We start from the raw sequence: 63,280 nt of genomic DNA on the forward strand, positions 1-63,280 counted from the left end.
ATAGCAACACATTTCCCCTGGCTAATCCACCTAGCCTGTACATCACTGGGCATTATGGGCAATGTAGCATGGCCTAACCTAAACATTGTTAGACATTGGGAGAAAACTGTAGCACCTGGAGTAAACCCACACTGACTCAGAGAGAACGAACAAACTGCATACAGACAATCACCCGCGGTTTGTACTGAACCCAGGTCACAGGGACTGTGAGGCAGCAGTGCTAACCACTGAGACACTGTGCTGTCCATTTTTGAGAAGTAAACGTGTTAAAAACACGTTTTCATACTTGTTACGTGGTTTGATGTTCATTGTCTTTTGACACTAAAAGAAAAAAAGTGTTAATATTATCGAGGATGTGTGATAGATACCCACGGATGTCCAATGAGATTCAGTGTTAGTTACTTTTGTCTGTAAATTAGAGAGAGAGCTGCCCTGGGACAGGACTTACTGAAGGCTAATGTTGTGGGTCCTGGTCCATTTGAAGGACATTGTTTGATGTGGATGGAACAAAGAGTGGACAGATTTATAGGGGTCCTGTCTGAATGTGATGTAGTTTACAAATTTCAAAGAGGAACATAGAACATAGAACATTACAGCGCAGTACAGGCCCTTCAGTACTCGATGTTGTGCTGACCTGTGAAACCAATCTGATACCCATCTAACATACACTATTTCATTCTCTTCCATATGCCTATCCAATGACCATTTCAATGCACTTCAAGTTGGTGAATCTACTGTTGCAGTCAATGCATTCCACGTCCCTACTACTCTGAGTAAAGAAACTACCACTGACCTCTGTCCTATATCTATCACCCCTCAATTTAAAGCTATGTCCTCTCATGCTGGCAACCACTAACTGAGGAAAAAGGCACTCACTGTCCACTCTATCTCACCCTCTGAATATCTCATATGTCTCAATCAACTCACCTCTCAACCTTCTTCTCTCAAACAAAAACAAAGTCAAGTCCCTCAGCATTTCCTCATAACATCTTCCCTCTATACCAGTCAACATCCTAGTAAATCTCCTCTGAAATCTTCCACATCCTTCCTATAATGTGGTGACCAGAATTATGCGCAATAGTCCAAGTGCTGCCGCACCAGAGTTTTGTACAGCTGCAGCATGATCTCATGGTTCTGAAACTCAATCCCTCTACCAATAAAAGTTAACACGCCGTATGACTTCTTAACAATCCTATCGACCAATGTGGCAACTTTCAAGGAGCTATGTACGTGGACACTGAGATCTCTCTGCTCATCTACACTAATGAGAATCTATCCATTAGCCCAGTACTCTGCATTCCTATTACGCCTTCCAAAGTGAATCACCTCACACTTATCCACATTAAACTTCATTTGCCACCTCTCAGCCCAGCTCTGTAGCTTATCTATGTTCCTCTGTAGCATACAATATCCTTTGTCACTATCCACAACGCCACCAAATTCAGTGTCATCCGCAAATTTACTAACCCATCCTTCTATGCCCTCATCCAATCATTTATAAAGATGACAAACACCAGTGGACACAAAACAGATCCTTGTGGTACACCACTGGTAACTGAACTCCAGGATGGATATTTCCCAACAAGCACCATCCTCAGTCTTCTGTCAGCTTGCCAATTTCTTACCCAAACCATTAAATCCCCCTCAGTCCCATGCCTCTATATTTTGTGCAAAGGCTTACCGTGAGGAGCCTTCTCAAATGCCTTACTGAAATCCATATACACAACATCATCTGTGTTACCCTCATCCACCTGTTTTGTTACCTCTTGAAATAACTCAATCAGGTTTGTGAGGCATGACCTACCCTTCACAAACTGTGTTAGTGTTGACTATCCCTAATCACCTTATTCCCTTCTGGATGATTATGGATCCTATCTCTTATAACCCTTTCCAACACTGTACTGACAACTGAAGTAAGGCTCACTGGTCTATAATTACCAGGGTGGTCTCTCCTCTCTTTTTGTACAATGGAACAGCATTTACTATCCTCCAGTCTTCAGGTACTATTCCTGGAGATAATGATGACATAAAGATCAAAGCCAAAGGGTCAGCAATCTCCTCCCCAGCTTCCCAGAGAATCCACAGAGAAATTCCATCTGGCCCAGGACGCATCTATTCTTACACTTTCCAGAATTGCTAACACCCCACCCTTGCCAAACTCAATCCCATCCAGTCTAGCAGTCTGTATCTCAGTATTCTCCTCAACAACATTGTCTTTATCCATTGTGAATACTGATGAAAATTAATCATTTAGTGGTTTTCCTATCTCAAATGACTCCATGCACCAATTCCCCCACTAGCCTTGATTCACCCTCATCTCGCTCCAGTTGTTCTTTTATTCCTGATAGAGCTGTAGATAGCCTAAGGGTTTTCCTTGATCCTATACGCCAACAACTTCTCATGTCTCCACCTGGCTCTTCTTATCTCTGACTTTAGGTCTTCCCTGACTACCCTGACACTCTCAAGCGCCCTAACTGAGCCATCACATCTCATCCGAACATATGCCTTCATCTTCGTCTTGCTAAGATATTCAAATTTCTTAGTAAACCTCAGCTCCTGCACTCAACAACTTCCTCCCTGCCTGACAAGTACATACTTATCAAGGATCCACAGTAGTTGTTCCTTGAATAAGCTCCGCATTTCAATTGTGCCCATCCCTTGAAGTTTCCTTCCCCATCCTATGTATCTTCAATCTTGTCTAATCATATTTTAATTGACTTGCCCCCTGCTATAACTCTTACCCTGTGGTATATACCTCTCCCTAGGACAGGCAAAAACTGAGACAATGGATTAGTGGTGCTGGAAGAGCACAGCAGTTCAGGCAGCATCCAAGTAGCTTTGAAATCGATGTTTCGGGCACAGGCCTTTTTGTGCCCGAAACGTCGATTTCAAAGCTACTTGGATGCTGCCTGAACTGCTGTGCTCTTCCAGCACCACTAACCCGAATCTGGTTTCCAGCATCTGCAGTCATTGCTTTTACCGAAAAATTGAGAGAAGCTTTGTCAATTAATCTACAGGGCACATTGCAAAGGACCAGAAAAAAGAGTTATCATTTAAACTGCTGTAAACTGGAGCTAACGTACCTACAGCACGGAACATTCCAGATAGTCCTGGAACTGTGTGACAAATAACTCAAGAGTCAAGGAATATATCATCAAGTGTTATAACGGGGGACATTAACAAACTCTTCCAAAAGCCTTCAAAAAGTTCATGAACTTTGTCATTGGGAGGGAGATGTCTATCACAGTGACTCACCGCCAGAATTCTGCACCCCGACTAGTGCTCATATACGATAATCAGAGCTTTAAATAAGGTGGACATTGAGAGCCTTTTTCCTGGATGGTGATGGCTAACACGAGGGGACATAGTTTTAAATTGAGGGGTGATAGATTCGCGACAAATATAGGGGTAGTTTCTTCAGTCAGAGAGTAGTCGGGATGTGGAACGGCCTGCCTATAACAGTAGTGGACTCGTCCATATTGAGGGCAGTTAAACGGGCATTGGACATACACACTGATAATAATGGAACGGTGGAGATTAGATGGGAATCAGATTAGTTTCGCAGGTCAGCACAAAATCGAGGGCTGAAGAGCACTTAGTGTGCTGTAACGTTCTATATTCTGTGTTCTATATATGTACACACTCTCTCCCTCACACCCATAAGCACATCAACTCATCCGTGATGTTGTTAGCTTCACGCTCAATCATTCCAACATCATTCCAGCTGGCCTTGAATCTTCCAACTTACACTCATCTACACCTCTCCTCCAGTTTTACATTTTTGAAGATGCTGTATGAATCCAACTTGCCATATTCAATAACACACTAATGACAAGGTTTGGAAAGAAATGAATGTGCTTCTCAGCTCACTCTATTTAGAAAACTGCAAATCCACCTATCATTCTGGAATAATTTGAACTTCTATCCCACACCTTACAATTCAAGTTAACTTCAAAGGAATTGAATAATTTTAAAATGTTATCAAATTAAAATTTAAATCTGGTAAAATAATTTTTCCCCCAAAATTACTTTATTTCTAAAAATGGTTCTATCAGCAGCATGGTGCACGTGAATGGCTCATTGTAAATGAACACACATTCAGTTTGGGCTCATTCCATTAAACCCTCAAACAGGTTCCTGGTCAATGAGGAATGTAACTGAGAATTCTAGAATCCCTACAGTGCAGAAAGAGGCCATTTGGCCCATCTGGTCTGCACCAGCCATCTGAAGAACTTCCCACTAGACCCAGAACCCCACTCTGTTCCCATAGCCACACATTTCCCATGGCTAACCCACTGACACTGCACATCCCTAGACACAACGGGCAATTCAGCATGACCATTCCACCTAACCTGCATATGGGTAGACGGTGGGAAAAAAACTTTAGCAACTTGAGGAAACCCACACAGACAGATGGAAAATGTGCAAAATATACACAGACAGTCACCCAAGGTTTGAAACGAACCCAGGGAACTGGGGCTGTGAGACAGCAATGTTAACCACTGAGACACTGTGCTGTCCATTTCTGAGAAGTTGAGGTGTAAAAAAAAAGTTTCCACACTTGTTGCATAGTTTGATGTTCATTGTCGTTTGGCACTATGAGAAAAATGCGAATATTATCAAGGGGAATGTGTGATAGATACCCATGGATGTATAATGAGAATAAGTGTTAATAAACAGGAGATTGTGGGTGGCTCACTCTGGGTCATTCAAGGCTGTACTGAGAGTTTTCAGACCCAGCCCTTTGATCACAATCTCTGGGAAGGAAACATCCTGGGACAGGCTCATGTCCATGTTGTGGGTGGGTCACTGCACCATTCCAGAGCAAATGGGACATCCATCCGAATGGGGGAGGGGATTTGTGGCAGCTCCAGGTCCTGCAATTGTTTGTCTCAGAAGAACGGTCTTTTAAAAACTGCTGAGTGTCTGTCTACCAGGATATGGCTTTGACACTGAGCAAGTCACTTTACAGGATCCCAGACAATTAGATCAGATATTCTTCACTTTGTTAATAACTGCTGCCTTCACTGTTTCATCACAGAATCTAATTTTTCAATCTGGTCCTATTTTCCCAACTGATTCTACAGTGTCCATGTCATTCAGGGGCTGGGGGATCTCTGCTCTCTGTTTCTGACACTCAAACACTGGTGACCAGATAGCAGAGGGGTTTCATTTGCATTGGGGTATTAACCCCCAAATGATTCCAAGTGTTCTCCAGGAGTTTACCCAACATGTTGTTTCTGTTTCCCAGACAGAGCATTGCGATGGTCCTCGTTGGTTCAGTCTCTGGGTAATGACTCCAGTGATTCACCTTCCATATTAAGGGTTAAGGTGGGGGCACTGCCTTCAGCATTGTGGCTGGGGATGAGCACGGTTGGTGAAGGGTGTCAGTCCCTTTGATCTTCTCAAAGGTGAAACCCAGCATGGTTCACCAGACTCACTCATCATCAACCATGTCCTGGTGAATACAAAGCCCCATGTCAGTCGGTTCACCAGAGGGATCCTCACCTTGGAATTGAAGCTCACTCCCAGTTACTCAATCACAGCTCACTTCCCCCTGAATTGTTGCTCTCTTGTTGAGTTCCTTTCTCTGCCTGAAGTCGGCCGCATGTCTTGTTTACTTGGATCTAGTGGAAATCGAACAGAGGATGTCCTTCTCCGGCATATCTAGGAGTTCAGGTCCTGACACAATAATTATTCAACACTAACAGGAGGCAGATTCTGCAAACAGACAAAATGTTCAAAACAGTTCTTTTTTAGCTGCATGATTAGTTTTTGGAAAAGAAATCTATATTTGCCAAAAATTATTGTTGAAATTTGAGAACATAAGAGAATAAGCTAGTTATCATTCACCTGAGATTTCACGATAAATACTAAGCTTGGGTCAACATTACCTTGCACCTAATGCATTAACTGTCTTGATTTCAGAATTTTCTATTGTTTCAATGAATATGAAGTTAGTTCTTCTATTGAATATAACTGATCGAAGAAAAATGTCTTTAGGGTTAAATAACACCCTCTGGCTCACCGTGGTCTCAGAAGCTGGTTTCCGATATCCTCTTACTCATTTAACTTCATGTAGACATTGCAGTCCACACTTATTTCAAAGTGAGAAACAGAGCTGAGAGACTGACATCATGAACTTTGTGAATAAATCAATGTGGACATTGATTCTCCTCATCTGTTCCATTCCCGGTGAGTGATCATCTGAGTTGTATAATCAGATAACCAATGTTTCTTGAAGGTAAAAAGAATGACTGCAGATGCTGAAAACCAAATACTGGATTAGTGGTGCTGGAAGAGCACAGCAGTTCAGGGAGCATCCTACGAGCAGTGAAATCGACGTGAAGGGCTTTTGTCCAAAACGTCGATTTCGCTGCTCGGATTCTGCCTGAACTGCTGTGCTCTTCCAGCACCACTAATCCAATGTTTCTTGAAGTCCAGTGTGTGGATATTGCAGTGGAAATGTTTAAATTGCTGAAGATGTATGAAGGGATAAAGGCAGAGGTTGTGACACAATGGGTAACATTGTTATTGCCATGTCAAATGCTGAGAGTTTGATTCTCATTCAGCACATTTTGCAAAGGCATGTGTATTCTCACAAACCCAAACAGGTTTATTATCAACCTGCAAATCTTTCCAACATGCCCAGGGCAGGGAGCAGGACTGGCTGAGATTCCAAGTCATGGTTCTTCAATGCAGGTTGCCACCCTTCACATTGCAACAACTCAGGCAAGTGATAAGCTGCAGAAAACAGACACAGCATGTGCTTTGTCTGCCCCATGCATACCTGTACAACATTACAAAATGTACTGCCTCTCCTGAACATATCATCATCCCAAGTGGCAGAGTCCCCAAATACTTCAGAGCAGCATTAATTATCAATTAAATAAAAAGGACAAATAATGTTGATATCAAATCAAAAATAAAGCATCATAATTATCTTAATTTGCCCAAAATTTTCAATGTTCAGTAACCACTAAAACTGGGGTGGAAATAAGCCCTCAAACAAAACATCTTGAGTTGGCTTTTATTTCTGTTATTTTAGTTTAGAAATGCAGTTCATTAAGTTTTCATCTGTGAGCCTCAGTCACAAAAGCAGATGGACGTTTTACACTTCTCTTTGCATAACAAAGCTTTTTTTCCTTTCTGTCTAAGTTGAATCAGGCTGTTTACTATCTTTCAATCCCATTGGTTTCCATGTTACAATGTAACACTGCAATCAAAGTATTGTTCTTCACTGCAATCTCTCCACTAATGATTTTGAAACACTCAAGATTAAAATTCCCATGTTGCATGACTCTCGGCTACAACACAATGAATTCTGTTCCATGAAACCTTCCTGAAACATGTTGTGGCTCTGACCCACCAACTTCATGCAGAATACTTCACAGATAGAAACCTGAAGTGTGCATCCCTCTGGTTTCACAATTCTCTTTCTTTCAAAGCTTCCTTTATCCAATAAGGTCTCTGTTTCCTGGCTTTCATCACCTTTCATCATTCATGTATCTTCCTCCCTTTCTTCTCTCTTCTCCATCTCTTCACTGAGGTTGAAAACCCCTTTTGTCATTTTGTTTGAGAATTCTTCCCACACAAAGGACGGTTCTCCCAACAAGCCCGTTAGTCTACTATTTATTGAAGTAAATTTACCACGTCATCAACAGGCTGCTCCTCTTCCACACCGGGACACAATGTGTCAGCAATTTAAACATTTTCTCATTAAGCATCACTCAGGAAAAGTCAGTAAATAATTCTGTTATTTTTCTCTCCTCACACTGACAACAATGTGTGATTACAAACCATCCTGCCTTTACTGCCCTCAAGATCCTGCACATTGATGTCTCTCTCCCATTGTGAACCATCTCTTGCTGAACTTCAATTCTCTTCTTCTCCCATTTGAGGTCTCCCATCATCATCCTGGGTCACCTGTTGTATCTGCCCCATGAGCTTTGGAAATATAGCCCCTGAGCCCACCATAAGTCTACACACAGCCCCTTCTCCTCCAGTCACAGTAAGGACCATTCAGCACCTGTGCCCTCCTTTCACCGATCCTCAGCTGACTCCAATCCAGGCCTGTCACTCAGGCTGCTCTCCAGGGGGACAACATTTCGATGATGTCACACACGGTGGAGTTAGAGCCCACAGCAGGCAGCACAAACCCAATTTCAAGATTGTCCCAAAGCTCGACCAGTGGGGAAAGAAAATATTCTGACTGTTTCAATCATTCCGTGGGAATTTGGAACAGCCTGACGCTTTGATAAGGGATTAACTTCACCATGAGCTAGATGCAATGGAGCTGATTAAAATGTATTAAGGAGTTTTTACCAGTCAAATTTCTGAAATATTGTCTCCTCCGTTTCAGATGCTTTATGGGCAGAGAAACACGTAACGGGAATTTTGGGAAGAGCGATCACAATATCTTGTCACTACGAAGCACGGTGGTACCAATCAAACACAAAATATTGGTGTCAAGGATGGACTCGTCAGTGTAAGTTTATAGCAACGTCAAATTGGCCAAATGGGAGAATATCAATCACTGATAACAAAACACAAGGAATATTTCTTGTCACAATCAAGAATCTTCAATGGGGAGATGCAGGATGGTACAGCTGTGGGATTGAGGCTCCTGGCCTTGATCCAATGTTTAATGTAGAGCTGCACATCTCTGACGGTAAATGTTTCAGTGATTTTTTAAAATTACTCTCAGCTGATATGTCTGATCAGTGTTTTCTCCAGGAAGAAAACTAGCCAAGTATTGAAGGATATTTGATCTTTGATCTCTCAATAATTGTTTCTTCCCCACAGAAGCTGTCTCTGTTCCTGGACTTCGATATTTATCCCCATTTACTGTCTCATGTTCTGGGGGCTCAGTGACAGTCTCCTGTGATTCTGCCCGGGGATCTCTCCCCATTCACTACACATGGTCTGAGAAGACCCCATCTCAAGATTCAAAGATCTCTGATACCAATAAACTGGAGCTACATTGTCAATCCTTCTCACAGCAACATCATCAATATTACTGCACAGCCTCAAATACTCAGGGAACAAAACCAAGTGAAATTGTTCATGTGTCAATCAACAATGTAACAGAGAAGAACTGCAGTTATAAAATAAAAACCAATGGCATCGGTAAGTGTGATGCACATGTTTAATATCTCACTCTGCCAAACTGTAAGTTATAAAATGCACTCCACTTGTTTCATTGTCTGTTCTGATTTAAACCAATACTCTGTCCTGCAGTTGGAAAATAAACAGGTGCATAAAATACTATCCACAGCATGTTGATGCCAGCATGTTGGGGGTTCCAGTTCCCCTTCGGGGTTAAAATTCAGCTGGATCCCACTGCCTAGTAGGGAGAAGTAATGCTGTGCTGTGGCAGGTGAGACAGTGTCGATGAGGTGACAAACTGAGAACCTGTTCCCCCTTTAGGAATGGCATCATTTGTAAACTATTTACAGAATAGAGGTTCTCCTGGTGTCTGAGCAAGCATTCATTCCTCAATCAATGTTATTAAACACAACCAGATTTTTGAGAGAATTATTTCAATGTTTTTGCTTGCATGCAAATTAATTTCTAGATATTGCTGCATTCCAAGAACAGAGACAGCTTCTGTGGGAAAGAAACAATTATTGACAGATTAAAGATCAAATATCCTTCAACACTTGGTCAATTTTCTTCCTGTATAAGTCACTGATCAGATATACTTGTTTTACTTGCACATCCACAAATATCATTTATTGTATCCGTTTCTCCCGATGCGGTCTCCTCTACATTGGGGAGACTGGGCGCCTCCTAGCAGAGCGCTTTAGGGAACATCTCCGGGAGACCCGCACCAATCAACCACACCGCCCCTTGGCCCAATATTTCAACTCCCCCTCCCACTCTGCTGAGGACATGGAGGTCCTGGGCCTCCTTCACTGCCGATCCCTCACCACTGGACGCCTGGAGGAAGAACGCCTCATCTTCCGCCTCGGAACACTTCAACCCCAGGGCATCAATGTGGACTTCAACAGTTTCCTCATTTCTCCTCCCCCACCTCACCTTAGTTCCAAACTTCCAGCTCAGCACTGTCCCCATGACTTGTCCGGACTCGTCCTACCTGCCTATCTTCTTTTCCACCTATCCACTCTACCCTCTCCTCCCTGACCTATCACCTTCATCCCCTCCCCCACTCACCCATTGTACTCTATGCTACTTTCTCCCCACCCTCACACTCCTCCAGCTGTTCTCTCCACGCTTCAGGCTCACTGCCTTTATTTCAGACGTTATAATGGAGTTATGACAGGGCCAACATTTCCCCTGAGTTTTCACACACTCTGTCTTGCGCCTCTCTCTCTCTTTCTCACTCACACACACACTGTCACACCTATGCACTCTGTCTCTCTTTCCCTCAAATACAGACACTCACAGCCTCCCTCTCCCTCTCTCCCTCATCCTCCCACACTACACACACACACACATGTGCACACATTCAAATACACATTCAAGTCTGTGGAGTGAATTTACATTCTATTTTGTTCAAACAGCATAAATCTGAAGGCAGTCAATTAAGGTGATAGTTTATAAATTCCTACTTTCCAAAAAGACAGTCTGACTCCAGTTTGGGACACAGACTCTAACCTCATCCCTGTAATGTATTGTCTGAGCTGAGATGTCACTTTTTTTTATTTACTGATAAAACCTTAAGATATATCGGGACTGTGACTTAAGAGAAATTCTGGGATTTACATATTAATCAATGGAAACCTGCCTTCCCATTCTAGGTGATTACAGACTTATCAGCAATCTCAGTTTCTCTAATACATTGCATCCGTCATGTGACACTTTGATCTTTTACTTTTAAATCCTGTGCCCTACGTATCCTGCCCCACTGGCTTCCTGACAAAGGAGCAGTGCTCTGTAAGCTTGTATTTTCAAATAAACCTCTTGGACTATAACCTGGTGTTGTGTGGTTTCCAATTTTGTCCACCCCAGCCCAACAGCAGTCCCTCCACATCCTGAATCTTCTTGCCAGTGGCTCATATCCAGCAGACACTGAGTGCTGAGCCTGAGTCTGAATGATAGTTGTTCCCCTCTCCAAGGAGACAGCTAGACATACGGCTCGGGATTGATAGTGATGGTTGATGTCTCCATCCCCATTGAACCAGTTTAACGACTGATCAATTGGATCAATGGGCTGAGGAGTGCCAGATGGAGTTCATTTTGTTCAATGTGAGGTATATCCTTTTAGTTCAACAAAACAGGATGGGACTTATACAATTAAAAGTAGGACCCTTTTAATTGAGTAGTGCTGTTGAACAGACAGACACTGGGATCTTTGACATTTGCATCACAAGTAGAGAGGGTGGTTAAGAAGGTATTTAGAATGCTGACCATCATTGCTCAGACCATTGAGTGTAGGAGTTGGAACATCACGTTGAGCTTGTACAGAATGATGGTGAGGCCACTTTTGGTTTTGTGTGTACAGTTCGAGTCACCCTGCTTCAGGAAGGTTTTATTAAATTGAAGAGGTTTCAGAAAAGATCTACTGAGATGTTGCTGTGACTTGAGGGGTTGAGTGAAAAGGATAGGCTGGGACTTTTTCCCCTGGAGCAGAGGAGGTTGGGAGGTGACTTTAGCGAGGTTTATAATATCATGAGGGGTATGGATAAGGTGTTTAGCAAAGATTTCTTTCTCTAGGCTGGGAGAGCTCAAAGTGAGGGGTCATGTTTTCAAGGTGAGAGGAGGAAACTGTGAAAGGAACCTGAGGGGCAACGTGTTCACACAGAGGGTGGTCAGTTGCAACATTAAAAAGATTTGGATCAGTACATGAATAAGAGAGATTTGGAGGGATATGAGCCAAATGCAGGCAAGTGGGACTGGTTTATTTTGAGAAACTTGTTCTGCACAGACATATTAAACCGAAGGGTCTATTTCTGTGGCATATGAAGGTATGACACTGAATTGGGACAGGGAAGGGCAAAGTCTTGGGGTTTTTGGCTTTTCAATTACAGTCCGTTTTCCAATAAATGTTTGTTTCCCAAAGACTGTTCCTGGACTTCAATTTTAGTCACAGCCAAATGTCTCATATTCTGGGGCTTCAGTGAGAGTTTGCTGTGAGTCTGCCTGGGGATCCCGTCCCATTCACCACACATGGTTTGAGAAGACCCCATTTCCCGATTCAATGATCTCTGACACCAACAAACTGGATCTACATTGTCAATCCTTCACACAACAACATCATCTATATTACTGCACAGCCTCAAATACTCAGGGAACAAAACCCAGTGAAATTGTTCATGTCTCAGTTCCCAGTGTAGCAGAGAGGGGCTGGAGTTACATGATATAAATCAGCAGCATCAGTAGGTTTTATACAAACATTGAGGCTGACACACCTATTCAATGTTTATTCAAACTGCTCATTGGTTAATGTTCTTCCATATTTACAAATAATTGCACTTCATCACATTACGACTCTTTGATATTTGAACAATTTTGGGCAAGGTGTTAATTTATTTTTGAAAATGGGCAAAATTGTAATAAAGCTCCAGAAAATGCAGAAATGCTGTGCTCCAACTTTGTGTTACATCTCACAGCTTTTGGAGATGCCGGTATTGGACTGGGGTGTACAGTTAAAAACCACACAACACCAGGTTCTCGTCCAACAGGTTTAATTGGAAGCACTAGCTTTCGGAGCACCGCTCCTTCATCAGGTGGTTAAGGAGGACACAATTGGAAGGCACAGAATTGATGGCAAAAGTTTACAGTGTAATGTAACTGAAATTATACATTGAAAAATACCTTGATTGTCTGTTGAGTCTTTTATCTGTTTGAATATCATGATAGTTTCACTTCTTTCATGTGTAAATCAAAAAACATTTTTTTAAAAGTTGTATTCTCAGGTTAACTGTAACAATTGGTGTTATCCAGGCAATATGTTGAAGGTGTTAGACTGCTTTGATCCCTGTCTATGCCATAATGTTTAGACTGATTCTAATCTAAAAAGTGAGTTTATAGAGTCTTACATGAATTCATGCAGTTTTTGAGCAATGTAACTCTGTCAGTACAAATTCACCCACATATATGTGCGTGTGTGTGTGTGTGTCTGGGGTGGAGGTGGGGGGGTGATGTGAGTGTGAGAGAGTGTATATGTGTCTGTGTATGTGAGTGTAGAGTGTCTAAGTCTGTGAGGGGGTGCATGTGTAAGTGTGGGAGTGTGTGTGTCAGTTGGAGTGTGTGTGTGTGTCTGGGGTGAGGGGTTCTGAGCGTCTATGAGAGAGAGTGTATATGTGTGTATGTGACTGTAAAGTGGTATAAGCCTGTGAGAGGATGCATGTGAAAGTGTGTGTGTCTGTAGGGGTACGTGTGAGTGTCTGTGTATATGTGTGTCCGTGTGTTTGGAGTGCCTGTGTGTGTGTGTGTCTGTGTGTGTGTGTGCATAGGAGTATCTGTGTGTGTGTATAGTGCAATGGTGGTCACCTGTAATGTGACATGAATCTAAGGTCCCGATTGAGGCCCTCCCTTTGGGTATGGAACTTAGCTATCAGCTTCTGCTTGGCCAATTCTCACTGCTGCCTGTCCGAAAGTCCGCCTTGGAAGATGGTCACCTGAACGTCGGAGGCTGAATGTCCTGGAGCACTGAAGTGTTCTCCAACTGGGATTGTTGTGCGCTGCCCATTCATCTTTTGCCATACCTTCTCAGCTCACAGCTTGTGTGTATCATGGCATGTGACCTGAGGGGATAATGGTATCAGACTCCATCTTAGTCAGGGTCACATCAGGCATGACATGGTGATGGAAATGTGTTAGGGTTTGTAACTGATTACCTCAGTTTCAGCCCAGACCCTGAAGTGTCTGTGGCTGTGAGATATGTTTAGGCCAGATGCTGTTATCAATGTCTTTTGATTTGTCAGTATGACAACATCCACATTTTGTTCTCATGTGACAGGAGCTGATGTAAAGACTACATCATTGGGTCTAAATACCATAGTGGAGGCAAAACTCCCAGTGGAAGCTCACCCAGCAATCACAGGATATTACAGGACAGAGCAGGGGCTGCTGGATCCCCCAGGAATACATTGTCCAGCGGGGGCAGTGACCAGCTCAGTGGCTGGAACTTTCTTTTACGTTTGACAATGAGGAGAAAGGAGATCTTAGTAATATAGTCCCATCCAACCTCAGGCTATCAAATGCTTGAATACGATTGCAGGAGCAAGAATGTCCAGGCAAGGAACAAATACAAATTGTATGCAAACTAGATCATTACCATGTCTCTCCAGACAGGGAGAGTTATAGCAAAATGAATTCAACAAAATCCATTATTCACAACACGTCCTGAGGTTACATTGATGAAGAGTGCTCTCTTGGTTGTCTGTAACTGAGACTCAGATGAAGCTGAATATTACCTTATGTCTCAACAGGAAGGGAATATACTTGTGACAAATCCTCAACAAAATCACCAACAACATCCACAACAAAATCACCAACAGCAACAGGAACATCGTCAGGACCCAAGTCTGTCAGGAAAAGGTAGAACAATTTCATTGTCAATGTTTCTATCAGCATTGATTCCAGTGAGAATAAGTGATTTCATTTAACGGCTTACAATAAGTTTCAATTTTTGACGATAATTTATCAGAATGTCAATGGTCACTCATTTCATACAATGTTATTATGTTCTCTTCCTTACTGGTGAGCTTTTCTGGGTGTTTTAATCTTAGTTTTAATGAGCAAAGGGGTTCAATTTCCATGCCATAACATTTACAATGTTTCTATTTATGTTATTGTATATTCGTAGCATGAAATACCAATTATCTGTCTGCCAAGTCCCAGGTGAAATGCTTCTTTATTCATCTAACCTTATGGTAATGTATGTTTCAAAGAAGTGACACATTTTGTTGAGCCAGGGTATCTGGTGTATCACTGCCAGTGACACTCCATTCTCTGTCACCTTCTCCTTCTTCTCCAAACCAGAAGAGAGCAGAAGAGAGCAGATGATTAGAAAGGCAGAGAGGAGACAGATGCAAGAGACCGCGGGGGAAGTACCTGTCAGGAACAAGTTGAATCTTTTGGAAACAGTAGAGACAGATGACACTGCCAGTCCACGAGGCGGCCAGGGCTGTCAATCAAAAGTTAGCATGGAGGCAGAGCCGAGGAATAACACATCGCACAGAGCCGCGGTGATCGGGGATTCCATAGTGAGAGGAACTGAACGGGGTTTCTGAGGCAACAGGCGGGATTTAAGGATGGTCTGTTGCCTTCCTGGTGCCAGGATTAAGGACATCGCAGACAGAGTGCAGGAAATCCACAAGGGGGAAGGTGAAGAACCAGAGATGGTGGTATATGTCGGCACAAGTGATGTGGGGAAGAAGAGGAGGAACATACTACAGCGGGACTTCAGAGAACTAGGAAGAAGGCTGAAAAGCAGGATATCCAGGGTGGTTATCTCTGGTTTGCTTCCAGTTCCTCGGGCTGGTGAGGCCAGAAACAGGGAGATAATGGACTTGAACATGTGGCTGGGGAACTGGTGCCGGAAGCAAGGATTTAAATTCTTGGATCACTGGGGTATATTTGTGGTAAGCATACATTATACAAAAGAGACAGTTTGCACCTTAACACGTTGGGGACCAGCATTCTGGCAGGCAGGTTTGCTACTGCAACACAGCTACGTTTAAACTAAATAGTGGGGGAGGGAGAGGGGACAAACTGGAAGTTTAAGAAGGAAATTGAAGGGAAAGTTAGGACAAGGGAAGTCAAGAAAGACAACGGTATCAATGAAGCAGAAAACTCAAAAAGGAATCATGCCGTAAGGTTGTGTGAAATGGGGGTTAATCGGAAGGGTGAGGACAGTAACAAATTAAAAATACTATACATGAATGCACGAAGCATTAGAAGTAAGATGGATGAGCTTGAGGCTCTTTTGGAAATTGGCTACGATATTGTGGGGATAACTGAGACGTGGCTTCAAGTAGACAGGGCCTGGGAAATGAATATTCAATGCTATACGTGCTATCATAAGGACAGACTGATGGGCAGAGGGGGATGGGGTGGCAATGTTGGTAAGGGATGATATTCAGTCCCTTGCGCGGGGGGACCTAGAATCAGGGGATGTAGAGTCAGTGTGGATAGAGCTGAGAAATTCTAAGGGCAGAAGTATCCTGTTGGGCGTTATCTACAGGCACCCAAACAGTAGTACGGATGTAGGGTGTAAGTTGAATAAGGAGCTGAAATTGGCCTGTGGCAAAGAAGTTCCTACAATTGTTAGGGGGGATTTCAACATGCAGGTAGACTGGGAGAATCAGGATGGTATCGGACCTCAAGAAAGACACTTTGTGGAGTGCCTCCGAGATGGATTCTTAGAACAGCTGGTGCTGGAGCCAACCAGGGAGAAGACAATTCTGGATCTGGTATTCTGCAACGAACCAGAATTGACCAGGGACCTAGAAGTGAAGGAGCCATTAGGAGGTAGTGACCATAATACAATAAGCTTCAATCTGCAATTTGAAAGGGTGAGGGTACAATCGATAGTTACAATACTTCAGTTGAATAAAGGGAACTGTGGAAATATGAGGGAGGAGCTGGCCAACGTTCAATGGTGTAACACCTTAGCAGGGATGACAGTGGAGGAACAATGGCAGATATTTCTGGGTATAATGCAGAAGATGGAGGATCAGTTCATTCCAAAAAGGAAGAAAGACCCTCTGAGGAGGCAGGGGTGGCCATGGCTGATGAGGGAAGTTAAGAAATATATAAAGTTAAAAGAGAAAAAGTATAACATAGCAAAGATAAGTGGGAAAATGGAGGACTGGGAAGCTTTTAAAGAACAACAGAGGATTGCGAAGAAGGAAATATGCAGAGAAAAAATGAGGTACGAAGGTAAACAGGCCAAAAATATTAAGGAGGATAGTAAAAGCTTTTTTAGGTATGTGAAAGGGAAAAAAATGGTTAAGACTAAAATTGGGCTCTTGATGACAGAAATAGGGGAATATGTTACGGGGAATAAAGAAATGGCAGAAGAGTTGAATTGGTACTTCAGATCTGTGTTCACTGGGGAAGACACAAGCAATCTTCCTGAGGTAACAGTGGCTGAAGGACCTGAACTGAAGGGAATTTATATTTGCCAGGAATTGGTATTGGAGAGACTGTTAGGTTTGAAGGTTGATAAGTCCCCGGGGCCTGATGGTCGACATCCCAGGGTACTGAAGGAGGTGGCTCTAGAAATCATGGATGCGTTGGTGATTATTTTCCAGAGTTCGATAGATTCAGGATCAGTTCCTGCGGATTGGAGGGTGGCTAATGTTGTACCACTTTTTAAGAAAGGAGCGAGAGAGAAAGCAGGAAATTATAGACCAGTTAGTCTGACCTCAGTGGTGGGAAAGATGCTGGAGTCTATTATAAAGGATGAAATTACGACACATCTGGAGAGCAGTAACAGGATAGGTCAGAGTCAGCATGGATTTATGAAGGGGAAATCATGCTTGACTAATCTTCTGGAATTTTTTGAGAATGTAACTCTGAACATGGACAAGGGAGATCCAGTGGATTACTGTAACTGGACTTTCAGAAAGCCTTTGATACAGTCCCACATAGGAGGTTAGTGAGCAAAATTAGGGCACATGGTATTGGGGACAAAACACTGACATGGATTGAAAATTAGTTGGCTGACAGGAAACAGAGTCGTGATAAATGGCTCCCTATCGGAATGGCAGGCGGTGACCAGTGGGGTAACCACAGGGATCAGTGCTGGGACCGCAGCTTTTTACAATATATGTTAATGATATAGAAGATGGCATTAATAGTAACATGAGCAAACTTGCTGATGATACAAAGCTGGGTGGCAGGGTGAAATGTGAGGAGGATGTTAGGAGATTACGGGGTGACCTGGACAGGTTCGGTGAGTGGACAGATGCACGGCAGATGCAGTTTAATGTGGATAAATGTATGGTTATCTACTTTGGTGGCAAGAATAAGAAGGCAGATTATTACCTAAATTGGAGTCAAGTTAGGTAAAGGGGCAATACAAAGAGATCTGGGTATTCTTGTACATCAGTCAATGAAGGTAAGCATGCAGGTACAGCAGGTAGTGAAGAAAGCTAATTGCATGCCAGCCTTCATAACAAGAGGGATTGAGTATAGAAGCAAAGAGGTTCTTCTGCAGCTTTACAGGGCCCTGGTGAGAGCGCACCTGGAATATTGTATGCAGTTCTGGTCTCCAAATTTGAGGAAAGACATTCTGGCTATTGAAGGAGTGCAGTGTAGGTTCACGAGGTCAATTCCTGGAATAGCGGGACTATCTTGTGTTGAAAGATTGGAGCGATTGGGCTTGTATACCCTTGCGTTTAGAAGACGGAGAGGGGATCTAATTGAGACATATAAGATTATTAAAGGATTGGACACTCTGGAGGCAGGAAACATGTTTCCACTGATGGATGAGTCCCGAACCAGCGGACACAGCTTAAAAATAAGAGGTAGTCCATTTAGGACAGAGATGAGGAGAAACTTCTTCTCCCAGTGAGTGGTGGCTGTGTGGAATGCTCTGCCCCAGTAAGCAGTGGAGGCCCAGTCTCTGGATTCGTTTAAGAAAGAGTTGGATAGAGCTCTCAAGGATTGTGGAATCAAGGGTTATGGAGATAAGACAGGAACAGGATACTGATTGAGGATGATCAGCCGTGATCATATTGAATGGTGGTGCAGGCTCGAAGGGCAGAATGGCCTACTCCTGCACCTATTGTCTGTTATCTATTGTCTATTGTCTCTGTTTTCTCATTTTAAACCATTATTCCCAAACTGAGAGGGTGGGAGGCTGTCTGGTTCCAGCTGGTTAAGCCTTGCCTGTTAGAAGGTACAAGGAGCAGTGTGGGATGATGATATTCTGAGTTCCTCACTCACTTATGAGACTGCTCATCCACTGGAATATTGCACCAGACTGCAGTGCTCCTGCAAATATCCATCCACATCTAATAATCCTCATTTATAACAAGATGCTGTGCATTGCAGGACGTGCGACTGAAATATGTTTCATTTGGCCTTTATATATTGTTCAAGTCAATCATAAATTAAACTATTATTTAGTTTTCCTACGTAACTCCCTGAGCTGTGCTGCGTTACTTTGCAACAATACCCTGCAGTGTAAACAGCGGATAAATGTTCAAAACATCAAGCAGTCTTGTTTCCTTCAAATGATTTTGTATTTCTTCTGTTTTACACAGTTACGTTGTCTGGGATGTGATACGCTGGGTACTCTTCACTCTCCTGGTGATTTGTTCTCTTTCAGTCACAATGTTTACACGAAAACATTAGGTGAGCATCATGGCCTTTACATGAATGATTTTGAGCACTCTAAGTTCCCCATCAATGAAGTGGCCCTGGGTGGAGGGGTTTCGAAGCAGGAGACACAGTTTGAGAAGAATGGGTTGACCATTTGGGACTGAGATGAGCAGGAATTTCTTCACTCAGAGGGTGATAGTTTGTTGGAATTCTCTGCCCCAGAGAGCTCTGGAGTATCCAGCCTTGAGTATATTCAAAACAGAGATCAATAATGTTCTGGCAAATAAAGGTAGGAAGGGACGTGGTGTTAGTGCAAGAAAAATGGTATTCAGGCAGAAGATCTGCTCTGATCCACGTGAATACTGAGGGAGCCTTAAGGGGCCGAATGGCCTACTCTGGTTCTGCCTCATCTCTCCATGATGACCTCATGCTGTTAAATACTGTCATTGTACCAGCATCCACCACTTCCTCTGGCAGAACCTTTCATACACACACCACCCTCTGCATGAAAACGTTACTCCTCAGGTCATGTTGAAATAATTTCCTTCTCATCTTCAACCTCTGCCCTCTCGGTCTGGACACTCCTAGAGATGAAAAAGACCTTGGCTGTTCACCCTGTCCATGCCCTCGTTTAAATCTCATTGGATAATATAGTCATGTGTTCTAATCTGGAACAAAAGACAATGTAAATGCTGTTGGGTAGAGAGACAAGTGAGTTAGTGTGTAAATGTTTGTTTGGACAAAACCTTGTTATCTGTTCAAATATTAAGAAATGTTTGTTGCTGCTCGAATGAATTGATCTGTTCATCATTTATTGGTATGTCCAGCTCCCATGCAGAAATTAATAAACATTTAAACACAGAAACCTGTGTCTTGTCTGATCTAAAGAGGAAACACAGCATTGAATCCCCCTTTCTGGGGCTCTCATAGAACAGAGGAGGCGTCAGAGAACAACAGGAGGTGGGGTTATCCCAAGTCACTGTCACTTTGTCCTTCACATGGGGAGGGTTAGGGCCAATAAGGGCTTTGTAATTCTCAAAGACATGGCTCTGATGGGAAATTAGGGACATAATGGCTATAGAGGGAGAGTGAACAGAAACGGTGAGATGACAAAAGGTCATTGGATCCACGGGGACAGCAACAATAAAGAGAGGAAGAAGGATCATTCTGCACCACAGGTAGAGTCTGTTGTTAATTCACAGAAACACCCCACTCCCGGTGTCTTCTGGATATGGAGCACCTTATCAAAACTACTAATAGTTCTGAAGAATAATCAATGGACCCAAAACAGTAACTCTGCTTTCTCTCCACAGACATTGCCAGACCTGTTGTGATTCCCCAGCAGTTTCTGTTTTTGTCACAAAGACACTCAGTCAACACTTCACCAATCCTGACCCAGTCACTGCACAATAACTGTGTAAAATGACAGACAAACAATTACAGTGTGCGTGTGGAGTCAGTAATTTATATATAGGAAGGGGGAGGGGAGCTGCAGTAAAATTCTATGAGTTTGAAACCTATTCGGGGTAATTGCATCCACCATGCATCCACTGATTCAGTCCTATCACTGGCATCAAACTACACTTCAACAACAGGTCACTCATTGTCCAAAAATAAACTTTACAGGTGATGGCCTCAAGCAATTATTGCCAACAACATTGTTCACCCTCAGGGTCTTGTTAACGAGGCGAATTTAATCAGACAAGATAATTTTGAAGTGGCACTTGGGTTTGGTATTTCTGTAATGCAGTGCATGGCAAACAGTGGAAGACAGCAATTCTCAGTTACAATGGTCATCCACTGAATTGTCAGTCTGTGAGGGGATACACTGCAATGTGCAGGGTGCTTGGTTGTGCCGATGATATTTGGATGAAGATGGCACACTTTGGACATCCGAATGGGCTTATTACATGGACAACATTTCCCCTGAATTTTCACACACTCTCTCTCTCTCCCTCACACACAGATACACACATCTTCTCTGTCGCCCACTCCCCCAACCTCCCTTACGACACACAAACACACATACATAGAAGTCTATGGAGTGAACTCCATTTGCAAATTTGTATTTGCAGATACTTTCTATTTTGTTCAAAAAGCACACAATCGAGAGGTAGTCAGTCAATGTGACATTTCCTAAATTCCTACCCACACAATAAAACCAGTCTGACTCCAGGTTGGGAAACATGCTCGAACTTCATCCCTGTAATACATTGTCTGAGCTGAGATGTCATTTCTTCATTTACTGATAAATTCTTAAGATATATTGGGGCAGTGTATCAAACAGGTTCATGATCAACGAGAAATGTAACTGAGAATTATAGAATCCCTACAGTGCATCAAGAGGCAATTTGGCCCATCTGGTCTGCACTAGCCATCTGACGAACATCCCACCAGACCCAGTCTCAGGCCTCCACTCTGTTCCCATAGCAACACATTTCCCATGGCTAATCCACCTAGCCTGTACATCACTGGGCATTATGGACAACGTAGCATGGCCTAACCTAAACATTGTTAGACATTGGGAGAAAACTGTAGCACCTGGAGAATACCCACAATGACTCAGAGAGAACGTACAAACTGCACACAGACAGTCACCCGGGGTTTGAACTGAACCCAGGTCACAGGGACTGTGAGGCAGCAGTGCTAACCACTGACACACTGTGCTCTCCATTTTTGAGAAGGTCAGGTGTAAAAAACACGTTTTCATACTTGTTACGTGGTTTGATTTTCATTGTCTTTTGACACTAAAAGAAAAAAGTGTTAATATTATCGAGGATGTGTGATAGATACCCACGGATGTCCAATGAGATTCAGTGTTAGTTTCTTTTGTCTGTAAATTGGAGAGAGAGCTGCCCTGGGACAGGACTTACTGAAGGCTAATGTTGTGGGTCCTGGTCCATTTGAAGGACATTGTTTGATGTGGATGGAACAAAGAGTGGACAGATTTATAGGGGTCCTGTCTGAATGTGATGTAGTTTACAAATTTCAAAGAGGAACATAGAACATAGAACATTACAGCACAGTACAGGCCCTTCAGCCCTCAATGTTGTGCTGACCTGTGAAACCAATCTGATACCCATCTAACCTACACTATTTCATTCTCTTCCATATGCCTATCCAATGACTATTTGAATGCACTTCAAGTTGGTGAATCTACTGTTACAGTCAATGCATTCCACGTCCCTACCACTCTGAGTAAAGAAACTACCACTGACCTCTGTCCTATATCTATCACCCCTCAATTTAAAGCTATGTCCCCTCATGCTGGCAACCACGAACTGAGGAAAAAGGCACTCACTGTCCACTCTATCTCACCCTCTGAATATCTTATATGTCTCAATCAACTCACCTCTCAATCTTCTTCTCTCGAACGAAAACAAAGTCAAGTCCCTCAGCATTTCCTCCTAACATCCTCCCTCTATACCAGTCAACTTCCTGGTAAATCTCCTCTGAAATCTTCCACATCCTTCCTATAATGTGGTGACCAGAATTATGTGCAATAGTCCAAGTGCTGCCGCACCAGAGTTTTGTACAGCTGCAGCATGATCTCATGGTTCTGAAACTCAATCCCTCTACCAATAAAAGTTAACACACCGTATGACTTCTTCACAATCCTATCGACCAATGTGGCAACTTTCAAGGAGCTATGTACATGGACACTGAGATCTCTCTGCTCATCGACACTAATGAGAATCTATCCATTAGCCCAGTACTCTGCATTCCTATTACGCCTTCCAAAGTGAATCACCTCACACTTATCCACATTAAACTTCATTTGCCACCTCTCAGCCCAGCTCTGTAGCTTATCTATGTCCCTCTGTAGCATACAATATCCTTCGTCACTATCCACAACGCCAGCAAACTCAGTGTCATCCGCAAATTTACTAACCCATCCTTCTATGCCCTCATCCAAGTCATTTGTAAAGATGACAAACACCAGTGGACACAAAACAGATCCTTGTGGTATACCACTGGTAACTGAACTCCAGGATGGATATTTCCCAACAAGCACCATCCTCAGTCTTCTTTCAGCTTGCCAATTTCTGACCCAAACCATTAAATCCCCCTCAATCCCATGCCTCTATATTTTGTGCAAAGGCTTACCGTGAGGAGCCTTCTCAAATGCCTTACTGAAATCCATATACACCACATCAACTGTTTTACCCTCATCCACCTGTTTTGTTACCTCTTGAAAGAACTCAATCAGGTTTGTGAGGCATGACCTACCCTTCACAAACTGTGTTGGTGTTGAGTGTCCCTAATCACCTCATTCACTTCTAGATGATTATGGATCCTATCTCTTATAACCTTTTCCAACACTGTACTAACAACTGAAGTAAGACTCACTGGTCTATAATTACCAGGGTGGTCTCTACTCCCTTTGTGTACAATGGAACAGCATTTACTATCCTCCAGTCTTCAGGTACTATTCCTGGAGATAATGATGACATAAAGATCAAAGCCAAAGGGTCAGCAATCTCCTCCCCAGCTTCCCAGAGAATCCACAGAGAAATTCCATCTGGCCCAGGACGCATCTATTCTTACACTTTCCAGAATTGCTAATGCCCCACCCTTGTGAACCTCAATCCCATTCAGTCTAGCAGTCTGTATCTCAGTATTCTCCTCAACAACATTGTCTTTATCTACTGTGAATACTGATGAAAAGTAATCATTTAGTGCTTTTCCTATCTCAACTGACTCCATGCACCAATTCCCCCACGAGCCTTGATTCACCCTCATCTCGCTCCAGTTGTTCTTTTATTCCTGATAGAGCTGTAGATAGCCTAAGGGTTTTCCTTGATCCTATACGCCAACAACTTCTCATGTCTCCACCTGGCTCTTCTTATCTCTGACTTTAGGTCTTTCCTGACTACCCTGACACTCTCAAGCGCCCTAACTGAGCCATCACATCTCATCCTAACATATGCCTTCATCTTCGTCTTGACAGGATATTCAACTTTCTTAGTAAACCTCAGCTCCTGCGCTCAACAACTTCCTCCCTGCCTGACAAGTACAGACTTATCAGGGATCCACAGTAGTTGTTCCTTGAATAAGCTCCACATTTCAATTGTGCCCATCCCTTGAAGTTTCCTTCCCCATCCTATGTAACTTCAATCTTGTCTAATCATATTGTAATTGACTTGCCCCCTGCTATAACTCTTACCCTGTGGTATATACCTCTCCCGAGGACAGGCAAAAACTGAGACAATGGATTAGTGGTGCTGGAAGAGCACAGCAATTCAGGCAGCATCCAAGTAGCTTCGAAATCGACGTTTCGGGCACAAGCCATTTTGTGCCCGAAACGTCGATTTCAAAGCTACTTGGATGCTGCCTGAACTGCTGTGCTCTTCCAGCACCACTAATCCAGAATCTGGTTTCCATCATTTGCAGTCATTGTTTTTACCGAAAAAGTAAGAGAAGCTTTGTCAATTAATCTACAGGGCACATTGCAAAGGACCAGAAGAAAGAGTTATCATTTAAACTGCTGTAAAATGGAGCTAACGTTCCTATAGCATGGAACATTCCAGATAGTCCTGGAACTGTGTGACAAATAACTCAAGAATCAAGGAATATATCATCAAGTGTTATAACGGGGGTAATAACAATCTCTTCCAAAAGCCTTCAAAAAGTTCATGAACTTTGTCATTGGGAGGGAGATGTCTATCACAGTTACTCAATGCCAGAATTCTACACCCCGACTAGTGCTCATATATGATAATCAGAGCTTTAAATAGGGTGGACAGTGAGAGCCTTTTTCCTGGATGCAGATGGCTAACACGAGGGGACATAGCTTTAAATTGAGGGGTAATAGATTCGCGACAAATATAGGGGTAGTTTCTTCAGTCAGAGAGTAGTAGGGATGTGGAACGGCCTGCCTATAACAGTAGTAGACTCGTCCATATTGAGGGCAGTTAAACGGGCATTGGACATACACACTGATAATAATGGAACGGTGGAGATTAGATGGGAATCAGATTAGTTTCGCAGGTCAGCACAAAATCGAGGGCTGAAGAGCACTTAGTGTGCTGTAACGTTCTATATTCTGTGTTCTATATATGTACACACTCTCTCCCTCACACCCATAAGCACATCAACTCATCCATGATGTTGTTAGCTTCACGCTCAATCATTCCAACATCATTCCAGCTGGCCTTGAATCTTCCAACTTACACTCATCTATATCTCTCCTCCAGTTTCACATTTTTGAAGATGCTGTATGAATCCAACTTGCCATATTCACTAACACACTAATGACAAGGTTTTGAAAGAAATGAATGTGCTTCTCAGCTCACTGTATTTAGAAAGCTGCAAATCCACCTATCATTCTGGAATAATTTGAACTTCTATCCCACACCTTACAATTCAAGTTAACTTCAAAGGAATTGAATAATTTTAAAATGTTATCAAATTAAAATTTAAATCTGGTAAAATAATTTTTCCCCATAATTACTTTATTTCTAAAAATGGTTCTGTCAGCAGCATGGTGCACGTGAATGGCTCATTGTAAATGAACACACATTCAGTTTGGGCTCTTTCCATTATACTCAAACAGGTTCTTGGTTAATGAGGAATGTAACTGAGAATTCTAGAATCCCTACAGTGCAGAAAGAGGCCATTTGGCCCATCTGGTCTGCACCAGCCATCTGAAGAACTTCCCACTAGACCCAAAACCCCACTCTGTTCCCATAGCCACACATTTCCCATGGCTAACCCACTGACACTGCACATCCCTGGACACAATGGGCAATTCAGCATGACCATTCCACCTAACCTGCATATGGGTAGACAGTGGGAAAAGAACTTTAGCAACTTGAGGAAACCCACACAGACAGATGAAAAATGTGCAAAATATACACAGACAGTCACCCAAGGTTTGAATCGAACCCAGGGAACTGGGGCTGTGAGACAGCAGTGTTAACCACTGAGACACTGTGCTGTCCATTTTGAGAAGTTGAGGTGTAAAAAATAAGTTTCCACACTTGTTGCATAGTTTGATGTTCATTGTCGTCCGAGATTGATAGATTCTTGTTGTCTCGAGGAATTAAGGGCTACGGGGAGAACGCTGGTAAGTGGAGCTGAAATGCGCATCAGCCATGATTGAATGGTGGAATGGACTCGATGGGCCGAATGGCCTTACTTCCACTCCTATGTCTAATGGTCTTATGGTCTTATGGTCGTTAGGCAGTATAAGAAAAATGCGAATATTATGAAGGGGAATGTGTGATAGATCCCCATGGATGTATAATGAGAATAAGTGTTAATAAACAGGAGATTGTGGGTGGCTCACTCTGGGTCATTCAAGGCTGTCCTGAGAGTTTTCAGACCCAGCCCTTTGATCACAATCTCTGGGAAGGAAACATCCTGGGACAGGCTCATGTCCATGTTGTGGGTAGGTCACTGCACCATTCCAGAGCAAATGGAACATCCATCCGAATTGGGGGAGGGGATTTGTGGCAGCTCCAGGTCCTGCAATTGTTTGTCTCAGAAGAACGGTCTTTTAAAAACTGCTGAGTGCCTGTCTACCAGGATATGGCTTTGACACTGAGCAAGTCACTTTACAGGATCCCAGACAATTTGATCAGATATTCTTCACTTTGTTAATAACTGCTGCCTTCACTGTTTCATCACAGAATCTAATTTTTCAATCTGGTCCTATTTTCCCAACTGATTCTACAGTGGCCATGTCATTCAGGAGCTGGGGGATCTCTGCTCTCTGTTTCTGACACTCAGACAATGGTGACCTGACAGCAGAGGGGTTTCATCCCCATTGGGGTATTAACCCCCAAATGATTCCAAGTGTTCTCTAGGAGTTTACCCAATATATTGTTTCTGTTTCCCAGACAGAGCATTGCGATGGTCCTCGTTGGTTCAGTCTCTGGGTAATGACTCCAGTGATTCTCCTTCCATATTAAGCGTTAAGATGGGGGCACTGCCTTCAGCATTGTGGCTGGGGATGAGCACGGTTGGTGAAGGGTGACAGTTTCTTTGATCTTCTCAAAGGTGAAACCCAGCATGGTTCACCAGACTCACTCATCATCAACCATGTCCTGGTGAATACAAAGCCCCATGTTAATCGGTTCACCAGAGGGATCCTCACCTTGGAATTGAAGCTCACTCCCAGTTACTCAATCACAGCTCACTTCCCCCTGAATTTCTTCTCTCTTGTTGAGTTCCTTTCTCTGCCTGAAGTCGGCCGCATGTCTTGTTTACTTGGATCTCGTGGAAATCAAACAGAGGGTGTCCTTCTCCTGCATATCGAGGAGTACAGATCCTGACACAATAATTATTCAACACTAACAGGAGGCAGATTCTGCAAACAGACAAAATGTTCAAAACAGTTCTTTTTTAGCTGCATGATTAATTTTTGGAAAAGAAATCTATGTTTGCCAAAAATTATTGTTGAAATTTGAGAACATGAGAGAATAAGCTAGTTATCATTCACCTGAGATTTCACTATAAATACTAAGCTTGGGTCAACATTACCTTGCACCTAATGCATTAACTGTCTTGATTTCAGAATTTTCTATTGTTTCAATGAATATGAAGTTAGTTCTTCTATTGAATATAACTGATCGAAGAAAAATGTCTTTAGGGTTAAATTCCACCCTCTGGCTCACTGTGGTCTCAGAAGCTGGTTTCCGATATCCTCTTACTCATTTAACTTCATGTAGACATTGCAGTCCACACTTATTTCAAAGTGAGAAACAGAGCTGAGAGACTGACATCATGAACTTTGTGAATAAATCAATGTGGACATTGATTCTCCTCATCTGTTCCATTCCCGGTGAGTGATCATCTGAGTTGTATATTCAGATAACCAATGTTTCTTGAAGGTAAAAACAATGACTGCCGATGCTGAAACCCAAATACTGGATTATTGGTGCTGGAAGAGCACAGCAGTTCAGGCAGCATCCAACGAGCAGCGAAATCGACGTGAAGGGCTTTTGTCTGAAACGTCGATTTCACTGCTCGTTGGATGCTGCCTGAACTGCTGTGCTCTTCCAGCACCACTAATCCAATGTTTCTTGAAGTCCGGTGTGAGGATATTGCAGTGGAAATGTTTAAATTGCTGAAGATGTATAAAGGGATAAAGGCAGAGGTTGTGACACAATGGGTAACATTGTTATTGCCATGTCAAATGCTGAGAGTTTGATTCTCATTCAGCACAGTTTGCAAAGGAATGTGTATTCTCACAAAGTCAAACAGGTTTATTATCAACCTGCAAATCTTTCCAACATGCCCAGGGCAGGGAGCAGGACTGGCTGAGATTCCAAGTCATGGTTCTTCAATGCAGGTTGCCACCCTTCACATTGCAACAACTCAGGCAAGTGATAAGCTGCAGAAAACAGACACAGCATGTGCTTTGTCTGCCCCATGCATACCTGTACAACATTACAAAATGTACTGCCTCTCCTGAACGTACCATCATCCCAAGTGGCAGAGTTCCCAAATACTTCAGAGCAGCATTAATTATCAATTAAATAAAAAGGACAAATAATGTTGATTTTAAATCAAAAATAAAGCATCATAATTATCTTAATTTGCCCAAAATTTTCAATGTTCTGTAGCCACTAAAACTGGGGTGGAAATAAGCCCTCAAACAAAACATCTTGAGTTGGCTTTTATTTCTGTTATTTTAGTTTAGAAATGCAGTTCATTAAGTTTTCATCTGTGAGGCTCAGTCACAAAAGCAGATGGACGTTGTACACTTCTCTTTGCATAACAAAGCTTTTTTTCCTTTCTGTCTAACTTGAATCAGGCTGTTTACGATCTTTCAATCCCATTGGTTTACATGTTACAATGTAACACTGCAATAAAAGTATTGTTCTTCATTGCAATCTCTCCACTAATGATTTTGAAACACTCAAGATTAAAATTCCCATGTTGCATGACTCTAGGCTACAATGCAATGAATTCTGATACATGAAACCTTCCTGAAACATGTTGTGGCTCTGACCCACCAACTTCATGCAGAATACTTCACAGATAGAAACCTGAAGTGTGCATCCCTCTGGTTTCACAATTCTCTTTCTTTCAAAGCTTCCTTTATCCAATAAGGTCTCTGTTTCCTGGCTTTCATCACCTTTCATCATTCATGTATCTTCCTCCCTTTCTTCTCTCTTCTCCATCTCTTCACTGAGGTTGAAAACCATTTTTGTCATTTTGTTTGAGAATTCTTCCCACACAAAGGACGGTTCTCCCAACAAGCCTGTTAGTCTACTATTTATTGAAGTAAATTTACCACGTCATCAACAGGCTGCTCCTCTTCCACACCGGGACACAATGTGTCAGCAATTTAAACATTTTCTCATTAAGCATCACTCAGGAAAAGTCAGTAAATAATTCTGTTATTTTTCTCTCCTCACACTGACAACAATGTGTGATTACAAACCATCCTGCCTTTACTGCCCTCAAGATCCTGCACATTGATGTCTCTCTCCCATTGTGAACCATCTCTTGCTGAACTTCAATTCTCTTCTTCTCCCATTTGAGGTCTCCCATCATCATCCTGGGTCACCTGTTGTATCTGTCCCATGAGCTTTGGAAATGTAGCCCCTGAGCCCACCATAAGTCTACACACAGCCCCTTCTCCTCCAGTCACAGTAAGGACCATTCAGCACCTGTGCCCTCCTTTCACCGATCCTCAGCCGACTCCAATCCAGGCCTGTCACTCAGGCTGCTCTCCAGGGGGACAACATTTTGATGATGTCACACACGGTGGAGTTAGAGCCCACAGCGGGCAGCACAAACCCAGTTTCAAGATTTTCCCAAAGCTCGACCAGTGGGGAAAGAAAATATTCTGACTGTTTCAATCATTCCCTGGGAATTTGGAACAGCCTGACGCTTTGATAAGGGATTAACTTCACCATGAGCTAGATGCAATGTAGCTGATTAAAATGTATTAAGGAGTTTTTTTCCAGTCAAATTTCTGAAATATTGTCTCCTCAGTTTCAGATGCTTTATGGGCAGAGAAACACGTAACGGGAATTTTGGGAAGAGCGATCACAATATCTTGTCACTACGAAGCACGGTGGTACCAAACAAACACAAAATATTGGTGTCAAGGATGGACTCGTCAGTGTAAGTTTATAGCAACGACAAATTGGCCAAATGGGAGAATATCAATCGCTGATAACAAAACACAAGGAATATTTCTTGTCACAATCAAGAATCTTCAATGGGGAGATGCAGGATGGTACAGCTGTGGGATTGAGGCTCCTGGCCTTGACCTAATGTTTAATGTAGAGCTGTACATCTCTGACGGTAAATGTTTCAGTGATTTTTTAAAATTACTCTCAGCTGATATGTCTGATCAGTGTTTTCTCCAGGAAGAAAACTAGCCAAGTATTGAAGCATATTTGATCTTTGATCTCTCAATAATTGTTTCTTCCCCACATAAGCTGTCTCTGTTCCTGGACTTCGATATTTATCCCAATTTACTGTCTCATGTTCTGGGGGCTCAGTGACAGTCTCCTGTGATTCTGCCCGGGGATCTCTCCCCATTCACTACACATGGTCTGAGAAGACCCCATCTCAAGATTCAAAGATCTCTGACACCAATAAACTGGAGCTACATTGTCAATCCTTCTCACAGCAACATCATCAATATTACTGCACAGCCTCAAATACTCAGGGAACAAAACCAAGTGAAATTGTTCATGTGTCAATCAACAATGTAACAGAGAAGAACTGCAGTTATAAAATAAAAACCAATGGCATCGGTAAGTGTGATGCACATATTTAATATCTCACTCTGCCAAACTGTAAGTTATAAAATGCACTCCACTTGTTTCATTGTCTGTTCTGATTTAAACCAATACTCTGTCCTGCAGTTGGAAAATAAACAGGTGCATAAAATACTATCCACAGCATGTTGATGCCAGCATGTTGGGGGTTCCAGTTCCCCTTCGGGGTTAAAATTCAGCTGGATCCCACTGCCTAGTAGGGAGAAGTAATGCTGTGCTGTGGCAGGTGAGACAGTGTCGATGAGGTGACAAACTGAGAACCTGTTCCCCCTTTAGGAATGGCATCATTTGTAAACTATTTACAGAATAGAGGTTCTCCTGGTGTCTGAGCAAGCATTCATTCCTCAATCAATGTTATTAAACACAACCAGATTTTTGAGAGAATTATTTCAATGTTTTTGCTTGCATGCAAATTAATTTCTAGATATTGCTGCATTCCAAGAACAGAGACAGCTTGTGTGGGAAAGAAACAATTATTGACAGATTAAAGATCAAATATCCTTCAACACTTGGTCAATTTTCTTCCTGTATAAGTCACTGATCAGATATACTTGTTTTACTTGCACATCCACAAATATCATTTATTGTATCCGTTTCTCCCGATGCGGTCTCCTCTACATTGGGGAGACTGGGCGCCTCCTAGCAGAGCGCTTTAGGGAACATCTCCGGGAGACCCGCACCAATCAACCACACCGCCCCTTGGCCCAATATTTCAACTCCCCCTCCCACTCTGCTGAGGACATGGAGGTCCTGGGCCTCCTTCACTGCCGATCCCTCACCACTGGACGCCTGGAGGAAGAACGCCTCATCTTCCGCCTCGGAACACTTCAACCCCAGGGCATCAATGTGGACTTCAACAGTTTCCTCATTTCTCCTCCCCCACCTCACCTTCGTTCCAAACTTCCAGCTCAGCACTGTCCCCTTGACTTGTCCGGACTTGTCCTACCTGCCTATCTTCTTTTCCACCTATCCACTCTACCCTCTCCTCCCTGACCTATCACCTTCATCCCCTCCCCCACTCACCCATTGTACTCTATGCTACTTTCTCCCCACCCCCACACTCCTCCAGCTGTTCTCTCCACGCTTCAGGCTCACTGCCTTTATTTCAGACGTTATAATGGAGTTATGACAGGGCCAACATTTCCCCTGAGTTTTCACACACTCTGTCTTGCGCCTCTCTCTCTCACCCACACACACACTGTCACACATATGCACTCTGTCTCGCTTTCCCTCAAATACAGACACTCACAGCCTCCCTCTCCCTCTCTCCCTCATCCTCCCACACTACACACACACATGTGCACACATTCAAATACACATTCAAGTCTGTGGAGTGAATTTACATTCTATTTTGTTCAAACAGCATAAATCTGAAGGCAGTCAATTAAGGTGACAGTTTATAAATTCCTACTTTCAAAAAAGACAGTCTGACTCCAGTTTGGGACACAGACTCTAACCTCATCCCTGTAATGTATTGTCTGAGCTGAGATGTCACTTTTTTTTATTTACTGATAAAACCTTAAGATATATCGGGACTGTGATTTAAGAGAAATTCTGGGATTTACATATTAATCAATGGAAACCTGCCTTCCCATTCTACGTGATTACAGACTTATCAGCAATCTCAGTTTCTCTAATACATTGCATCCGTCATGTGACACTTTGATCTTTTACTTTTAAATCCTGTGCCCTACGTATCCTGCCCCACTGGCTTCCTGACAAAGGAGCAGTGCTCTGTAAGCTTGTATTTTCAAATAAACCTCTTGGACTATAACCTGGTGTTGTGTGGTTTCCAATTTTGTCCACCCCAGCCCAACAGCAGTCCCTCCACATCCTGAATCTTCTTGCCAGTGGCTCATATCCAGCAGACACTGAGTGCTGAGCCTGAGTCTGAATGATAGTTGTTCCCCTCTCCAAGGAGACAGCTAGACATACGGCTCGGGATTGATAGTGATGGTTGATGTCTCCATCCCCATTGAACCAGTTTAACGACTGATCAATTGGGTCAATGGGCTGAGGAGTGCCAGATGGAGTTCATTTTGTTCAATGTGAGGTATATCCTTTTAGTTCAACAAAACAGGATGGGACTTATACAATTAAAAGTAGGACCCTTTTAATTGAGTAGTGCTGTTGAACAGACAGACACTGGGATCTTTGAAATTTGCATCACAAGTAGAGAGGGTGGTTAAGAAGGTATTTAGAATGCTGACCATCATTGCTCAGACCATTGAGTGTAGGAGTTGGAACATCACGTTGAGCTTGTACAGAATGATGGTGAGGCCACTTTTGGTTTTGTGTGTACAGTTCGAGTCACCCTGCTTCAGGAAGGTTTTATTAAATTGAAGAGGTTTCAGAAAAGATCTACTAAGATGTTGCTGTGACTGGAGGGGTTGAGTGAAAAGGATAGGCTGGGACTTTTTCCCCTGGAGCAGAGGAGGTTGGGAGGTGACTTTATCAAGGTTTATAATATCATGAGGGGTCTGGATAAGGTGTTTAGCAAAGGTTTCTTTCTCTAGGCTGGGAGAGCTCAAAGTGAGGGGTCATGTTTTCAAGGTGAGAGGAGGAAACTGTGAAAGGAACCTGAGGGGCAACGTGTTCACACAGAGGGTGGTCAGTTGCAACATTAAAAAGATTTGGATCAGTACATGAATAAGAAAGATTTGGAGGGATATGAGCCAAATGCAGGCAAGTGGGATTGCTTTATTTTGAGAAACTTGTTCAGCACAGACATATTAAACCGAAGGGTCTATTTCTGTGGCATATGAGCCTATGACACTGAATTGGGATAGGGAAGGGCAAAGTCTTGGGGTTTTTGGCTTTTCAATTACAGTCCATTTTCCAATAAATGTTTGTTTCCCAAAGACGCCGTCTCTGTTCCTGGACTTCAATTTTAGTCACAGCCAAATGTCTCATATTCTGGGGCTTCAGTGAGAGTTTGCTGTGAGTCTGCCTGGGGATCCCGTCCCATTCACTACACATGGTTTGAGAAGACCCCATTTGAAGATTCAATGATCTCTGACACCAACAAACTGGATCTACATTGTCAATCCTTCACGCAACAACATCATCTATATTACTGCACAGCCTCAAATACTCAGGGAACAAAACCCAGTGAAATTGTTCATGTCTCAGTTCCCAGTGTAGCAGAGAGTGGCTGGAGTTACATGATATAAATCAGCAGCATCAGTAAGTTTTATACAAACATTGAGGCTGACACACCTATTCAATGTTTATTCAAACTGCTCATTGGTTAATGTTCTTCCATATTTACAAATAATTGCACTTCATCACATTACGACTCTTTGATATTTGAACAATTTTGGGCAAGGTGTTAATTTATTTTTGATAATGGGCAAAAGTGTAATAAAGCTCCAGAAAATGCAGAAATGCTGTGCTCCAACTTTGTGTTACATCTCACAGCTTTTGGAGATGCCGGTATTGGACTGGGGTGTACAGTTAAAAACCACACAACACCAGGTTCTCGTCCAACAGGTTTAATTGGAAGCACTAGCTTTCGGAGCACCACTCCTTCATCAGGTGGTTAAGGAGGACACAATTGGAAGGCACAGAATTTATGGCAAAAGTTTACAGTGTAATGTAACTGAAATTATACATTGAAAAATACCTTAATTGTCTGTTGAGTCTTTTATCTGTTGAATACCATGATAGTTTCACTTCTTTCATGTGTAAATCACAAAACATTTTTTTTAAAGTTATCTTCTCAGGTTTACTGTAACAATTGGTGTTAGCCAGATAATATGTTGAAGGTGTTAGACTGCTGTGATCCCTTTCTATGCCATAATGTTTAGACTGATTCTCATCTAAAAAGTGAGTTTACAGAGTCTTACATGAATTCATGCAGTTTTTGAGCAAAGTACAATGTTACTCTTGTAAGTACAAATTCACCCCACAAAGGTATATGTATGTGTGTGTGTGTGTGTCTGGGGTGGAGGGGGGGCGAGTTGTGAATGTGAGAGAGAGTATATGTGTCTGTGTATGTGAGTGGAGAGTGTCTAAGTCTGTGAGGGGGTGCATGTGTAAGTGTGGGAGTGTGTGTGTCTGTAGGGGTGTGTGTGTGTCTGGGGTGAGGGGTTCTGAGTGTCTATCGGAGAGAGTGTATATGTGTGTATGTGAGTGTAAAGTGGTCTGTCTGTGAGAGGATGCATGTGGAAGTGTGTGTGTCTGTCGGGGTACGTGTGAGTGTCTGTGTATATGTGAGTCCGTGTGTTTGGAGTGCCTGTGTATGTGTGTGTGTGTGTGTGTGTGTGTGTGTGCATTGGAGTATCTGTGTGTGTGTACCGCGCAATGGTGGTCACCTGTAACGTGACATGAATCTAAGGTCCCGGCCGAGGCCCTCCCTTTGGGTATGGAACTTCGCTATCAGCTTCTGCTTGGCCAATTTTCACTGCTGCCTGTCCTAAAGTTCGTCTTGGAAGATGGTCACCCGAAGGTCCGAGGCCGAATGTCCTGGACCACTGAAGTGTTCTCCAACTGGGATTGTTGTGTGGTGCCCATTTATCTGTTGCCATACCTTCTCAGCTCACAGCTTGTGTGTATCATGGCATGTGACCTGAGGGGATAATGGTATCAGTCTCCATCTTAGTCAGGGTCACATCAGGCATGACATGGTGATGGAAATGTGTCAGGGTTTGTAACTGATTACCTCAGTTTCAGCCCAGACCCTGAAGTGTCTGTGGCTGTGAGATATGTTTAGGCCAGATGCTGTTATCAATGTCTTTTGATTTGTCAGTATTACAACATCCACACTTTGTTCTCATGTGACAGGAGCTGACGTAAAGACTACATCATTGGGTCTAAATACCATAGTGGAGGCAAAACTCCCAGTGGAAGCTCACCCAGCAATCACAGGATATTACAGGACAGAGCAGGGGCTGCTGGATCCCCCAAGAATACATTGTCCAGTGGGGGCAGTGACCAGCTCAGTGGCTGGAACTTTCTTTTATGTTTGACAATGAGGAGAAAGGAGATCTTAGTAATATAGTCCCATCCAACCTCAGGCTTTCAAATGCTTTAATACGATTGCAGGAGCAAGAATGTCCAGGCAAGGAACAAAAACAAATTGTATTCAAACTAGATCATTGCCATGTCTCTCCAGACAGGGAGAGTTATAGCAAAACGAATTCAACAAAATCCATTATTCACAACACGTCCTGAGGTTCCATTGATGAAGAGTGCTCTCTTGGTTGTCTGTAACTGAGACTCAGATGAAGCTGAATATTACCTTATGTCTCAATAGGAAGGGAATATACTTGTGACAAATCCTCAACAAAATCACCAACAGCAACAGGAACATCGTCAGGACCCAAGTCTGTCGGGAAAAGGTAGAACAATTTCATTGTCGATATTTCCATCAGCATTGATTCCAAGTGAGAATAAGTGATTTCACTTAACGGCTTACAATAAGTTTCAATTTTTGACGATAATTTATCAGAATGTAAATGGGACCAGTATTCTGGCAGGCAGATTTGCGACTGCAACACAGCTGCATTTAAACTAAATTGCGGGGGAGGGGGAGGGGACAAACTGGAAGTTTAAGAAGGAAATTGAATGGAAAGTTAAGACAAGGGAGGTCAAGAAAGACAACGGTATCAATGAAGCAGAAAACTCAAAAAGGAATCATAAGGTTGAGTGAAATGGGGGTTAATAGGAAGGGTGAGGGCAGTAACAAATTAAAAATACTATACATGAATGCACGAAGTATTAGAAATAAGATGGATGAGCTTGAGGCTCTTTTGGAAATTGGCTACGATATTGTGGGGATAACTGAGACGTGGCTTCAAGTAGACAGGGCCTGGGAAATGAATATTCAAGGCTATACGTGCTATCATAAGGACAGACTGATGGGCAGAGGTGGGGTGGGGTGGCAATGTTGGTAAGTGATGATATTCAGTCCCTTGCGCGGGGGGACCTAGAATCAGGGGATGTAGAGTCAGTGTGGATAGAGCTGAGAAATTCTAAGGGTAGAAGGACCCTCTTGGGAGTTCTCTCCAGGCACCCAAACATTATTATGGATGTAGGGTGTAAGTTGAATAAGGAGCTGAAATTGGCCTGTCGCACTGAAGTTCCTACAATTGTTACGGGGGATTACAACATGCAGGTAGACTGGGAGAACCAGGATGGTATTGGACCTAAAGAAAGAGACTTTGTGGAGTGCCTCTGAGATGGATTCTAGAACAGCTGGTGCTGGAGCCTACCTGGAAGAAGGCAATTCTGGATCTGGTATTGTGCAACGAACCAGAATTGATCAGGGACCTAGAAGTGAAGAAGCCATTAGGAGGCAGTGACCATAATACAATAAGCTTTGATCTGCAATTTGAAAGGGAAAGGGTACAATCGATAGTTACAATACTTCAGTTGAATAAAGGGAACTGTGGAAATATGAGGGAGGAGCTGGCCAACGTTCAATGGTGCAATACCTTAGCAGGGATGACAGTGGAGGAACAATGGCAGATATTTCTGGGTATAATGCAGAAGATGCAGGATCAGTTCATTCCAAAAAGGAAGAAAGATCCTCTGAGGAGGCAGGGGTGGCCATGGCTGATGAGGGAAGTTAAGAAATATATAAAGTTAAAAGAGAAAAAGTATAACATAGCAAAGATAAGTGGGAAAATGGAGGACTGGGAAGCTTTGAAAGAACAACAGAGGATTGCGAAGAAGGAAATATGCAGAGAAACAATGAGGTACGAAGGTAAACTGGCCAAAAATATTAAGGAGGATAGTAAAAGCTTTTTTAGATATGTGAAAGGGAAAAAAATGGTTAAGACTAAAATTGGGCCCTTGATGACAGAAATAGGGGAATATGTTACAGGGAATAAAGAAATGGCAGAAGAGTTGAATTGGTACTTCAGATCTGTGTTCACTGGGGAAGACACAAGCAATCTTCCTGAGGTAACAGTGGCTGAAGGACCTGAACTGAAGGGAACTTATATTTGCCAGGAATTAGTATTGGAGAGACTGTTAGGTCTGAAGGTTGATAAGTCCCCGGGGCCTGATGGTCTACATCCCAGGGTACTGAAGGAGGTGGCTCGGGAAATCGTGGATACGTTGGTGATTATTTTCCAGAGTTCGATAGATTCAGGATCAGTTCCTGCGGATTGGAGGGTAGCTAATGCTGCACCACTTTTTAAGAAAGGAGCGAGAGAGAAAGCAAGAAATTATAGATCAGTTAGTCTGACCTCAGTGGTGAGAAAGATGCTGGAGTCTATTATAAAGGATGAAATTACGACACATCTGGAGAGCAGTAACAGGATAGGTCAGAGTCAGCATGGATTCATGAAGTGGAAATCGTGCTTGACTAATCTTCTGGAATTTTTTGAGAATGTAACTCTGAAGATGGACAAGGGAGATCCAGTGGATGTAGTGTACCTGGACTTTCAGAAAGCCTTTGATAAAGTCCCACATAGGAGGTTAGGGAACAAAATTAGGGCGCATGGTATTGGGGGCAAAGTCTTAACTTGGATTGAAAATTAGTTGGCTGACAGGAAACAAAGAGTCGTGATAAACGGCTCCCTATCGGAATGGCAGGCGGTGACCAGTGGGGTACCGTAGGGATCAGTGCTGGGACCGCAGCTTTTTACAATATATGTTAATGATATAGAAGATGGTATTAATAGTAACATGAACAAACTTGCTGATGATACAAAGCTGGGTGGCAGGATGAAATGTGAGGAGGATGTTAGGAGATTACGGGGTGACCTGGACAGGTTCTGTGAGTGGACAGATGCATGGCAGATGCAGTTTAATGTGGATAAATGTATGGTTATCTACTTTGGTGGCAAGAATAAGAAGGCAGATTATTACCTAAATGGAGTCAAGTTAGGTAAAGGGGCAATACAAAGAGATCTGGGTGTTCTTATACACCAGTCAATGAAGGTAAGCATGCAGGTACAGCAGGTAGTGAAGAAAGCTAATAGCATGCTAGCCTTCATAACAAGAGGGATTGAGTATAGAAGCAAAGAGGTTCTTCTGCAGCTTTACAGGGCCCTGGTGAGACCGCACCTGGAATATTGTATGCAGTTCTGCTCTCCAAATTTGAGGAAAGACATTCTGGCTATTGAAGGAGTGCAGCGTAGGTTCACGAGGTCAATTCCTGGAATAGCGGGACTAACTTATGTTGAAATATTGGAGCGATTGGGCTTGTATACTCTTGAGTTTAGAAGACTGAGAGGGGATCCGATTGAGACGTAGAAGATTATTAAAGGATTGGACACTTTAGAGGCAGGAAACATGTTTCCACTGATGGATGAGTCCCGAACCAGAGGACACAGCTTAAAAATAAGGGGTAGGCCATTTAGGACAGAGATGAGGAGAAACTTCTTCTCCCAGAGAGTGGTGGCTGTGTGGAATGCTCTGCCCCAGTAAGCAGTGGAGGCCCAGTCTCTCGATTCATTTAAGAAAGAGTTGGATAGAGCTCTCAAGGATTGTGGAATCAAGGGTTATGGAGATAAGACAGGAACAGGATACTGATTGAGGCTGATCAGCCGTGATCATAATGAATGGTGGTGCAGTCTCGAAGGGCAGAATGGCCTACTCCTGCACCTATTGTCTGTTATCTATTATCTATTGTCTCTGTTTCCTCATTTTAAACCATTATTCCCAAACTGAGAGGGTGGGAGGCTGTCTGGTTCCAGCTGGTTAAGCCTTGCCTGTTAGAAGGTGCAAGGAGCAGTGTGGGATGATGATATTCTGAGTTCCTCACTCACTGAAGAGACATCTCATCCACTGGAATATTACACCAGACTGCAGTGCTCCTGCAAATATCCATCCACATCGAATAATCCTCATTTATAACAAGATGCTGTGCATTGCAGGACGTGCTACTGAAATATGTTTCATTTGGCCTTTATATATTGTTCAAGTCAATCTTAAATTAAACTGTTATTTAGTTTTCCTACGTAACTCCCTGAGCTGTACTGCATTACTTTGCAACAATACACTGCAGTGTAAACATGGGATAAATGTTCAAAACATCAAGCAGTCTTGTTTCCTTCAAATGATTTTGTATTTCTTCTGTTTTACACAGTTACGTTGTCTGGGATGTGATACGCTGGGTACTCTTCACTCTCCTGGTGATTTGTTCTGTTTCAGTCACAATGTTTACACAAAAACATTAGGTGAGCATCATGGCCTTTACACGAATGATTTTGAGCACTCTAAGTTCCCCATCAATGAGGTGGCCCTGGGTGGAGGGGTTTCGAATCAGGAGACACAGTTTGAGAAGAATGGCTTGATCATTTGGGACTGAGATGAGCAGGAATTTCTTCACTCAGAGGGTGATGGTTTGTTGGAATTCTCTGCCCCAGAGAGCTCTGGAGGCACAAGCCTTGAGTATATTCAAAACAGAGATGAATAATGTTCTGGGTAATAAAGGTAGGCAGGGACGTGGGGTTAATGCAAGAAAAATGGTATTCAGGCAGAAGATCTGCTCTGATCCAGGTGACTAATGAGGGAGCATTGAGGGGCTGGATGGCCTACACTGGTTCTGCCTCATCTCTCCATGATGACCTCATGCTGTTAGATGCTGTACCAGCATCCACCACTTCCTCTGGCAGATCATTTCATACACACACCACCCTCTGCATGAAAACATTACTCCTCAGGTCATGTTGAAATAATTTCCCTCTCACCTTCAACCTCTGCCCTCTAGGTCTGGACACTCCTAGAGATGAAGAAGACCTTGGCTGTTCACCCTGTCCATGCCCTCGTTTAAATCTCATTGGATAATATAGTCATGTGTTCTAATCTGGAACAAAGACAATGTAAATGTTGTTGGGTAGAGAGACAAGTGAGTTAGTGTGTAAATGTTTGTTTGGACAAAACCTTGTTATCTGTTCAAATATTAAGATACGTTTGTTGCTGCTCGAATGAATTGATCTGTTCAGCATTTATTGGTATGTACAGCTCCCATGCAGATATTAATAAACATTTAAACACAGAAACCTGAGTCTTGTCTGATCTGAAGAGGAAACACAGCATTGAATCCCCCTTTCTGGGGCTCTCATAGAACAGAGGAGGCGTCAGAGAACAACAGGAGGTGGGGTTATCCCAAGTCACTGTCACTTTGTCCTTCACATGGGGAGGGTTAGGGCCAAAAAGGGCTTTGTAATTCTCAAAGACATGGCTCTGATGGGAAATTAGGGACATAATGGCTATAGAGAGAGAGTGAACAGAAACGATGAGATGACAAAAAGTCATTGGATCCACGGGGACAGCAACAATAAAGAGAGGAAGAAGGATCATTCTGCACCACAGGTAGAGTCTGTTGTTAATTCACAGAAACACCCCACTCCCGGTGTCTTCTGGATATGGAGCACCTTATCGAAACTACTAATAGTTCTGAAGAATAATCAATGGACCCATAACAGTAACTCTGCTCTCTCTACACAGACATTGCCAGACCTGCTGTGTTTCTCCAGCAATTTCTGTTTTTGTCACAAAGACACTCAGTTGACACTTCACCTATCCTGACACAGTCACTGCACAATAACTGTGTAAAATGACAGACAATCAACTACAGTGTGCGTGTGGAGTCAGTAATTTATATATTGGGAGGGGGAGGGAAGCTGCAGTAAAATTCTATCAATTTGAAACCTATTCGGGGCAATTGCATCCACCATGCATCCACTGATTCAGTCCTATCACTGGCATCAAATTACACTTCAACAACAGGTCACTCATTGTCCAAAAATAAACATTACAGGTGATGGCCTCAAGCAATTATTGCCAACAACATTGTTCACCCTCAGGGTCTTGTTAACAAGGCGAATTTAATCAGACAAGATAATTTTGAAGTGGCACTTGGGTTTGGTATTTCTGTAATGCAGTGCATGGCAAACAGTGGAAGACAGCAATTCTCAGTTACAATGGTCATACACTGAATTGTCAGTCTGTGAGGGGATACACTGCAATGTGCAGGGTGCTTGGTTGTGCCGATGACATTTGGATGAAGATGCCACACTTCGGACATCCGAATGGGCTTATGACATGGACAACATTTCCCCTGAATTTTCACACACTCTCTCTCTCCCTCACACACAGATACACACGTCTTCTCTGTTCCCCTCTCTCCCAACCTCCCTTAAGACACACAAACACACACACATAGAAGTCTATGGGGTGAACTCTATTTGCAAATTTGTATTTGCAGATACTTTCTATTGTGTTCAAAAAACACACAATCTATAGGTAGTCAGTCAATGTGACATTTCCTAAATTCCAACCCAAACAATAAAACCAGTCTGACTCCAGGTTGGGACACATGCTCTAACTTCATCCCTGTAATACATTGTCTGAGCTGAGATGTCATTTCTTCATTTACTGATAAATCCTTAAGATATATTGGGGCAGTGTATCAAACAGGTTCATGATCAACGAGAAATGTAACTAAGAATTATAGAATCCCTACAGTGCATCAAGAGGCAATTTGGCCCAACTGGTCTGCACTAGCCATCTGATGAACATCCCACCAGACCCAGTCTCAGGCCTCCACTCTGTTCCCATAGCAACACATTTCCCATGGTTAATCCACCTAGCCTGTACATCACTGGGCATTATGGGCAATGTAGCATGGCCTAACCTAAACATTGTTAGACATTGGGAGAAAACTGTAGCACCTGGAGTAAACCCACACTGACTCAGAGAGAACGAACAAACTGCACACAGACCGTCACCCGGGGTTTGAACTCAACCCAGGTCACAGGGACTGTGAGGCAGCAGTGCTAACCACTGACACACTGTGCTGTCCATTTTTGAGAAGTAAACGTGTAAAAAACACGTTTTCATACTTGTTACGTGGTTTGATGTTCATTGTCTTTTGACACTAAAAGAAAAAAAGTGTTAATGTTATCGAGGATGTGTGATAGATACTCACGGATGTCCAATGAGATTCAGTGTTAGTTACTTTTGTCTGTAAATTAGAGAGAGAGCTGCCCTGGGACAGGACTTACTGAAGGCTAATGTTGTGGGTCCTGGTCCATTTGAAGGACATTGTTTGATGTGGATGGAACAAAGAGTGGACAGATTTATAGGGGTCCTGTCTGAATGTGATGTAGTTTACAAATTTCAAAGAGGAACATAGAACATAGAACATTACAGCGCAGTACAGGCCCTTCAGTCCTCGATGTTGTGCTGACCTGTGAAACCAATCTGATACCCATCTAACCTACACTATTTCATTCTCTTCCATATGCCTATCCAATGACCATTTCAATGCACTTCAAGTTGGTGAATCTACTGTTGCAGTCAATGCATTCCACGTCCCTACTACTCTGAGTAAAGAAACTACCACTGACCTCTGTCCTATATCTATCACCCCTCAATTTAAAGCTATGTCCCCTCATGCTGGCAACCACTAACTGAGGAAAAAGGCACTCACTGTCCACTCTATCTCACCCTCGGAATATCTTATATGTCTCAATCAACTCACCTCTCAACCTTCTTCTCTCAAACAAAAACAAAGTCAAGTCCCTCAGCATTTCCTCATAACACCTTCCCTCTATACCAGTCAACATCCTACTAAATCTCCTCTGAAATCTTCCACATCCTTCCTATAACGTGGTGACCAGAATTATGCGCAATGACTTCTTAACAATCCTATCGACCAATGTGGCAACTTTCAAGGAGCTATATACATGGACACTGAGATCTCTCTGCTCATCGACACTAATGAGAATCTATCCATTAGCCCAGTACTCTGCATTCCTATTACGCCTTCCAAAGTGAATCACCTCACACTTATCCACATTAAACTTCATTTGCCACCTCTCAGCCCAGCTCTGTAGCTTATCTATGTCCCTCTGTAGCATACAATATCCTTCGTCAATATCCACAACGCCACCAAACTCAGTGTCATCCGCAAATTTACTAACCCATCCTTCTATGCCCTCATCCAAGTCATTTATAAAGATGACAAACACCAGTGGACATAAAACAGATCCTTGTGGTACACCACTGGTAACTGAACTCCAGGATGGATATTTCCCAACAAGCACCATCCTCAGTCTTCTTTCAGCTTGCCAATTTCTGACCCAAACCATTAAATCCCCCTCAATCCCACGTCTCCATATTTTGTGCAAAGGCTGACCGTGAGGAGCCTTCTCAAATGCCTTCCTGAAATCCATAGACACCACATCAACGGCTTTACCCTCATCCACCTGTTTTGTTACCTCTTGAAAGAACTCAATCAGGTTTGTGAGGCATGACCTACCCTTCACAAACTGTGTTGGTGTTGACTATACCTAATCAACTTATTCACTTCTAGATGATTATGGATCCCATCTCTTATAACCCTTTCCAACACTGTACTGACAACTGAAGTAAGGCTCACTGGTCTATAATTACCAGGGTGGTCTCTACTCCCTTTGTGTACAATGGAACAGCATTTACTATCCTCCAGTCTTCAGGTACTGTTCCTGGAGATAATGATGACATAAAGATCAAAGCCAAAGGGTCAGCAATCTCCTCCCCAGCTTCCCAGACAATCCACAGAGAAATTCCATCTGGCCCAGGACGCATCTATTCTTACACTTTCCAGAATTGCTAATACCCCACCCTTGTGAACCTCAATCCCATCCAGTCTAGCAGTCTGTATCTCAGTATTCTCCTCAACAACATTGTCTTTATCTACTGTGAATACTGATGAAAAGTAATCATTTAGTGCTTTTCCTATCTCAACTGACTCCATGCACCAATTCCCCCACTAGCCTTGATTCACCCTCATCTCGCTCCAGTTGTTCTTTTATTCCTGATAGAGCTGTAGATAGCCTAAGGGTTTTCCTTGATCCTATACGCCAACAACCTCTCATGTCTCCACCTGGCTCTTCTTATCCCTGACTTTAGGTCTTCCCTGACTACCCTGACACTCTCAAGCGCCCTAACTGAGCCATCACATCTCATCCTAACATATGCCTTCATCTTCGTTTTGACAAGATATTCAACTTTCTAGGTAAACCACAGCTCCTGCGCTCAACAACTTCCTCCCTGCCTGACAGGTACATACTTATGAGGGATCCACAGTAGTTGTTCCTTGAATAAGCTCCGCATTTCAATTGTGCCCATTCCTTGAAGTTTCCTTCCCCATCCTATGTATCTTCAATCTTGTCTAATCATATTTTAATTGAATTGCTCCCTGCTATAATTCTTACCCTGTGATATATACCTCTTCCTAGTACAGACAAAAACTGAGACAATGGATTAGTGGTGCTGGAAGAGCACAGCAGTTCAGGCAGCATCCAAGTCGCTTCAAAATCGACGTTTCAGGCACAAGCCCTTTTGTGCCCGAAACGTCGATTTCAAAGCTACTTGGATGCTGCCTGAACTGCTGTGCTCTTCCAGCACCACTGATCCAGAATCTGGGTTCCAGCATTTGCAGTCATTGTTTTTACCGAAACACTGAGAGAAGCTTTGTCAATTAATCTACAGGGCACATCGCAAAGGACCAGAAATAACAGTTATCATTTAAACTGCTGTAAACTGGCGCTAACGTTCCTACAGCACGGAACATTCCAGATAGTCCTGGAACTGTGTGACAAATAACTCAAGAGTCAAGGAATATATCATCAAGTGTTATAACGGGGGACATTAACAAACTCTTCCAAAAGCCTTCAAAAAGTTCATGAACTTTGTCATTGGGAGGGAGATGTCTATCACAGTGACTCACCGCCAGATTTCTACACCCCGACTAGTGCTCATATACGATAATCAGAGCTTTAAATAGGGTGGACAGTGAGAGCCTTTTTCCTGGATGGTGATGGCTAACACGAGGGGACATCGCTTTAAATTGAGGGGTGATAGATTCGCGACAAATATAGGGGTAGTTTCTTCAGTCAGAGAGTAGTAGGGATGTGGAACGGCCTGCCTATAACAGTAGTAGACTCATCCATATGAGGGCAGTTAAACCGGCATTGGACATAAACACTGATAATAATGGAACAGTGGAGATTAGATGGGAATCAGATTAGTTTCGCAGGTCAGCACAAAATCGAGGGCTGAAGAGCACTTAGTGTGCTGTAACGTTCTATATTCTGTGTTCTATATATGTACACACTCTCTCCCTCACACCCATAAGCACATCAACTCATCCATGATGTTGTTAGCTTCACGCTCAATCATTCCAACATCATTCCAGCTGGCCTTGAATCTTCCCAACTTACACTCATCTATATCTCTCCTCCAGTTTTACATTATTGAAGATGCTGTATGAATCCAACTTGCCATATTCAATAACACACTAATAACAAGGTTTGGAAAGAAATGAATGTGCTTCTCAGCTCACTGTATTTAGAAAGCTGCAAATCCACCTATCATTCTGGAATAATTTGAACTTCTATCCCACACCCTACAATTCAAGTTAACTTCAAAGGAATTGAATAATTTTAAAATGGTATCAAATTAAAATTTAAATCTGGTAAAATAATTTTTCCCCAAAATTACTTTATTTCTGAAAATGGTTCTATCAGCAGCATGGTGCACGTGAATGGCTCATTGTAAATGAACACACATTCAGTTTGGGCCCATTCCATTAAACCCTCAAACAGGTTCCTGGTCAATGAGGAATGTAACTGAAAATTCTAGAATCCCTACAGTGCAGAAAGAGGCCATTTGGCCCATCTGGTCTGCACCAGCCATCTGAAGAACTTCCCACTAGACCCAGAACCCCACTCTGTTCCCATAGCCACACATTTCCCATGGCTAACCCACTGACACTGCACATCCTTAGACACAATGGACAATTCAGCATGACCATTCCACCTAACCTGCATATGGGTTGACAGTGGGAAAAGAACTTTAGCAACTTGAGGAAACCCACACAGACAGATGAAAAATGTGCAAAATATACACAGACAGTCACCCAAGGTTTGAAACGAACCCAGGGAACTGGGGCTGTGAGACAGCAGTGTTAACCAATGAGACACTGTGCTGTCCATTTCTGAGAAGTTGAGGTGTAAAAAATAAGTTTCCACACTTGTTGCATAGTTTGATGTTCATTGTCATTTGGCATTATAAGAAAAATGCGAATATTATCAAGGGGAATGTGTGATAGATACCCATGGATGTATAATGAGAATAAGTGTTAATAAACAGGATATTGTGGGTGGCTCACTCTGGGTCATTCAAGGCTGTACTGAGAGTTTTCAGACCCAGCCCTTTGATCACAATCTCTGGGAAGGAAACATCCTGGGACAGGCTCATGTCCATGTTGTGGGTAGGTCACTGCACCATTCCAGAGCAAATGGGACATCCATCCGAATGGGGGAGGGGATTTGTGGCAGCTCCAGGTCCTGCAATTGTTTGTCTCAGAAGAACGGTCTTTTAAAAACTGCTGAGTGTCTGTCTACCAGGATATGGCTTTGACACTGAGCAAGTCACTTTACAGGATCCCAGACAATTAGATCAGATATTCTTCACTTTGTTAATAACTGCTGCCTTCACTGTTTCATCACAGAATCTAATTTTTCAATCTGGTCTATTTTTCCAACTGATTCTACAGTGCACATGTCATTCTGGGGCTGGGGGATCCCTGCTCTCTGTTTCTGACACTCAGACACTGGTGACCAGACAGCAGAGGGGTTTCATCCCATTGGGGTATTAACCTCCAAATGTTTCCAAGTGTTCTCCAGGAGTTTACCCAACGTATTGTTTCTGTTTCCCAGACAGAGCATTGCGATGGTCCTCGTTGGTTCAGTCTCTGGGTAATGACTCCAGTGATTCGCCTTCCATATTAAGGGTTAAGGTGGGGGAACTGCCTTCAGCATTGTGGCTGGGGATGAGCACGGTTGGTGAAGGGTGTCAGTCCCTTTGATCTTCTCAAAGGTGAAACCCTGCATGGTTCACCAGACTCACTCATCATCAACCATGTCCTGGTGAATACAAAGCCCCATGTTAATCGGTTCACCAGAGGGATCCTCACCTTGGAATTGAAGCTCACTCCCAGTTATTCAATCACAGCTCACTTCCCCCTGAATTGTTTCTCTCTTGTTGAGTTCCTTTCTCTGCCTGAAGTCGGCCGCATGTCTTGTTTACTTGGATCTAGTGGAAATCAAACAGAGGGTATCCTTCTCCGGCATATCTAGGAGTTCAGATCCTGACACAATAATTATTCAACACTAACAGGAGGCAGATTCTGCAAACAGACAAAATGTTCAAAACAGTTCTTTTTTAGCTGCATGATTAATTTTTGGAAAAGAAATCTATATTTGCCAAAAATTATTGTTGAAATTTGAGAACATGAGAGAATAAGCTAGTTATCATTCACCTGAGATTTCACGATAAATACTAAGCTTGGGTCAACATTACCTTGCACCTAATGCATTAACTGTCTTGATTTCAGGATTTTCTATTGTTTCAATGAATATGAAGTTAGTTCTTCTATTGAATATAACTGATCGAAGAAAAATGTCTTTAGGGTTAAATAACACCCTCTGGCTCACTGTGGTCTCAGAAGCTGGTTTCCGATATCCTCTTACTCATTTAACTTCATGTAGACATTGCAGTCCACACTTACTTCAAAGTTAGAAACAGAGCTGAGAGACTGACATCATGAACTTTGTGAATAAATCAATGTGGACTTTGATTCTCCTCATCTGTTCCATTCCCGGTGAGTGATCATCTGAGTTGTATAATCAGATAACCAATGTTTCTTGAAGGTAAAAACAATGACTGCAGATGCTGAAAACCAAATACTGGATTAGTGGTGCTGGAAGAGCACAGCAGTTCAGGCAGCATCCAACGAGCAGCGAAATCGACGTGAAGGGCTTTTGTCCAAAACGTCGATTTCGCTGCTCGTTGGATGCTGCCTGAACTGCTGTGCTCTTCCAACACCACTAATCCAATGTTTCTTGAAGTCCGGTGTGTGGATATTGCAGTGGAAATGTTTAAATTGCTGAAGATGTATGAAGTGATAAAGGCAGAGGTTGTGACACAATGGGTAACATTGTTATTGCCATGTCAAATGCTGAGAGTTTGATTCTCATTCAGCACGTTTTGCAAAGGAATGTGTATTCTCACAAAGCCAAACCGGTTTATTATCAACCTGCAAATCTTTCCAACATGCCCAGGGCAGGGAGCAGGACTGGCTGAGATTCCAAGTCATGGTTCTTCAATGCAGGTTGCCACCCTTCACATTGCAACAACTCAGGCAAGTGATAAGCTGCAGAAAACAGACACAGCATGTGCTTTGTCTGCCCCATGCATACCTGTACAACATTACAAAATGTACTGCCTCTCCTGAACATATCATCATCCCAAGTGGCAGAGTCCCCAAATACTTCAGAGCAGCATTAATTATCAATTAAATAAAAAGGACAAATAATGTTGATATCAAATCAAAAATAAAGCATCATAATTATCTTAATTTGCCCAAAATTTTCAATGTTCAATAACCACTAAAACTGGGGTGGAAATAAGCCCTCAAACAAAACATCTTGAGTTGGCTTTTATTTCTGTTATTTTAGTTTAGAAATGCAGTTCATTAAGTTTTCATCTGTGAGGCTCAGTCACAAAAGCAGATGGACGTTTTACACTTCTCTTTGCATAACAAAGCTTTTTTTCCTTTCTGTCTAAGTTGAATCAGGCTGTTTACTATCTTTCAATCCCATTGGTTTCCATGTTACAATGTAACACTGCAATCAAAGTATTGTTCTTCACTGCAATCTCTCCACTAATGATTTTGAAACACTCAAGATTAAAATTCCCATGTTGTATGACTCTCGGCTACAACACAATGAATTCTGTTCCATGAAACCTTCCTGAAACATGTTGTGGCTCTGACCCACCAACTTCATGCAGAATACTTCACAGATAGAAACCTGAAGTGTGCATCCCACTGGTTTCACAATTCTCTTTCTTTCAAAGCTTCCTTTATCCAATAAGGTCTCTGTTTCCTGGCTTTCATCACCTTTCATCATTCATGTATCTTCCTCCCTTTCTTCTCTCTTCTCCATCTCTTCACTGAGGTTGAAAACCATTTTTGTCATTTTGTTTGAGAATTCTTCCCACACAAAGGACGGTTCTCCCAACAAGCCCGTTAGTCTGCTATTTATTGAAGTAAATTTACCACGTCATCAACAGGCTGCTCCTCTTCCACACCGGGACACAATGTGTCAGCAATTTAAACATTTTCTCATTAAGCATCACTCAGGAAAAGTCAGTAAATAATTCTGTTATTTTTCTCTCCTCACACTGACAACAATGTGTGATTACAAACCATCCTGCCTTTACTGCCCTCAAGATCCTGCACATTAATGTCTCTCTCCCATTGTGAACCATCCCTTGCTGAACTTCAATTCTCTTCTTCTCCCATTTGAGGTCTCCCATCATCATCCTGGGTCACCTGTCGTATCTACCCCATGAGCTTTGGAAATGTAGCCCCTGAGCCCACCATAAGTCTACACACAGCCCCTTCTCCTCCATTCACAGAAAGGACCATTCAGCACCTGTGCCCTCCTTTAACCGATCCCCAGCCGACTCCAATCCAGGCCTGTCACTCAGGCTGCTCTCCGGGGGACAACATTTCGATGATGTCACACACGGTTGAGATAGAGCCCACAGCAGGCAGCACAAACCCAGTTTCAAGATTGTCCCAAAGCTCGACCAGTGGGGAAAGAAAATATTCTGACTGTTTCAATCATACCGTGGGAATTTGGAACAGCCTGATGCTTTGATAAGGGATTAACTTCACCATGAGCTAGATGCAATGGAGCTGATTAAAATGTATTAAGGAGTTTTTTTCCAGTCAAATTTCTGAAATATTGTCTGCTCCGTTTCAGATGCTTTATGGGCAGAGAAACACGTAACGGGAATTTTGGGAAGAGCGATCACAATATCTTGTCACTACGAAGCACGGTGGTACCAATCAAACACAAAATATTGGTGTCAAGGATGGACTCGTCAGTGTAAGTTTATAGCAACGACAAATTGGCCAAATGGGAGAATATCAATCACTGATAACAAAACACAAGGAATATTTCTTGTCACAATCAAGAATCTTCAATGGGGAGATGCAGGATGGTACAGCTGTGGGATTGAGGCTCCTGGCCTTGACCTAATGTTTAATGTAGAGCTGCACATCTCTGACGGTAAATGTTTCAGTGATTTTTTAAAATTACTCTCAGCTGATATGTCTGATCAGTGTTTTCTCCAGGAAGAAACCTAGCCAAGTATTGAAGGATATTTGATCTTTGATCTCTCAATAATTGTTTCTTCCCCACAGAAGCTGTCTCTGTTCCTGGACTTCGATATTTATCCCCATTTACTGTCTCATGTTCTGGGGGCTCAGTGACAGTCTCCTGTGATTCTGCCCGGGGATCTCTCCCCATTCACTACACATGGTCTGAGAAGACCCCATCTCAAGATTCAAAGATCTCTGACACCAATAAACTGGAGCTACATTGTCAATCCTTCTCACAGCAACATCATCAATATTACTGCACAGCCTCAAATACTCAGGGAACAAAACCAAGTGAAATTGTTCATGTGTCAATCAACAATGTAACAGAGAAGAACTGCAGTTATAAAATAAAAACCAATGGCATCGGTAAGTGTGATGCACATGTTTAATATCTCACTCTGCCAAACTGTAAGTTATAAAATGCACTCCACTTGTTTCATTGTCTGTTCTGATTTAAACCAATACTCTGTCCTGAAGTTGGAAAATAAACAGGTGCATAAAATACTATCCACAGCATGTTGATGCCAGCATGTTGGGGGTTCCAGTTCCCCTTCGGGGTTAAAATTCAGCTGGATCCCACTGCCTAGTAGGGAGAAGTAATGCTGTGCTGTAGCAGGTGAGACAGTGTCGATGAGGTGACAAACTGAGAACCTGTTCCCCCTTTAGGAATGGCATCATTTGTAAACTATTTACAGAATAGAGGTTCTCCTGGTGTCTGAGCAAGCATTCATTCCTCAATCAATGTTATTAAACACAACCAGATTTTTGAGAGAATTATTTCAATGTTTTTGCTTGCATGCAAATTAATTTCTAGATATTGCTGCATTCCAAGAACAGAGACAGCTTGTGTGGGAAAGAAACAATTATTGACAGATTAAAGATCAAATATCCTTCAACACTTGGTCAATTTTCTTCCTGTATAAGTCACTGATCAGATATACTTGTTTTACTTGCACATCCACAAATATCATTTATTGTATCCGTTTCTCCCGATGCGGTCTCCTCTACATTGGGGAGACTGGGCGCCTCCTAGCAGAGCGCTTTAGGGAACATCTCCGGGAGACCCGCACCAATCAACCACACCGCCCCTTGGCCCAATATTTCAACTCCCCCTCCCACTCTGCTGAGGACATGGAGGTCCTGGGCCTCCTTCACTGCCGATCCCTCACCACTGGACGCTTGGAGGAAGAACGCCTCATCTTCCGCCTCGGAACACTTCAACCCCAGGGCATCAATGTGGACTTCAACAGTTTCCTCATTTCTCCTCCCCCACCTCACCTTAGTTCCAAACTTTCAGCTCAGCACTGTCCCCATGACTTGTCCAGACTTGTCCTACCTGCCTATCTTCTTTTCCACCGATCCACTCTACCCTCTCCTCCCTGACCTATCACCTTCATCCCCTCCCCCACTCACCCATTGTACTCTATGCTACTTTCTCCCCACCCCCACACTCCTCCAGCTGTTCTCTCCACGCTTCAGGCTCACTGCCTTTATTTCAGACGTTATAATGGAGTTATGACAGGGCCAACATTTCCCCTGAGTTTTCACACACTCTGTCTTGCGCCTCTCTCTCTCACCCACACACACACTGTCACACCTATGCACTCTGTCTCTCTTTCCCTCAAATACAGACACTCACAGCCTCCCTCTCCCTCTCTCCCTCATCCTCCCACACTACACACACACATGTGCACACATTCAAATACACATTCAAGTCTGTGGAGTGAATTTACATTCTATTTTGTTCAAACGGCATAAATCTGAAGGCAGTCAATTAAGGTGACAGTTTATAAATTCCTACTTTCAAAAAAGACAGTCTGACTCCAGTTTGGGACACAGACTCTAACCTCATCCCTGTAATGTATTGTCTGAGCTGAGATGTCACTTTTTTTTATTAACTGATAAAACCTTAAGATATATTGGGACTGTGACTTAAGAGAAATTCTGGGATTTACATATTAATCAATGGAAACCTGCCTTCCCATTCTAGGTGATTACAGACTTATCAGCAATCTCAGTTTCTCTAATACATTGCATCCGTCATGTGACACTTTGATCTTTTACTTTTAAATCCTGTGCCCTACGTATCCTGCCCCACTGGCTTCCTGACAAAGGAGCAGTGCTCTGAAAGCTTGTATTTTCAAATAAACCTCTTGGACTATAACCTGGTGTTATGTAGTTTCCAACTTTGTCCACCCCAGCCCAACAGCAGCACCTCCACATCCTGAACCTTCTTGCCAGTGGCTCATATCCAGCAGACAGTGAGTGCTGAGCCTGAGTCTGAATGACAGTTGCTCATCTCTCCAAGGAGACAGCTAGACACACGGCTCGGGATTGATAGTGATGGTTGATGTCTCCATCCCCATTGATCCAGTTTAACGACTGATCAATTGGGTCAATGGGCTGAGGAGTGCCAGATGGAGTTCATTTTGTTCAATGTGAGGTATATCCTTTTAGTACAACACAACAGGATAGGACTTATACAATTAAAAGTAGGACCCTTTTAATTGAGTAGTGCTGTTGAACAGACAGACACTGGGATCTTTGAAATTTGCATCACAAGTAGAGAGGGTGGTTAAGAAGGTATTTAGTATGCTTACCATCATTGCTCAGACGATTGAGTGTAGGAGTTGGAACATCACGTTGAGCTTGTACAGAATGATGATGAGGCCACTTTTGGTTTTGTGTGTACAGTTCGAGTCACCCTGCTTCAGGAAGGTTTTATTAAATTGAAGAGGTTTCAGAAAAGCTCTACTGAGATGTTGCTGTGACTTGAGGGGTTGAGTGATAAGGATAGGCTGGGACTTTTTCCCCTGGAGCAGAGGAGGTTGGGAGGTGACTTTATCAAGGTTTATAATAACATGAGGGGTATGGATAAGGTGTTTAGCAAAGGTTTCTTTCTCTCGGCTGGGAGAGTTCAAAGTGAGGGGTCATGTTTTCAAGGTGAGAGGAGGAAACTGTGAAAGGAATCTGAGGGGCAATGTGTTCACACAGAGGGTGGTCAGTTGCAACATTAAAAAGATTTGGATCAGTACATGAATAAGAAAGATTTGGAGGGATATGAGCCAAATGCAGGCAAGTGGGATTGCTTTATTTTGAGAAACTTGTTCAGCACAGACATATTAAACCGAAGGGTCTATTTCTGTGGCATATGAAGGTATGACACTGAATTGGGATAGGGAAGGGCAAAGTCTTGGGGTTTTTGGCTTTTCAATTACAGTCCATTTTCCAATAAATGTTTGTTTCCCAAAGACGCCGTCTGTGTTCCTGGACTTCAATTTTAGTCACAGCCAAATGTCTCACATTCTGGGGCTTCAGTGAGAGTTTGCTGTGAGTCTGCCTGGGGATCCCGTCCCATTCACCACACATGGTTTGAGAAGACCCCATTTGAAGATTCAATGATCTCTGACACCAACAAACTGGATCTACATTGTCAATCCTTCACACAACAACATCATCTATATTACTGCACAGCCTCAAATACTCAGGGAACAAAACCCAGTGAAATTGTTCATGTCTCAGTTCCCAGTGTAGCAGAGAAGGGTGGAGTTACATGATATAAATCAGCAGCATCAGTAAGTTTTATACAAACATTGAGGCTGACACACCGATTCAATGTTTATTCAAACTGCTCATTGGTTAATGTTCTTCCATATTTACAAATAATTGCACTTCATCACATTACGACTCTTTGATATTTGAACAATTTTGGGCAAGATGTTAATTTATTTTTGATAATGGGCAAAAGTGTAATAAAGCTCCAGAAAATGCAGAAATGCTGTGCTCCAACTTTGTGTTACATCTCACAGCTTTTGGAGATGCCGGTATTGGACTGGGGTGTACAGTTAAAAACCACACAACACCAGGTTCTCGTCCAACAGGTTTAATTGGAAGCACTAGCTTTCGGAGCACCACTCCTTCATCAGGTGGTTAAGGAGGACACAATTGTAAGGCACAGAATTTATGGCAAAAGTTTACAGTGTAATGTAACTGAAATTATACATTGAAAAATACCTTGATTGTCTGTTGAGTCTTTTATCTGTTGAATACCATGATAGTTTCACTTCTTTCATGTGTAAATCACAAAACATTTTTTTAAAAGTTATCTTCTCAGGTTTACTGTAACAATTGGTGTTAGCCAGATAATATGTTGAAGGTGTTAGACTGCTGTGATCCCTGTCATGCCATAATGTTTAGACTGATTCTCATCTAAAAAGTGAGTTTACAGTCTTACATGAATTCATGCAGTTTTTGAGCAAAGTACAATGTTACTCTTGTAAGTACAAATTCACCCCACAAAGGTATATGTATGTGTGTGTGTTTATGTCTGGGGTGGAGGGGGGGCGAGTTGTGAATGTGAGAGAGAGTATATGTGTCTGTGTATGTGAGTGTAGAGTGTCTAAGTCTGTGAGGGGGTGCATGTGTAAGTGTGGGAGTGTATGTGTCTGTAGGGGTGTGTGTGTGTCTGGGGTGAGGGGTTCTGAGTGTCTATCGGAGAGAGTGTATATGTGTGTATGTGAGTGTAAAGTGGTCTGTCTGTGAGAGGATGCATGTGGAAGTGTGTGTGTCTGTAGGGGTACGTGTGAGTGTCTGTGTATATGTGTGTCCGTGTGTTTGGAGTGCCTGTGTGTGTGTGTATGTGTGTGTGTGTGTGTGCATTGGAGTATCTGTGTGTGTGTATAGCGCAATGGTGGTCACCTGTAATGTGACATGAATCCAAGGTCCCGGTTGAGGCCCTCCCTTTGGGTATGGAACTTCGCTATCAGCTTCTGCTTGGCCAATTTTCACTGCTGCCTGTCCTAAAGTTCGTCTTGGAAGATGGTCACCCGAAGGTCCGAAGCCGAATGTCCTGGACCACTGAAGTGTTCTCCAACTGGGATTGTTGTGTGGTGCCCATTCATCTGTTGCCATACCTTCTCAGCTCACAGCTTGTGTGTATCATGGCATGTGACCTGAGGGGATAATGGTATCAGACTCCATCTTAGTCAGGGTCACATCAGGCATGACATGGTGATGGAAATGTGTCAGGGTTTGGAACTGATTACCTCAGTTTCAGCCCAGACCCTGAAGTGTCCAGGCAAGGAACAAAAACAAATTGTATGCAAACTAGATCATTACCATGTCTCTCCAGACAGGGAGAGTTATAGCAAAATGAATTCAACAAAATCCATTATTCACAACATGTCCTGAGGTTCCATTGATGAAGAGTGCTCTCTTGGTTGTCTGTAACTGAGACTCAGATGAAGCTGAATATTACCTTATGTCTCAACAGGAAGGGAATATACTTGTGACAAATCCTCAACAAAATCACCAACAGCAACAGGAACATCGTCAGGACCCAAGTCTGTCGGGAAAAGGTAAACAATTTCATTGTCGATATTTCCATCAGCATTGATTCCAAGTGAGAATAAGTGATTTCACTTAACGGCTTACAATAAGTTTCAATTTTTGACGATAATTTATCAGAATGTAAATGGGACCAGCATTCTGGCAGGCAGGTTTGCGACTGCAACACAGCTGCGTTTAAACTAAATCGCGGGGGAGGGGGAGGGGACAAACTGGAAGTTTAAGAAGGAAATTGAAGGGAAAGTTAGGACAAGGGAAGTCAAGAAAGACAACGGTATCAATGAAGCAGAAAACTCAAAAAGGAATCATAAGGTTGAGTGAAATGGGGGTTAATAGGAAGGGTGAGGGCAGTAACAAATTAAAAATACTATACATGAATGCACGAAGTATTAGAAATAAGATGGATGAGCTTGAGGCTCTTTTGGAAATTGGCTACGATATTGTGGTGATAACTGAGACGTGGCTTCAAGTAGACAGGGCCTGGGAAATGAATATTCAAGGCTATACGTACTATCATAAGGACAGACTGATGGGCAGAGGTGGGTGGGGTGGCAATGTTGGTAAGGGATGATATTCAGTCCCTTGCGCGGGGGGACCTAGAATCAGGGGATGTAGAGTCAGTGTGGATAGAGCTGAGAAATTCTAAGGGTATAAGGACCCTCTTGGGAGTTATCTACAGGCACCCAAACATTATTATGGATGTAGGGTGTAAGTTGAATAAGGAGCTGAAATTGGCCTGTCACAATGAAGTTCCTACAATTGTTACGGGGGATTACAACATGCAGGTAGACTGGGAGAACCAGGATGGTATTGGACCTAAAGAAAGAGACTTTGTGGAGTGCCTCTGAGATGGATTCTAGAACAGCTGGTGCTGGAGCCTACCTGGAACAAGGCAATTCTGGATCTAGTATTCTGCCACGAACCAGAATTGATCAGGGACCTAGAAGTGAAGGAGCCATTAGGAGGCAGTGACCATAATACAATAAGCTTCAATCTGCAATTTGAAAGGGAAAGGGTACAATCGATAGTTACAATACTTCAGTTGAATAAAGGAACTGTGGAAATATGAGGGAGGAGCTGGCCAACGTTCAATGGTGCAATACCTTAGCAGGGATGACAGTGGAGGAACAATGGCAGATATTTCTGGGTATAATGCAGAAGATGCAGGATCAGTTCATTCCAAAAAGGAAGAAAGATCCTCTGAGGAGGCAGGGGTGGCCATGGCTGATGAGGGAAGTTAAGAAATATATAAAGTTAAAAGAGAAAAAGTATAACATAGCAAAGATAAGTGGGAAAATGGAGGACTGGGAAGCTTTTAAAGAACAACAGAGGATTGCGAAGAAGGAAATATACAGAGAAAAAATGAGGTACGAAGGTAAACTGGCCAAAAATATTAAGGAGGATAGTAAAAGCTTTTTTAGGTATGTGAAAGGGAAAAAAATGGTTAAGACTGAAATTGGGCCCTTGAAGACAGAAATAGGGGAATATGTTACAGGGAATAAAGAAATGGCAGAAGAGTTGAATTGGTACTTCAGATCTGTTCACTGGGGAAGACACAAGCAAACTTCCTGAGGTAACAGTGGCTGAAGGACCTGAACTGAAGGGAACTTATATTTGCCAGGAATTGGTATTGGAGAGACTGTTAGGTCTGAAGGTTGATAAGTCCCCGGGGCCTGATGGTCTACATCCCAGGGTACTGAAGGAGGTGGCTCGGGAAATCGTGGATACGTTGGTGATTATTTTCCAGAGTTCGATAGATTCAGGATCAGTTCCTGCGGATTGGAGGGTAGCTAATGCTGCACCACTTTTTAAGAAAGGAGCGAGAGAGAAAGCAAGAAATTATAGATCAGTTAGTCTGACCTCAGTGGTGAGAAAGATGCTGGAGTCTATTATAAAGGATGAAATTACGACACATCTGGAGAGCAGTAACAGGATAGGTCAGAGTCAGCATCGATTCATGAAGTGGAAATCGTGCTTGACTAATCTGGAATTTTTTGTGAATGTAACTCTGAAGATGGACAAGGGAGATCCAGTGGATGTAGTGTACCTGGACTTTCAGAAAGCCTTTGATAAAGTCCCACATAGGAGGTTAGGGAACAAAATTAGGGCGCATGGTATTGGGGGCAAAGTCTTAACTTGGATTGAAAATTAGTTGGCTGACAGGAAACAAAGAGTCGTGATAAACGGCTCCCTATCGGAATGGCAGGCGGTGACCAGTGGGGTACCGTAGGGATCAGTGCTGGGACCGCAGCTTTTTACAATATATGTTAATGATATAGAAGATGGTATTAATAGTAACATGAACAAACTTGCTGATGATACAAAGCTGGGTGGCAGGATGAAATGTGAGGAGGATGTTAGGAGATTACGGGGTGACCTGGACAGGTTCTGTGAGTGGACAGATGCATGGCAGATGCAGTTTAATGTGGATAAATGTATGGTTATCTACTTTGGTGGCAAGAATAAGAAGGCAGATTATTACCTAAATGGAGTCAAGTCAGGTAAAGGGGCAATACAAAGAGATCTGGGTGTTCTTATACACCAGTCAATGAAGGTAAGCATGCAGGTACAGCAGGTAGTGAAGAAAGCTAATAGCATGCTAGCCTTCATAACAAGAGGGATTGAGTATAGAAGCAAAGAGGTTCTTCTGCAGCTTTACAGGGCCCTGGTGAGACCACACCTGGAATATTGTATGCAGTTCTGGTCTCCAAATTTGAGGAAAGACATTCTGGCTATTGAAGGAGTGCAGCGTAGGTTCACGAGGTCAATTCCTGGAATAGCGGGACTACCTTATGTTGAAAGATTGGAGCGATTGGGCTTGTATACTCTTGAGTTTAGAAGACAGAGGGGATCCGATTGAGACGTAGAAGATTATCAAAGGATTGGACACTTTAGAGGCAGGAAACATGTTTCCACTGATGGATGAGTCCCGAACCAGAGGACACAGCTTAAAAATAAGGGGTAGGCCATTTAGGACAGAGATGAGGAGAAACTTCTTCTCCCAGAGAGTGGTGGCTGTGTGGAATGCTCTGCCCCAGTAAGCAGTGGAGGCCCAGTCTCTCGATTCATTTAAGAAAGAGTTGGATAGAGCTCTCAAGGATTGTGGAATCAAGGGTTATGGAGATAAGACAGGAACAGGATACTGATTGAGGCTGATCAGCCGTGATCATAATGAATGGTGGTGCAGTCTCGAAGGGCAGAATGGCCTACTCCTGCACCTATTGTCTGTTATCTATTGTCTATTGTCTCTGTTTTCTCATTTTAAAACATTATTCCCAAACTGAGAGGGTGGGAGGCTGTCTGGTTCCAGCTGGTTAAGCCTTGCCTGTTAGAAGGTGCAAGGAGCAGTGTGGGATGATGATATTCTGAGTTCCTCACTCACTGAAGAGACATCTCATCCACTGGAATATTACACCAGACTGCAGTGCTCCTGCAAATATCCATCCACATCGAATAATCCTCATTTATAACAAGATGCTGTGCATTGCAGGACGTGCTACTGAAATATGTTTCATTTGGCCTTTATATATTGTTCAAGTCAATCTTAAATTAAACTGTTATTTAGTTTTCCTACGTAACTCCCTGAGCTGTACTGCATTACTTTGCAACAATACACTGCAGTGTAAACATGGGATAAATGTTCAAAACATCAAGCAGTCTTGTTTCCTTCAAATGATTTTGTATTTCTTCTGTTTTACACAGTTACGTTGTCTGGGATGTGATACGCTGGGTAGTCTTCACTCTCCTGGTGATTTGTTCTGTTTCAGTCACAATGTTTACACGAAAACATTAGGTGAGCATCATGGCCTTTACACGAATGATTTTGAGCACTCTAAGTTCCCCATCAATGAGGTGGCCCTGGGTGGAGGGGTTTCGAATCAGGAGACACAGTTTGAGAAGAATGGGTTGATCATTTGGGACTGAGATGAGCAGGAATTTCTTCACTCAGAGGGTGATGGTTTGTTGGAATTCTCTGCCCCAGGGAGCTCTGGAGGCACAAGCCTTGAGTATATTCAAAACAGAGATGAATAATGTTCTGGGTAATAAAGGTAGGCAGGGACGTGGGCTTAGTGCAAGAAAAATGGTATTCAGGCAGAAGATCTGCTCTGCTCCAGGTGACTAATGAGGGAGCATTGAGGGGCCGGATGGCCTACACTGGTTCTGCCTCATCTCTCCATGATGACCTCATGCTGTTAGATGCTGTACCAGCATCCACCACTTCCTCTGGCAGATCATTTCATACACGCACCACCCTCTGCATGAAAACGTTACTCCTCAGGTCATGTTGAAATAATTTCCCTCTCACCTTCAACCTCTGCCCTCTAGGTCTGGACACTCCTAGAGATGAAAAAGACCTTGGCTGTTCACCCTGTCCATGCCCTCGTTTAAATATCATTGGATAATATAGTCATGTGTTCTAATCTGGAACAAAGACAATGTAAATGTTGTTGGGTAGAGAGACAAGTGAGTTAGTGTGTAAATGTGTGTTTGGACAAAACCTTGTTATCTGTTCAAATATTAAGATACGTTTGTTGCTGCTCGAATGAATTGATCTGTTCAGCATTTATTGGTATGTACAGCTCCCATGCAGATATTAATAAACATTTAAACACAGAAACCTGAGTCTTGTCTGATCTAAAGAGGAAACACAGCATTGAATCCCCCTTTCTGGGGCTCTCATAGAACATAGGAGGCGTCAGAGAACAACAGGAGGTGGGGTTATCCCAAGTCACTGTCACTTTGTCCTTCACATGGGGAGGGTTAGGGCCAAAAAGGGCTTTGTAATTCTCAAAGACATGGCTCTGATGGGAAATTAGGGACATAATGGCTATAGAGAGAGAGTGAACAGAAACGATGAGATGACAAAAAGTCATTGGATCCACGGGGACAGCAACAATAAAGAGAGGAAGAAGGATCATTCTGCACCACAGGTAGAGTCTGTTGTTAATTCACAGAAACACCCCACTCCCGGTGTCTTCTGGATATGGAGCACCTTATCGAAACTACTAATAGTTCTGAAGAATAATCAATGGACCCATAACAGTAACTCTGCTCTCTCGACACAGACATTGCCAGACCTGCTGTGTTTCTCCAGCAATTTCTGTTTTTGTCACAAAGACACTCAGTTGACACTTCACCTATCCTGACCCAGTCACTGCACAATAACTGTGTAAAATGACAGACAATCAATTACAGTGTGCGTGTGGAGTCAGTAATTTATATATTGGGAGGGGGAGGGAAGTTGCTGTAAAATTCTATCAATTTGAAACCTATTCGGGGCAATTGCATCCACCATGCATCCACTGATTCAGTCCTATCACTGGCATCAAACTACACTTCAACAACAGGTCACTCATTGTCCAAAAATAAACATTTCAGGTGATGGCCTCAAGCAATTATTGCCAACAACATTGTTCACCCTCAGGGTCTTGTTAACGAGGCGAATTTAATCAGACAAGATAATTTTGAAGTGGCACTTGGGTTTGGTATTTCTGTAATGCAGTGCATGGCAAACAGTGGAAGACAGCAATTCTCAGTTACAATGGTCATACACTGAATTGTCAGTCTGTGAGGGGATACACTGCAATGTGCTGGGTGCTTGGTTGTGCTGATGACATTTGGATGAAGATGGCACACTTCGGACATCCGAATGGGCTTATGACATGGACAACATTTCCCCTGAATTTTCACACACTCTCTCTCTCCCTCACACACAGATACACACGTCTTCTCTGTTCCCCTCTCCCCCAACCTCCCTTAAGACACACAAACACACACACATAGAAGTCTATGGGGTGAACTCCATTTGCAAATTTGTATTTGCAGATACTTTCTATTGTGTTCAAAAAACACACAATCTATAGGTAGTCAGTCAATGTGACATTTCCTAAATTCCAACCCAAACAATAAAACCAGTCTGACTCCAGGTTGGGACACATGCTCTAACTTCATCCCTGTAATACATTGTCTGAGCTGAGATGTCATTTCTTCATTTACTGATAAATCCTTAAGATATATTGGGGCAGTGTATCAAACAGGTTCATGATCAACGAGAAATGTAACTAAGAATTATAGAATCTCTACAGTGCATCAAGAGGCAATTTGGCCCATCTGGTCTGCACTAGCCATCTGATGAACATCCCACCAGACCCAGTCTCAGGCCTCCACTCTGTTCCCATAGCAACACATTTCCCATGGTTAATCCACCTAGCCTGTACATCACTGGGCATTATGGGCAATGTAGCAAGGCCTAACCTAAACATTGTTAGACATTGGGAGAAAACTGTAGCACCTGGAGTAAACCCACACTGACTCAGAGAGAACGAACAAACTGCACACAGACCGTCACCCGGGGTTTGAACTCAACCCAGGTCACAGGGACTGTGAGGCAGCAGTGCTAACCACTGACACACTGTGCTGTCCATTTTTGAGAAGTAAACGTGTAAAAAACACCTTTTCATACTTGTTACGTGGTTTGATGTTCATTGTCTTTTGACACTAAAAGAAAAAAAGTGTTAATGTTATCGAGGATGTGTGATAGATACTCACGGATGTCCAATGAGATTCAGTGTTAGTTACTTTTGTCTGTAAATTAGAGAGAGAGCTGCCCTGGGACAGGACTTACTGAAGGCTAATGTTGTGGGTCCTGGTCCATTTGAAGGACATTGTTTGATGTGGATGGAACAAAGAGTGGACAGATTTATAGGGGTCCTGTCTGAATGTGATGTAGTTTACAAATTTCAAAGAGGAACAT

General features: G+C 42.8%; 1 protein-coding gene across 1 annotated transcript; it reads left to right on the plus strand.

The window, feature by feature from the left end:
* The first annotated feature begins 6,152 nt into the window (after nucleotides 1–6,152).
* On the plus strand, nucleotides 6,153–60,450 carry LOC140467125 (polymeric immunoglobulin receptor-like). The gene is made up of 8 exons (XM_072563192.1): nucleotides 6,153–6,192; nucleotides 8,354–8,671; nucleotides 8,806–9,129; nucleotides 48,541–48,606; nucleotides 50,771–51,088; nucleotides 51,223–51,546; nucleotides 56,453–56,537; nucleotides 60,294–60,450. Exons 1-8 carry the CDS (start codon nucleotides 6,159–6,161, stop codon nucleotides 60,448–60,450), a joined length of 1,626 nt encoding a protein of 541 aa, XP_072419293.1. The 5' UTR covers nucleotides 6,153–6,158.
* The last annotated feature ends 2,830 nt before the right edge of the window (nucleotides 60,451–63,280 follow it).

Source organism: Chiloscyllium punctatum, chromosome 45, assembly GCF_047496795.1.
Source record: "Chiloscyllium punctatum isolate Juve2018m chromosome 45, sChiPun1.3, whole genome shotgun sequence".
Classification (NCBI taxonomy): Eukaryota; Metazoa; Chordata; class Chondrichthyes; order Orectolobiformes; family Hemiscylliidae; genus Chiloscyllium; species Chiloscyllium punctatum.

Bases quoted from the DNA above. Each gene is read 5' to 3' on its own strand.
- LOC140467125 (XM_072563192.1), top strand. From the start codon at position 6,159: ATGTGGACATTGATTCTCCTCATCTGTTCCATTC. The intron at 6,193-8,353 runs CCGGTGAGTGAT...ATATTGTCTCCT, and splicing joins TCTCCTCATCTGTTCCATTC to CCGTTTCAGATGCTTTATGG. The intron at 8,672-8,805 runs GTAAATGTTTCA...TCTTCCCCACAG, and splicing joins AGAGCTGCACATCTCTGACG to AAGCTGTCTCTGTTCCTGGA.